Here is a 68,909-nt window from a genome sequence, read left to right as displayed (position 1 = left end):
CCAGGTGACCAGCAGTTCTGAGAATCACAAGTAATACAAAAGTATTAGCATTTATGAGCATTGCATACATTAGCATCTACGCAAATTTGCAGCCTTAGTTTAAATTAAAATGGTCAATCAGGTTAATCAGAGAAAGGAATTCCTGTGAAGGGCTTCCAAAGGAACAATGAGAAAAAGTGAGGCCCAAAACCAGTTTGGTGACAACAGTATCAGGGGGAACCCAGGAATTAGAATCATTAAATTTGCTCTAAAATATGCATTAAATCTACCAGACAAGATACAAGGTGGAACTAGCACAGTAAGAAGAATGATGAGGTGTAGCAGATCTAATTTTGCTTCATCTCTAACAGATCTACGCTGCTTATTAAAAAATACAAGTAAGAGTATTTTAAAACTGTTTGAACTATCCTGACCTGCAAGGATAAGAAAATTGTCTGAGTTCCAGTGTTTTCTCCAATTAATAAGAAGAGAGCATTATACCTGAACACTATGCTGAAGGCTATCAGCACATCTCACAGATGTAAACAGATAGTTGCAAGGAGAAAGTTACTGTTGTCTATAAAATGGAGAAGGAAATCTGTCTGGGAGCATAGCTAATGCCAGTGGTGTTTAACCAGAGCTGGGGCCAACTCTCCTCTGACTAGAACCTCAGTTCTGTTTAAAGGAATTGCCAAATACGCTTGCTGGAGGGAAATATATAACAAAAGGTTCACGAATTTAGATATTTCCAACCAATGTATTATAATTTTATTCACATCCTTTTATCTCTAAATACTGTTCTTATTTTTTGCTTAGAGTGCATTCTAAGGCATACAAATATTTTTTATAAAGAGCTGAAAAGCTGGGCCACTGTAACTTCCAGTAGCAGTGCTTGCATGGCAAATAACTTGAGATTCTATCAATCTTGGCAATGTTTCCTGGCCCTTCTTAATCTAAGAATGAAGTGTTCTTGAATCATTTTTTTCTTGGATATTAGGCATAAAAAGCTTCATTTCCCTGCCTTAGTGTCTGGTTCAAGGTCAAATTCAGGGTTGGGGTTGTTTTGGAGTCTTGGGGTCTTTTCCTTGCTGTTGAAAAAAAAAAAATATCCCTCCACATTGCTGCTTTTTTTCTACATCTATTTCTCTACAGCATAATATCAACAAAATGAATTGTAAGGGTCATGTCTACACTAAGCAGAATTAACTAGGTAATACAGCTCCCAGATTTAATAATCCTGAAATTTCAGAGATTTTTCTAGTATACAAAATAGGGTCAAAATGCAGAGCTGCTTTATTAACAAGTACAAATCTCAGTAACTAGATCAATGAAACAAGGAATTTTCCAAGTTTCACAGCAGGTGGAAGCAAAAATCAATTCATACCATGACAGGAGAGATCTAAGTTGAAGTGCTGATCAATAAAACAAGGAGCTTCCCAAAGGAGATGGTAGGTGGGACCAAACACCCTCCCTTGCAAGAGCCAACATGTCTAAACGTCTTAGTTATCAAAGTCTTTGTGTGTATCCCAAAAGGCAAACTTTACCCATACCTGCAGTGAAAATTTTTCCTAACACTGAGAAATAGAAAGTAAATAAAATACACTTCTTTCAGTTTTCTATATCTACATGTCCCAGTGCTAGGTTCAGTAAAAGCTGCCTGCTTCCCCTGCAGCACAGAACTGTTTGCCAAGCTATAATGTGAGGTCAGGTTAACAGCTGGACTTTGTGATCTCAGAAGTCTCTTCCAACCTTAATGATTCTAAGATCAAGGCTGGTACACTGCATTTCTTCTCTATGTGTACCCTCGAGGTACTGACTTGTGTAGGGGGAATGACAATTCTCTGGCAGGGCATTGGTTTGTGTTCTTTTTGAAGGACACAATTTGCAGAGGAAACTACTCAGGTCCAAAACATCACTTCTGCTTTCTCACACTTGATACCAAAGAGCAGATGTCACCAGTTGTATTCTACCTGTATTCAGGGCTCCATTTGCTCCACCATATGAACACCATACCAGGTAGATACACCCAAGTTTGTGGTTCCTTCAGCTTGAGTTTTAATTCACCAGAGCCTCCACTAAGAAAAGCATGAATATAGAACTCTGTGACAAGACAATTTTCTCTTTCATGTTATATTAGTACATTCTGGTAGCTGCTTCTGTAGTTTTGTGGGGCCTGGAGGTAATATCTGAATGAGAAAAACCCAGAAGTTTGGTGATTTCTTTTCTTCTATGTTAAATTTGACATTTCTAGAGTACTCAGAAAAGCCACTGCCTTGCTGTCCTGGGTTGCAATGTAGGATGTACATAAAGTATTTATTCTATCACCATCTTCATGAACTGTTAAACCAAGTGGGGGAATGTTTTCCCAGGCCCCCTGCCTTTGGGCTCTTCTGCTCACGGCCCATCAATGCCTGGCCCATGAGTCACAGGTAACTCCCTCCAGGAGTTATCTCTGTTTAATGGGCCATCAAGGACCCACTGCACGACTCATCATCCCATTGTGAGATGCTCCACCCAGGGGGAGGAGCCAAGCATTCTCACCTGGATGTAAGCTGGTATGTGGGACAGTGCAGTGGGCACTTATCCACTGGATTCCCAGAGGAGCAGAGCTCCCAGACCTTTCTACAGGATCACTGCTCCAGGAAGAGCACCTCACCTGGACTGCTTCCACCACCCTGCTCAGGTTGTATTCTGACTCTGTCAGTGGTCCTTTGTGTTATTGCATTTATTTTATTTTATTTTTACCTTTTTACCTTTTTGCCTTTCTTCTTATTAAATTGTATTTCTGACTTGGAGCCTCTCACTCGTTTTGCTTTCAAACCACAACACTTGCCAAGAAAACAAAGATGTGCACGAGCACAGCTGGAGCAGGTGCAGGGAATCACAGAATGGGTCGGGCTGGAAGGAACCAGAGTGGGTCATCTGGTCCACCCTCCCTGCTCAGGCAGGGTCAGCCCCGAGGCACAGGATCACATCCAAATGGTTCTTGGATCTCTGCAGTGAGAGACACCCCACCAACTCTCAGAGCAGTCAGTTCCATTGTGTAATCACTGCACAATAAATAAGTTCTTCCTCAGGTGGAAGAGGAAGGTTCAGGTGAAACTTCCTGGGCATCAGTTTCCTCTTGTCTTAGTGTTCGGCACCAGAGAGCTGAGCCTGGCTCCATCCTCCATCCAGCAGGGCCTGGCTGGTCTGCACATCCCACTGAATTATTAAAAAACTCTGGCTATTGATCTAATACCAATATCCAACTATGACGGACAAAGACTCTCTAACAGTTTAAAGTTAGAAAGTGTATGTTTATTACACGCCGGGCAGCGTGCGGGATCCTCCCAAATACACACACTGCAATTTACAGATGATCACAGGGTCCTTTATGTACAGGAGTATTGAATACCCAAAACACAAATGCACATTCATAACTCTGGTCCATCCCATTCCCCGCTCCGTATGGTAATTAGCCCAAAAAGCCATTAACCATGCGTGATTTGTTCTTTGAAATGGGTGGGTGGTCTTTTTTTATGGGGTGGGGTCCCAAAATGATGAAGTAAGATGGGTCTTCCTCTCTTTGACTTTTTAACCTTTAGTGTTACGTGACAGCTGAATCCTGTTTTTTCCAGGACTGTTTGATCTATGATTGTATTGTATTCATGGGGTCTATTGATTATTCAGGATGCAAAAGCCTAGTTTGACAGGTTCCATGATTTATCAGTTCCTTCCATGATTTATCAGTTCCTTCAGTCTGGCTTCTGTTAACAAAAGGGAAGTTTAGCTCCCTTACCTCAGCAATATCTATTTTAACTAGAGCCTTTAATTCTTCCAAATCAACGCTTCACCATCGCGGCAGCCCTGACTGGGGTCTAACGCCGCCCGAAGTTATTTTTCCCCAGAATTTCTGTAAAGAATTTTCCCAGAAATGCTGTCAGAATTTCAGTGTGCCGGGAGCGCCCTCCATGGCCGGGCCCGCAGCGCCCCCTACCGCCGGCGGCGGGCATGGACCCACCGCGCCCGCCAGGCCTGGGGGCGGCCCTGCCGCGCCCTCCGCCCCTCCTTCCCTTCTCTTCCCTTCAATTCCCCTCCCTTTCCACCGCCCCTCGGCTCGGTCCGCCCCCAGGCCGGGCAGGGTGTGCTCGTCGCCGCCACAGCCCGCTGGGAGTCCTCGGAGCGGCCGCACTGTGCACAGCGCCATGGCCCGCGAGGAGGTGGCGGCGGCAGCCGGCGAGGAGGGCGAGAGCGGCGGGCTGCTGCTGGAGATCGTGGGCTCTCCGCTCAACCTCAGCCTGCTGGGCCTCTGCCTCTTCCTGCTCTACCAGATCCTGCGGGGAGAGCGGCCCTCGGCGCCCGCGGGCGATTCGGACCCGCCGCCGCTGCCCAAGATGAAGCGCCGCGACTTCACCCTGGAGCAGCTGCGGCCTTTCGACGGCGTCAGCGACCCGCGCATCCTCATGGCCGTCAACGGCAAAGTCTTCGACGTGACCCGCGCCAGGAAGTTCTACGGGCCCGGTGAGGGCGGGGACGGGCCGGGAGACGGGCCCGGGCCGGGTACTGGGCGTGTTGTGCCCTGGGGGAGCGTGGGGAGGGTCAGGGGCCGGGGCTGGCCGGGAGAGCCTTCCCGCAGTGGGATCCTGCCTGGCCCCATCCCGGGCCTGGGCCCCATGCCGGGGTTTGGAAGGCTTGGAAGGCTGCGAGCCCCTGCGAGCCCCAGAGTCAGGCCCCGCTGTTGTAGAAACTCCGGCTTTGCCAGTCCACATTGTTTCATTATTCTCGATATTTCACTTCCCCACAGCAGGCTATAGGTACCGTAAGGGGTTGGGCGGCTTTGAGGCCTGGGTTGCAGGCGGCAGAAGAGAAGTGTTCTCTCGGTGTTGACACACCTGCTCCCAGATTTCAGTGGGTATCACTAGATTGCGTAATATTTATACTGAATCCTTGGTAGTTTAGATTAAACCAGCTTTCTGCCAGGAGCATAGTTCAAACGTGCAAAGATTGAATGACCTGTACTCGTAGAGCAGCCACTGATGAGGTGGAGGGGAAGATGTGCACACAGGTGAAAGAGTTTTATCACCGCCACGGCCGCAGGGAGTTTTATTTTTATCAGAGGCTGCCTGTTAAAAGGGCTCACTGAGGCTCGCTGATTTGTACCAGGATCTGCCTGGCATAACCATTCCTGAGCTGTCCAGACAGCCTGCTAGCTGCAGTAGTGGGCTGCCAGTGCTGCTTAGAGACAAGGAGGAAAATGCAGGAGACACCGTGTTTTTGAAAGCATTTATATTACTGCTTCTGGGCCAAACAGAGACGAGACTGTCACTGAATAACGCCGGGCTGTAACTTTGCATTCTGCAGCAGTCAGGATGATACGTGCAGGGGGTTAGATGTGTGGCTTTGTGCAAAGTAAAACCCACTTGATGTAAGGTCCAAGCTTTAAATGCTGCCTTCCTTGATGACAGTAAAAGCTGCCTGTTGCATCTGATTTGGTAATTGGTGGTTCACCACAATGTCTGGCTAGTTCGATTTTTCATTTTAATGGAGAAGATTCTTTTTATTAATTTAGGAAAAAAGCACACTCCAGAAGTTGGCACGTGCTCCACAAAAACCAGAATTCACATCTAACCTCTTTAAGCTCCTTTTAGAAGAACTTTGAATGTCTAGTTGAGCATGCAGTATCTCAATTTTTGGCTTGTCATGTAAGCAAGTTAATCGTTAATGAAGTTTAGCAAGAGTTTTATCTTGATGCCTCTGATCTGCTGTGAGTTGCATGTTTTGATCATTTGAGTTCATCTTGCATTTTGTTTTAACAGATGTTTCCTCCAACTTGATAAAATCTGGTAGCTCCACTATATTTTTTGTCAAGCCATCCTTTCATGTCAAGTCAGGGGTATCACCCCAGACACAGAAATCCCTTCTCTGTTTCTTATTCCAAGGATGTGCATCCCAGTCTGTATGCTTATCCTCACCCTGTTTATATGTGCCACACACTGTTGTGTGGGTTGTTGTTGTGATGTTTCAGCAAACCTCAGTATCTTTCTCCATGGCCTCTTCCTCTGTTTTCTCTTATTACCAATTAAAATAAAACATTAAAGCCTTTCAGAAGCTTGAGGCACCTGATGCATGGCTCAGGGTAGAAACTCACCATCTGTTTTAGTTTGGAGACTGATCCATGAAGATAAGATAGCAATAATGCTTTTATTTATGTTTTTATTTTAAAGAGGGCCCGTATGGGATCTTTGCTGGAAGAGATGCATCCCGGGGTCTTGCCACTTTCTGCCTGGATAAGGAGGCACTGAGGGACACGTATGATGACCTCTCTGATCTCAACGCTACGCAGCAGGAGACCTTGAGGGACTGGGAGTCACAGTTCACTTGTAAGCAATTTTAAACCTATTTACAAAGAAGTAGTTAACTGGTAATTGGGGAAGCAATAATTAAAAGGCTGTAACCAGCTGGAAGCATCATATATATAAATGATAGAAATTGCATACACCGGTAACTAGTATAGTGGAAATAAAATGTGTTTTCTTTTTAAATCTAGCGTTGAAAGATTTGCTATAACCAGCCACAATGCAGTTTTCTCCACATGATGTCTTTAGAAATCTCAGTCCTGACCTGATGTGCCCCTACTATTTTGGCCCTCTTCCTGTTTTAATTAAGACTGTTAATCATGCCACACTGAATGGCTGTTTTATTATGCTAACAAGCTTGTCGCAGTAACCAGAATTATGCTATCAAATATCTGACTTGAACTGGTGTTAAAATCTACGTTTGTAAGTGTTGAGCATCAGGACTGACAGTGAAGTCCATTCTTTTTATTGCTGTGTTCCTATTAAATATGGCAACTAGTTGCTTTAAATTGTTATAACAACATTGCTAGTCTGAAATAGTTGTAATCAGGGGCTTCTTTTGCTTTGTTGAAGTTGACAGATAGGCAACATAGTATAGCTCTCAGTCCCTACTTGTAAATGATCTTGGCATTTTTTACATGCTCAAAAGAAGATATAAAATAAATCAGAGGCTTAATCACATAATCGGATAACAGATCCATCTTTATCTTTGGGAGAAAGGCTCTCCCTTCTGTCTTAATACACATTATAAAAAATAAAATCTCCTCCAAGTTGTGTATATGTGTGCACATATGTATGTGCGTGTTTAATAAAGGTAAATAGTCTAACAATGCCTTTGGTTGAAAAACCAGCTTTGGCATTGGCAAGAGGAATAATCTCGGATTTTGTTTCTTTGGCTGGGTGAGTCAGTCAGTTTGTGTTTATTCATCTTTGGGTTTAGGCAATAAAATGAGAGTTACATTCACTTCACATGATTCTTACAACAAAAGTAATAGTAGTTCAGGTAGTAGTTGATTTCAGCTTTTCTCCTTTCTCCCAGTGCTTGGAACAGGTTGCTCAGGGCTTTTTTATTAAAATATACTCATCCTGTTCATTCAGAAAACAGTTGGAGGAGTTTCAAAAGGTGTCTCTTGAAGGCAGAAAAATTACTTGGATTTTTTTTTTTCCCAGTTAAATATCATCATGTTGGCAAGCTGCTGAAGGAGGGGGAGGAACCCACTGTGTACTCTGATGAAGACGAAAAAGATGCCCGGGATGCAAAGAAAGAGTAGATACTGCAGTGAGGAACCATCTATTTTCGAAGCATAAAGGATCATTTGTAACATTCCACTTCTGTTTCACAAGGTGCAGCAGCAGCAAGGCTTACAAAAGGTCCAGAGGTACCGTGAATGGTTTTTTTCAAAGATTTCAAATTCAGTGGGAGGCTTCTGAAGGTCTTTGAGCTGTCTTCCTTTAAACCCACATAATAAGACGTATACATGACAAATGTCTGTGCAAAAATAAACCGCAATTTTGGCAATAAAGGACTGTTTTTTCTGCTATCACCATTTAGTTCAAAGTAGGTTGAAATCAAGTTTTTCATTACCAGCCTAGCACTGTGGACACAAATGAATAACTTCACATATGTAACACAAACACCACTAAATCTTATTTTGTGTTAGCTTCTGCAGGATCTGGCCCCTGGATTGTAATTCCTTTAGAAAAGGGACTATATTTTGTTTGCCCACAAAGCATCATACTCATTTGTTGTGCAATGTAATTCATTATCATGTAAGATATTTTGGCTTTCAAGGCTTTCATTAGCAACTGACAGATGAAACACTAACTGCTTTTAAAAAGATAAAGAATTTTTGAGAGGTTAAATCACTTTTAAATATTTAATAAAGACTGATGAATGATTGATGTATTCAACATGCATACTTCTGCATAGACTAAAATTCTCTGTTCACTTTTAAAGCACATTTATAGTGTTACAAAAGTTTAGATAATGAGTGGAACTAGGCATCCCTAAAGGTACACCATGGAGTGTGACTTGACTATTGCTCATTCTGTTTTCTTCTTAGTAAAAAGCACTCCTGTGAATGTTAGTGGAATTATATTAAACCTGGAAAATCAGCTGGTGTTGATTCCTAGGCCTAAAATACAAGAAGTTGCTGGTATGGCATGATTAGCAAGTGCTCTTGTACAGACACCTTTACCTAGAAGAAAATCATTACTGGTCAACATAACTTACATAAGTTAAGTACAAAATAAAACAGTGTAAGCTGTTCCTGCACTGAGGCCTTTGGTGGTTTGGAATGTTGCCATTAAAAGAATTGGCACAATCTCATGCATAACCAGCAATGTTATACCTGTGGACCTGACCTTTGAGTTGCTTTTTACTTATTTGCTCTCTTGGCTTACCTCTATGCTTAATTACTCTTTTTTTTTTTTCTAAGTGACCTGCCTCCTACCTAGAGAGGGCTGAGTAAATGGATATGACCAAGGACAAACGTAAATGTTCATCATCCAAAATACTTCTCTAAAGCTTTCTTATAAATTCCAAGATAAGTAATGATTTGCTGATCACTTGCAAACTTGTCCAGGTGACTCAACTAGTGCAGAATATGCAGGGTGCCTGTATGGTGTAGTTCCCTCTATTTCACTTCTCTGGCTCAGCTGTCTGGTTGTTTCAATTTGGCAACATGACCAAAATGATCAACTGAATCCTGAGTGGGAAGGTGTAAATGAGGCAAAAGTGTTGGGAAGTGGAGTGTGTTGTTACACAACAGCAGCTTTCATAAACAAATTGACACCACGTATTAAAAGTGCCTGAGACCATCTGTGGTGAGAACAACTGACCCTCCCTGAGTCCCAACACTATCTGGGGATTTTCTTTGGTTGCACTGGGCCTTCCAATGAAGAGCAAAGTTGTTAGAGCCAGAGAGATTATGTAAAGTGGTACTGTATGAACTACCTAACAAAGGTCTAGAGACACGTGTAGACCTTGTCATGACACTTGTGTTGCTATTTTATTTTTAGAGACATTTATACTCTTTGCAAACTACTACTAATGGTTTACCTCAAATTGGAGATGTGCTTTTATTTGTTTAAGGCAGAAAATAAAATACTCTTGCATAATGGTGGTGTTTGTTTTTATTTACTGCAACCAAACATTTAATACTCCCCTAATGTTTCAAGTTTTATACTGTCTTTCTCCAGTGTGTCACATTATCCAACGCACAGATTGAGTAAAATATGTTATAATGGAATGCTTGTAAATGCAGTTCACTAGTAAAACTTTAACAGAATATTAAATAGAGAACATGCTCTGTTGCAAAAACAGTGTTAGGCAGAAAAAAAACCCCAAGTAATTGTTAATACTGAGCAAAAGCTGGAGCTTTGGAAGGCTGTAGCCTACCCTTCAGTGGACCCAACCCCTGACTCTTAAGTTACTACATAAAGTCTCCTGAGGAACTAACACTATTTTAAGTATTAATCTGTATATCAGAACGTTATGCATCACAATGAAAAACAGTAACAAAAATGATGCAGAAAACAGGCAGTAACAAAAGACAAAAGCTCATTGTTAATACTTCTTGGGGAGGAGGGATGACGCTTTGGTAAGACTGTTAGTTTTTCAGGGAAAACAGAATTTCTTGTGAAAGAAAAGAATATGTCACAAAAGCTGCTCATAAAGCACCAGGCATGGGTTTTGCATTCTTCCGAAGTGCTGAAGAAAATGGATGGATTTTAGCTTCCTTTTTAGTCTGTTCATTACAACTTAAACCCTTCTTTCAACAATGACTGGCAGCAATGACTATGCAAAAAGAACCATATCAGGCAGCTTATGAGGCTGTTCCTTAACCAGGTAGGACACAATAATCAATTAAATGCAGAAAATGTCACTAATCTCCCTCCTCTGACATGTCCAACACCTGTCACAAAGATCTACTCTAGGATAAATCAAAACAATTGAGTCATATATTATTTCCACCAGGAAAACTCATACTGTAAACTGCTTTGTAAAATTCAGATGTTCTTTAACCTGGACATCATCTGCCCTTAATCACCTTTATTAGCTCTTATGTCTGCTGTTTCAGTTAAACAAAAAAAAAAGTTCAGTATTGAATGCTTCTGTTGAAAGTTATGTAAGGGGTTTTATGAAAGGTGAGGCATTTCTATGCATTGCCTGGAATCCCTGGATTAAGAAGAAAGGGCTTTATATTACAATTGCTGTATTGTATTTCAAGCTGATGGGCTGATTTAATAATGAGCCTAGTGTATTTCTGTTTTAAAACCAGCCTGTAGGATTTTGACTTCAGCATTAAGCACAAGGTACAACCCACAGGTCTCATATTTTCAGTAACAAAGCATTGTTCAGCCAACTTCTCTTCACACCAGCTCTATGAGGAGGCACTTCCACTAGCTCTGTACAGAAAATTAGATTTGATGGCAAGATCTGCAGTCTCAGGGTCCAACTTCATACATGTCAGAGTAAACAATGTTTCCATCAAAAGCACCCAGCCTCTTGAAACAACAGCTGGACACAATAGCACACATCAGGTTCAAACTAAAGGTGTGAAATTATGTCAGAAATGTTCTACATTTCCATTGCTGAACTATATAAATGCTGCTTTTAATGCATCTTTTAATCTAATAAATGTTTTAATTACCAAAACATTCTGTAACTTTCATACATGGGATGTGGCATTTGTAACAACTAAATACAATCTACAAAGCCATGCATTTTACATTTTAAAGCAAGCTGTTACATGAATCTTTAAAGATTAGCCTTCAGGATAATAAAATGATACTAAGCAGTCCAGTGTATGAAAAGGTGTGGCTCATATTAAATGTGCTGACAGGAAAAAGAAAATATTCCCTGTGAGCATGGTGAGGTAGTGTCAGAGGTTGCCATAAGAAACTGGATGCTCCATCCCTGGAAGTGTTCAAGACCTTGATGGACACTGCTTGGAGCAGGTGGAAGGTGCCCATGCCCTTGGCATAGTGGCTGGAACAAGGTGGTTTTTAAGGTCCCAATCCAAACCACTCTATGATTTTGTGAAAAGTGAAATTATTATTTAAACGCCTGAAATCGGGTTCTAAATAATGTCAAATAGGAAACACAGAAGTTCTCTTTTGGCATGAAGATTACAATGATGTCTCACACTTTAAAGTGCATGCATATTTTATTAACTAACAATGTTTTACATGGAATGAGGACTTGAGAGATAAAGCAAATCCTTTATCAGTTTTAGTCAATACAGGTGAACGCATTAAGCAATTACAGAAATGGAGTATTTATTTGTTATTGGTTATTGTGACAGCATGTTGATAAAACACTGGAAATTTACACTGAGGAAATCTTTAGTTCCTTCTCCCCTAGATTAACAAAAAGAAATACTTCCTCACCTGTCACCAAAAGGCCTGTCCATGGGAAATGGGTACTCATGGACACAAAACTGTCTATAGATTGACAGAGGGGGAAGATTTGCTATCTTTAATCTGCAAATATTGCATAGAGAAAAAACACCCTTGGTATGTCACATCAGTGCAACTGAAAACATTTTACACAGCCAACAAATACAACAGTCCCTCTTCATTATAACTGTATAAAATACTGAAATGAAGGCTTAAGAGGGGCCTAAATGTTCCCCAAAATAGTCAGAAAATATTTCTGTCAAGAAAATAACATCTCTTTAGATAAAAGCAATAGATTAACAGTACTTTGAGTAGCAACCATTTGTCATTCATGATCCTAAAAAGGCACTCAACATCTGAATATATGAACAGAAAGACTGATAAAACCTGGCTTAGAAGCCTATAGGAATCACCACCATTGAAGACTGGGGGAAAGCCTGTCTACCACAAACAATTACAATTATTCTTTTTTATTACTGTTTATTAGAGCAGAAGTTACAAACATGGGTAAGATTTTATGTAACGAAGGCAACATTTTCACATTAACTTCATCTACTAACATGTAATAAATAAAGCATAAAATGAAAGCTGCAATAATCAGTGCATTGAACTTCAAACTCTGTATCTTGCTAAGGGACTTTGTCCAAAAGCAATTGTGGCTGTCTTCTAGATATAGCCAGATGAATAAATATGGACATAACTCAAGGTCCTAGACTGCATTTTCACATTTTTATCTACATGCAGCACAACTCTAGCAACATTTCACAATTCCTTTGGAAAGCATTTTTGTAAGCAAACTCATACTAAACAGCTACCTCACTAAATGTGCCTTCAAAATCTTGTGAATTGTCAACCTGCATTTACATGGGGACTGTCAGCAGGCTGACATGCACTGCCCTTTCATTATCTAACACTCAGAGCTTTGCTTAGACAACCATTCACATTCCTGGAAGCACTACATTGGGCATAAGTTCAGTGAAATCCTTTCTCCCAAAGGCCAGCAAGCTTTCAGAAACACTTCTAGAATTATGAATAAAAAACAAAGATTCTTCTAATGTGAGTTTTACAGAGGATGGCACTTCTTTCACATTTGGAAATCTATTATTTCTCAAAATTGAGTATAAATGACCCCCACACCTTCCAGTTCCAGCCTTATAACAATCTGATAGAGGAGCCACTTCATATGCTTGCTCTAGGATTAACAATTAGGTTTTTTCCCAATGACACATTATTAGTAATTAGTAATTTACATGATTCCCTGCATCCAACCAAAGTGTAATGTTCCAAGATCTCAGACTGTGTCCTTTCAAGTTCTTTAGCCACTAGTCCATGGAAGTTTGTTCTAGCTCTGGGGAAAGTTGGAAAGTTTTGGTCCCATTATCCAAAAGGCAAATACAGATTCTGCTTTTGTGGCTCACTACACCAGTTAGATATTGTAACCAAAGGAATTACCCAAGTAAAAAAAAAAATTAAATAGAAAAAAAAAATCCAACCCAGTAGTTCATATACATTTTAATAATCAAAGGGCTTTCTTCTCCCACTTCTTTATAAAAACTTCAGAGCTATAATACAGTAGCTGTTCAGCATCCTCTTCTGGGCTCTCCTCCACAGAAAGTATCTGAGAAGGGGTTTGTCTGAATTATCTCAAGAGGAAATAGAGGGCATCCTCTGACATCTGCATCCATCTCTCTTCTCAACATTAATTTCCTCTCATCTCCTGTAGATAAGAAAAAGTTTCTTGAAATGATTTTGTCAGGTAGACAGAGAGGGAAAGGGAGGTGGCTGTAAGGGCATCCACCAACCATCTGAAAGGACAGTAAATTGTAAAAAATGCTCCAAGAACAGCCAGTAGCAATCCTGCCTGAACATCAGATGTATTCTAGCTATGTAAAAATTTACTCACCTGAAACAGTACTTCCCACACAGCTGTGGCACACATTGAATTGTCTATCAATGTTTTAGTTGTTTAAAGCATGTTGATACCATGCACGTTGTTAACAGAATAACCACCCATCTGCTAATGGCCAGGGAAGATACTGTGCTACCCAATATTACTCTGGAGCTGCAGCTGTAGCTCTGTTTCAGAGCTAAACTGAACAAACCCTTAATTGCAAAGAAGTTGCACTGGGTTTTTTTATGCCATGCTTGTACCTTTTAAAACCATACATCACTGTAAGAACTGTAGCAACTTCACCTGCCACAGACCTGTCAAATTCAGCCTCCCTTGCTGTGGTGTCTCTCTCTCTCACCTCTCCTCCAAAAGGTCTCCTGAAGGGGCGAGCCATCATGAGGGGTAACATCTGGTGCTGCCATAGACGTGTGATGTGTTTTGAATTTCACTTTTTTGTGCAACATTTTCTTACATTTTCTCTGTATCTTTCTGAGCGACTCCAGCTGCATGCAATTGTCCATCTCTGAAAAGCCACATTCATCAGACAAAAGATTAGAAGAAAGCTTTTTTTGCTTTTTCTTCATTTTATGAGCATTTTTCTCCTTTTCCCTGGATTGCCTCTCACTTTTCTTTCCTTCATATCTTAATTTACTACTAGACCTCTTGTATGACTTTTTAAGTTTAGGTTCACACTGCCTTGCCAAGCTCTCATGGACAGAATTAGAACAGGAGTTGCATTGGCTGATTTCCTTCTCTTGACCTTCCAGAGCTACATTTTTATGATAAACCATTAATTTTCTTTCCCCAGGTCTTGCAGACAAGCACCCTTTATTACAACTGCTGTCAATTTCTTCATACCTTCTTTCTGCTTTCTTCACTGAGCCGCCACATGCCTCTCTAAAGTACTCAGAATCACTGAGCTCTTCCAACAAATCCTTTAATCTGCAAGCAGATCTACATGTTCCATATGTGCCTTCATGACCACCATCTTCTTTTTTGAATTCCTTATTACGAGTAACAATAGTGCACTCCAAAGAATGATTCAGTCCAGCATGTGGTAAGTTATCAATAGTGAGTGAGTCATTCCTCTGCACTTGCAGCTTTTTTGCAAGCTTTCCCCCATGGACCTCGCTTTCTAGCTTTTTGTCAAGTCCCCCAAGAGTGACCACCAGTCTACAATTACTATCAGTACTACAGTTTCTCTTGTGGAGGTTTTGTACAGGACTCACTTCTCTGAAGTTACTCAAGGTGATGTCAAACCCACTACCATCATCAGACACCACTCTCTTCCACCGGGACTCACTGGCAGCAGTTTTTGGCTCTGAGCAAACACGCGCATAGTGTGGTGTCTGGTAGTAGTTCAGTAAATAATGGATGAATTCATCAGTCTCATAAACCTTCTGCTTTTTGCAATCATCTTCCTCAGGCAGTGTCTGCGTGTGAGGTACATCCAGAGGTGTGTGGTGCCTTCCACGGAGAGGTTGGATGACCCTGCCGTCCTGGGTGACCGTGATCAGCAGAGGCGCACAGCCCTCGGCGGAGGAGTCGCGCACATTCCTGCCAGGCAGTCCATCAGAACTTGGGGCTGGAGAGGGATCATTTAAAATAGTCCTCACTATGTGACAACTAGGTGCATGGAAGTTACTCACATCTCCTTCCTCACAACATAAACCACTACCTTTTTGGGTTAACGGGCGCTTAAACTCCTTACGTTTCAGCTCCTCGTGTGTGCGATAAAGCGAGTTAATCAGCTCCTGCTGTATGTCTTTAAATGCTGTTTCAGAAAATGAATCATCCTTCTTTACATCCAGTGAAGGATCCACTTTTTGACTTGCCAACTGTGAAACCAAGAAAATAGAAATTTATTTAACACACCACATTCATAATTAAGAAGGCCAATGTCAGATGTAATGGGGTCCTAAAACTCATGCAGAATAGCAAGGGTAGCCTCTAACTCCAGCTCATAGTAATTTACAGTCCTTTAGAATTACATTAAGGATTGCAAAAAATAAACACTTGTTAAAAGCTGCAAGCAAATTTTTCTCTGCAAATAGAGGAGACAAAGCCATAATAGAAAATTAAAACCCTTTTTCATTTGAAATCTTTTTTGCCTAAAGCACTAAAATAAACCCACAAACATTAATCTGTGTGCAAAACACTCAAATTTTTATCACTTCTCTCCTGACTTTCTCAAGACATTGTCTGAATCAAACTGAAATAAGCCTTGTAATGAGTGCTGGCCAAGAAAAAAGAAGAGGCAATTAGAAATGCAGCTGGTATAATCTGTGCCTGTTTAATTCAGCCACTTGCAGACCTGAGACCAAAACAAGCAGAGAGAGCATCACTTATGTCCCCACTCCAAAATTCCTTGCTTGCAACACTGGATCAAGTCTAATAAGAGCTAATACAGCCTTTCCAGCCCTATTTTTTAATTCAGTAAAGACAAGGTCTTGAAAAAGCACCAAAGGCAAAGTTTCAGGGTGAAAATGCACTACGTTTGTTTTCAGGGCAACACTAAGAGCAGATTGTCACTAGACATGGGCCTCAGGCCTTCTCAGTGTTCAGTCAGCTCCAAAGCAGTCTTCTGAACAGCACCAAGATATCAAATGTCTAGTGAATTATTCAAGCTCTAATAAATACCCTTAAAATTTTAAAATACGTTTTAAAATAGTCTTACTTTCACACGATTTAACAGCACTGTAAGCAGTCTGACAGACTCCACTCTTCTCTGAGCTAGCAGGGATTTCCTTTCTTCCCATTCAGGCATATTCTCTGGCCACTGCTGTTCTTCAGCCGGTACCTTCTGCTGCCTTGGGGGATGTTCCTCATCTCCATCTATCTGCCTCTCTTCTCTCCTCTCGGCTTAGCTTTCCTTTTTCTCTCTTGAACTTCTTTTCATCACCACGTCTTTTTCTAGGTAATTATCAATATGGGACAATTTAGATGACACTTGTTTTACATTCTGCATCCTGGGGGAATTGGATGTAAGTCTTTAAAGTGCTAGTAATAAGCAAACACTCATCAAGAATCACATGTGGCTAACAAGGAATCTCATTTGCTTAAATAACATTTTGAAAAAAACATAAATTACACACACTCAACTGATCCCCACAGTTAGAAAGTTGTCTCCTCAACAGTTTGCATTTTTGGGGTTTTTTTATAAGCACTGCCAAGATAACATCATCACATGACGGTTGGTCCCCAAGGACACAACCACAGACTAATCATTCAGCTCTAATTCTTAGATTAACAAATCTCCCCTACAGATTAGCATGAAGGTCTCATCTAAGAGGTATTACAAGAGTAATTCAGGGGTTATCACTGAGCAAGGCTTACCCAGAGCCAAGGCCTTTTCTGCTCCTCACTCACGTCACCAGTGGGGAGGCTGGGGGTGAACAAAGAAATGGGAGGAGACACAGCCAGGACAGCTGATCCCAACTGACCCAAAGAATATCCCAGACCATATGGCCTCGTGCTCACCAATAAAGAGAGGAGAAGGAGGAAGAAGGGGACATTTGGAGTGATGGTGTTTGTCTTCTCAAATCACAGCTATGTGGAGTGGAGCTCTGCTGTCCTGGGAAGTGGGTAATGAATTCCTTGTTTTGCTTTCCCTGTGTACATGGCCTTTGCTTTATCTATGAAACTGTCTTGATCTCAACTCTCCTGTTTTCTCACTTTTACCTTTATGATTCTCCTCCCATCCCACTGGGGAGAGGAGGAGGGAGTGAGCAGCTGTCGCAGGACTTAATTACCAGCTGGGGTTAAACCACAGCAGGCTATCACCATTTTTTGGAAACTCTGCCCTGTAGGAAGTAGCTCTACCAAATAACCATCATGACACATCACAAAAACCTCCAGAAAATTCAAGGAACAATGTTCACACAAATGAATGTTTAAAAATAGTTTTTTAAGAAGTATTTGAATGAGGAAGAATTAGCAACAGAAGCACAGCAATGCTTTTAGAGACCTAGCAGTAGATTCACTGTGTTCTGCATTCTAAGTGTCTGTTTTTGTCAAGAAGGTGCATAACATGATTGATTATTAGTGACAGTTTAGGATGCCATCCAAAAACATTATCCAAAGAATTAAAACTTCAATATACTACTATTATTCATATGCAAATTTAAGAACACTGCACTAAAGACAAAAATAAAAAATAACACGCAAAAATGGGTAAAGACAGAAAAGTATTAATTTCATAGCCTTGGGCTTTCCAATCAACTGGGAGGCACTGAGAAACGTACATCACAATAATTTTATTTCATGGTATAGGAACATTGATTTAAGATCTTGCAGCATAAAGCAATACAAAAAGCCCACATGCAGAACATTAAGGAATCAATCCTCAGAACAATTTGAGAGCAACAGTGCTCTGATTTCACTGAAGGCCTGCAGAATCACAGAATAATCCAATCTGAAAGGGATTCTCTGGATATTTCCAGTTCAACCTTTCTCATAATCCAGACCCCTGCATCTGATGCCTTACATGCAGAATTATCATTATGGTTTTCTTTCCAATATATAAATTAACTGCATAGTATTGTTTCAATTTCTCCAACTCCTGTTTCCTCAAAGCCTGGACTTTTTTACACAGCCACTCTTCATGTATTTTATGTGGTATGAGAAAATGTAACAAACCTCAAGAAAATGGGACATTCTCTAAAAATATACTCTCACCTTTCAACCCCCTATCTTTTCTTCTCCTTTTTTTTTTTTTTTTTTTTTTTTTTTTTAAATTTGCTCCTATTCTTGCAGCTTTAGTCTTTCCAGGCTTCTCTGTCTTATGGCTCCTTCATTAAAAAGTCTGATTGTGTCAAAAGCCACCTGTCACAGAAGCAACAGAACCAGACTTAGCAGCCCAGTTTGCTGTGTACTTCTACAAACACAAACAACCTGTTGAGCAAGTGAGAGATCCCAGGTGACTACCAAAATACCACTACACTTGTAAGACTGCCTCTCTCTCCCCTGACACACCAGAATTCATGCTGGGTTGTCAGTCAAGCCCAAACACACCTCTCCCAAATGTCTCCTCCTGCTGTGACAATCTGACATCACACCTTTGACCAAACCTGTTCCTTGTAGGCTTTTCTGGGGACTCGAAGTTCAGCACGTTCAGCACTGCATTCCCAGTTGCAGGAGTCATGCAGTTCTGCAATAATTAGAGCTCACTGACTCTTAGAGCAACATCTTTTGGATCTAATGCTTGTTTGCTTGCTTAAAAATTGATGGATTCTGTTGATGTGTGCTGCATTTCATCAGGTTCAAGTGCCCAGACTGAGCACATTAAAAGAAAACACTCAAGCAAGGTGCATCGAGGTCTATCTATACTGAAAAAAATAAGTAATAGGAAGTATTATTTCCAACACAGAGGGGTATTTCAGGGTCACAGTTTTGAAATTACAACTGCGAGAAAAAATGAAACAGAGTGGTTATGGAGGTAAACCAATAGGCTGCTGAAATGAGGCTTGCGGTTTGTACATTTTCTTTTACAATGCAACACTAGGGATAACACTTCAGTGGATTCATTTCCCAATACACTTTAAAAAAAAAAGGTACAGAGAAGAGAATAGGTACCATTTTCTAGCCAAGAATCGCTGGCAGCTGCTACACCTACTTCATATTTAACAATAAGAAACTAAGTATCTTTCTGAGTCTCATCAGTTCCTGAGATCATCTCTCAGTTTCAGTGCCAACTCCACTGAAAATATTGACAACCTTTAGCTTACTCAGAGACATTTTTCAGGAAATCAAAACAGTATACTGCTGGGTTTTGATTAGAGGAGTTAAGATCAGATTCCTGAACTCCATATATCAGTATACCTACATCATGGAAAATAGGATAATTACAGGGCTTTTTTGCCCCTCACACACTTAACTGTCCAAAGGTTTACAGAGAAGCTTCCACTGGTTATCAAGGACTTCTTAGGCCTAAATTCATGGAAAAAGAAACAAGTTGGGAAACCATCATCTGCCAGTTTCTTCCACAAAGTCTCAGCACCTAGTTCCAAGTAAAGCTTAGTGTATTTTAATGCTGTCCATATGCTCTATTTTTCTTTATTTTATAGATACCATTTTAACATAAATACAGACTAAATCAAACAGAGAAAAAAAGATATATATATACAAAGAGAACTGCAAGAGTGCCACATAGAATCTTCCACTGAAGAAACACGAAAAAAAGGTTTGGAAAATGGTTTTCATATGTTATAAACTATACCACTATTACTTGAAAAATGCTTGTTTGCTTTCAACATGGGAATGCACAAGGGAAGAGAAGCACAGAAACTGTTTGATAAACAAGGGTGACTACAGTTTTTTGAGAAGGATGAAGAAAAAAAATCCCACAAATGTACTGGAGAAAAAGCTAGTGCAATTAACACTAATATAAAGTAACCAGGAATCTCTGGAAGCAGCAGCTACAGCACAGACTGCAGCACTCCTCTTAGGGAACTGCTGCCAAATGCACTCAGGATTAACTGCAACTTTGTCAGGCAAGGCTGAATCTCTCAGGATTAATTTCTGCACAGAGCTGTGTATGTATACAGGCACACCTTCAGTGTCTCATCTAAGCAAAGCAGATACACAAAGTACTTTCTACAGAACTGAAGCAGTGAGTAATCTCTAGAGTCCTTTCTGCCCACCATGTGCAATCAGATAAAGAGTTTCCTAAAGCTTTCCACCAAGTTAGTGCCAAACTTCTGCCACCCCACTAAGATTTGTGGTGCAGCAGATAAAACCACCAGGACGCTGTTGTTACAACCTGCAGAGAATGTCAAGCCTGCAGACCACCTGGTGCACACAAAATCTTGTTCTGTTTTGCAAGTACATCTTCTACTAAACCAACTGATATATCATCCTGCCCTTGCAAATCTTCTTTCAATTATATCCTTACACCATCACGGCTGCAACCATCTTCCTCCTACTGCAATAAATCACCTAAAAGCCCTAAACTCTCTTCACAGAGCTGAGTAAGCTAAAGTGGTTTGCTAGTGCACACTATTACCCTTGCTCTTCCCCACTTGTGTTCATAGCCAGGAGCTCTTCAAACATCAGAAATTTATTTCTCACTACATAACTGTGTACAAAGCACAGAATTATTTACTGGCTGATCCACTGAATTGCAGCTGAGCAGCATGGCCTTTTGGAATCAACCATGACATATCAACAAGCCACTACCTTAACTTTAACCTTTGCAACTGAGAAATCACAAGGAATTTGATGTTCAACCCCTTTATCAAATTATCATTTCCTTTTGGCCATTGTGCCACGGTAAAAAAAATTTGGAACACATCTGCCCTTGCACTAGGATTTACTACAATAACTGCAGGCTGAACTGTCCTTATCTTACAACACCCTAAATCGTGTCACCCGAGTTCATACTTTAAAAACAAACACTTTAGGAAAAATTAACAACCTAGCAATATCTAACCTGAAACACTCACACAGTCCACATGAGCAATATGCAAGAAGTGGGAATAACTGTTCCAAAGGCACTCCTCACATTTGCCCACTGCACTGCTAGCTCAAATCATTCCCAGTTTCCCAGCTGGTCACTCATGCCAGGCCCTGGGCCATCACAACATTTTCAGAGACCATACCATCAACCAGGTCAGGAAAGAGGGTTATCTTGAAGAGGGGAAAAAAATAAAAATCATATTTTTGCTAGGTTGCTTTTCAGACATTTTATTTCCCTGCTCTCAACAACAGTGTAGCCCCTGAGCAGTCTCACCACCAGCAGAAGTGAAGGCAAGCTTGAGACAGAGGAAATATTTTACTTCTGCAGAGGTGGGTATGCAGGAGCACTACAAGCTAATGCAATGTGGCAACTGTATATGTACTGTTCCACATCAGCAGAGTTTATCATGAAGGGGAAAAAATGCTGAGATTGTTTAGCCTGGAGAAAAAGACCCTCGGGGTGGGGACCTTATGGCTCTCTACAATCACCTCAAAGGAGGCTGGACCCAGGTGGGGGTCAGTCACTTCTCTCAAGTAATGTGGGAGGAAATGGCATTAGAGGAGGTTTAGATTGGATATTGGGAAAAAAAAAATCTCCACTGACATGGTGATAAGGCATTGGAAGAAGCTGGAAACCCATCCCTGGAAGTCTTCAGATGGTTTGTGGATATGGCGCTTGGAGACATGGTTTAGTGGTGAACATGGTAAATGTTACTGGTTAGATTCTGTCATCTTACATCTTCCAACCCGAGTGATTCTATGGCAAGCACTTACCAGAAAGTCACTTGCTTAAGTTTAAAAAAGAGCTTTAAATTGATTTTTAACAAACGAGTTTATCAGCCTGCTCTACACAAAATTAACTGAAAAGGAGCAATGATCAGGAGCGCCGCTGCCCGCACGAATATTGCCATAAAGGAGCCTTTTGAAGCGAACACCCCCAGCACCGCTGTGCTCAAGGCAGTCTGAGGTGAGGACAGAACCACCACCAGCCCCAGCCCGATGGACAGACCCACCCCAGGCCGCGGTCCCCGAGCTCCGGCGGCATTGCCCGGCCCAGGGCAGCCCTGCGGGCAAGGCCCGGCCCTCGGCGGGAGCCCCGGAGCCTCGACCCGCTCCCCCACCGCGGCTGCGGGCCCCGGGCAGGAGCAGACCCGGCTCGGGCTGCCTCATTACCCAGGCCCAGGGCCTGACCCGCCGCGCCCCCCGCTCGGCCCGGGCCCCCCGGCCCAGCCCGCCGCGCCCCGGGCCCGGAGCACAGGGAGGGTGGATACCCCCGCCCCGCCGGGCCTGAGGGCTGGGGCAGACCCAGCGGAGCCGCCGGGAACCGCCCCGGCGGCCGCGGTAACTTTGGCTGAGGGAGCGAGCACTGCGGCCCGGCTGGCCCGGCCCCACCCCGGCCCGGCCCGGCCCGGCCCGGCCCGCAGCGCCCCCCGCCGGCCGCGCCCCCCGCCCTCTGCCCGGTACGGGCCGGCCGCTCTCACCCTCCTCCCGCCGCCGCCACAGCACCGCCGGCCGCCACCCCGGGGCGGGGCGGAGCGGAGCGGAGTGGCAGCGCCCGTGGACCGCCTGTGGAACCGCCCATAGAACCGCCCATGGACCCCTATGGACCCGCCTATGGAGCCGCCTACGGACCCCTATGGACCCGCCCATGGATCCCCTATGGATCCGCCCCTGGACCCGCCTATGGACCGCCTATGGAGCCGCCTATGGACCCCTATGGACCCGCCCATAGACCTGCCTATGGACCCACCTATAGACCCCCTATTGACCCGCTATGGGCCCACCTGTGGAGCCCCTATGGACCCGCCTGTAGACCCCCTATGGACCCCCTATGGACCCGCTTCCTCGCCCAGGCAGAGCCAAGGCTTGGTTGTGATGCAATGCCGTGTTTTCCTTTGTGCTGTAGCAAAGGTGGTGTATCCACCGCTGCTCATGAGTGGTAAGTGTGTGAGGGTTCATTGTCAGCCTTTCCCTGGTTTAGTACAATAAATAAATTGATTTTTAGTGCTGGCTTGTAGGTATTTTCCCAGTGGGAAAGTGCTGTCGGCCTCCAGTGGGGCAGCGCTCGCCCATGTGCTGCTGATGATACTGTCCCCACTTCCTCGGTGGTTTAACATCCCCGAGGGGATTCAAGGTGGGGTGGCCAGTTTTTCAAATACTCCCTTGTCGCCCTGATCTTTAGCCTTCTGAAGATTGTTTACATATTTCTTCTGGAGTTTCTCAGAACAATGTAGACTGTTTTCATATTTCTCTGTGATGGACTTCTGAATTGCCCACTGGGGTCAGAGAGGTGTTCCTCCTGTCCTCCAATCCTTGACCAAATTCCAAATCCTATTTAAACCCCAAATCATAATAAACTGCCCCTTCTTTCCTCACTTCAACCTGACGGGTGAGTGTGTGGCTCTTTCGTGTCCCTAACAGTGACACTCCCTCAGGTGTCAGTTTGGCTGTTTTTTTTCTCTTGTGGTATTCTAAATGCAGTTGCACAACCTTATATATATGTGTATACATATATACACATATCTATATAGACACCTTTTTTGTCCTTCATCCACCTTGTTAAAACCAGACACTTTACCTCTTCTCCTGGATCAATATATTTTTGACTAGGATGGGTGATGGTTGTGGGATACACACAAGGCTATGTGCTGTAGGCAGAGAGGATGTACCAACCACTTCTACTCTGCAATGGTCTCCTTGTTATGTATGCAATTACAGCTTGAGACCAATGGTTACAGATATATTTGCTGTGGGAATGTATTCTTTTAGAATTTTGTGTGCCTAAAAGTATGTCTGTTCTTTCTCACTATACAAGCTGATAAGACAAAGATTCTATGTTTGCCTACAAATGGCCTTTTGGTCTGGTTGCCTTCTCTACAGTTCTTGCTTCTTGTGTTAGGAATGTTTCCTAGGAGTTGTTATGTGCTGAGGGTTTTTATCTTAAAAGATAAAATTGTGCTTTGATGATACAAATTTCCAATATACTCTCTCCAAGTTATGTGATTTTTTTTTTCCTTCTACATAGTTTTCCCAAACCCAAACAAGCAAACTGGCACTTGAGATTGGTTTGCAGCAGCAGTGTCATTATATTCCCCTACTGCTTTCCCAAACCTGCAACAAGTTGAGAAACGAATGTTTTAGCTCTTGAATAAAAGGTTTAATGTAGCCATACAAAGCTGTTTTTTCAAGATCTGAGTGTCCCTCCTGGATGCAGAAAACCAGTTTGTTGCCTGTAATTAAGCAAATTATGTGTCAATACAATCTATTTTATATTCTATATTTCAGGGAGCAAGCCACTGTAAACTGTGGTCTTTTGCCATTGTGGAATATCCTGGCTGCTGGGATTGAGCACGGAGCTGGAGCAGCATGGAGGGCCCCTCTGGGAAAGGAGTCAGGGAATACACAGTGATGTCACAACCAAGTGAGTTTGCTGGCAACCAGGGCAGATAGACCAACTCCTCTGGAAGTTTTTCAGGATTAGGCTGGGGAGGGAGATGGTTGTAAGAAACTCTGAACACAAAGCTTGTTTAAACACGGAAAAGGAATATCCTTGACTATGTTTCTGCTTGTGGCTTGGTAATGTCATTCCAGGAATTACGTCTGGATATTATGTAGTGCTTAAGTTATTTAAAAGCTAAGATAACTTTCCTGATTGAGAATACAGGTATAGGACCTCTAGTCTAGGTTGTACAGTCTGTTGGAAAACCCAAACATCAGAGTTGGTTTTAATTTTGAAATAGAAAACTGAAACTTGTTCCAAGGGATGGTAAGAAAACTCGCATAGTTTTGTTTCATGAAAAACAAAGGCAATATCAGAAAGTACCTGATGGTGTTTTATTTTTTCAATTTATCTAACTTCCCTGTCGAGAGTTTCTAGTCATTTTGTATGGTGATAGGTTTATTCTATAAGAAGGTTACTTCAGAAATACTTTGTATGTAAATGGATGATTTTGCTTAGAGAAAAAGGAGAGGAAGGAAGGATGGACTTTTAAGATCATCTAGTTCCAGCCCTCCTACCATGGGCACAGACACTTTCCACTAAATCAGTCTGCTTGAAGCTCTATCCAACCTGACCTTGAACATATCCAATTTTTATTGTATGACTGGTTTTATTCTGGCAGGTCCCTTTACAAAGGAGAAAAAACAGCAGCAGAGACTCACACCAACCACCTTCTTCTCCAAGGATTGCTGTGGGAGGCTTAGGTCATCTGATGATTCTTTTCATCAGCCAGAACAAGTGTGTAAAAACTCACCACGAAATGAGTAATGGAAATGGGAAAACTATATGAAAAACACTAGTGCTCAGGAAGAATCTTAACTTGAGGTTTGTCTTGTGCAGATGAGCAGGAAAAGAAAACCTTGGAAGAAATATCACCTTTTTCTTTGAATTCTTGAAGTAAGGTTTGAAATATTCTGTTTCCAAGCAGTATTAATGTATAGCAAGTTATAACCTTTTATTGTTGTTTTTTTGCTCCTTGATGGTTGAATGGTTTCTTCTCACCAAGAAAATACAACACCGTAAGTAGCTGAGTTCCTGGAGAGAGATGCAATTCTAGAGAAACGTCTTTAGGTCTTTTATTGATCTGGGAATAGTTCATTGGATCAGCAGCAGAGCATTCCTGCCAAAAGTCATCTGACACTGTTCTGTTGCACGCACCGTAAGAAGACACTGAATATAGCTTTCAGTTTGAGTGGAGTTCTTCGGTTGGTTGGTTTTTTGTTTGGAGTTTTTTATTACAAGGAACAGAACATCCTGTCTTGGAATGAATCCGTGTTACTACCTCCCTACAGGCTGTCATCTCCTCACTCCACAGATTCTGGTCTCAACTTGTATCTCCTTTCCACTGACATCTCTCCCATTCCTGTGCCTTTTTTTTTTTTTTTTTTTTTTTTTTCTTTCTCTAGCAGCACGTCAAAAAAACCTAAAACAATTGACCTCGTAAATCTTATTAATGATGTTCACCCAGTTACTCAGTTCCAGCATCAACGCAGAGTTACCTTAGGAGCAGAATGAGGTGTTTTCTGTGTAGTTGTGCCGTTGCTGCTTTCGCTCCCTGTGAAACTACATTTAATTGTAAGGAGAAAGGGAGAACTATGTTTAATTGTAAAGAGAAAGTGTCCTGAACGGAGCTGGGTCACTGTTGCGAGGGCGTTGGTGTTGGGGTTTTTTTGGTTTTTTGGGTTTTTTTTGTTTTGTTTTGTTTGGGTTTTTTTTGTTTGGTTGGGTTTTTTTGGGTTTTTTTTTGTGGGTTTTTTTGTTTGGTTGGTTTTTGGTTTTTGGGTTTTTTGGGTTTTTTGGCTTGTTTTGGTTTTTTTGGTTTTTTGGGGTTTTTTTTGTTTTGGTTTTTTGGGGGTTTTTTGTTTTTGTTTTTGTTGGGTTTTTTGGGGGGATTTTTTTGGGGGGGTTGGGATTTTTTGGTGGTTTTTTTTGTTTGTTTGTTTTTTGGGGTTTTTTTGTTTGGTTTGGGTTTTTTTTTGTCTTGGGGTGTTTTTTTTGTTTTTTTTGGGGGGGGTTTTATTGTTTTGTTGGGGGTTTTTTGGTTGTGGTTTTTTTGTTTTGTTCTTGTGGGGGGAGTTTTGTGTGGTTTTGTTTTTTGGTTTTTTGTGGGTTTGTTTGGGGTTTTTTTTTTGGGAGGGTGGTTTTTTGGGGGGTTTTTTTTGGGTTTTTTTCCCGGCTACATAATTGGAAATAATGCAATAATCTATTAATCCAGGCGCAAACAGGAGCCGCTCCGCTCCGGACATCCACTCCGGGTTTTCCTTCCGCCTCCACCGCGCGCCCCCGCTCTGCGCGCGGATCCCTGCGGCACAGCGCCCCCCAGCGGCCGCGGCCGGCCGGCGGCACCGCCCCCGCGCTGTGGCCGCGCCCCGCCGGGCCGGGCCGGGCCGGGCCGCTCGGTGCTCTCCGCTCCGCTCCGCTGCGGCGGGGCCGGCGGGGGCCATGGCCACCCTCCGCCGGGACGGCCGGGTCACCGCCCTGCAGCGCTTGGGCTGCGCCGGGCTGGCGGGCGCGCTGAGCCTCAGCCTGACGGCGCCGTTGGAGCTGCTGACGGTGCTGGCGCAGGTGGGCACCTGGCACTGCCGGCGGGGGCTGCGCGGCGCCGCGCTCGGCCTCTGCCGCGCCGAGGGCCTGCGGGCCCTCTGGAAGGGGAACCTGACGGCCTGCCTGCGCCTCTGCCCCTACAGCGCCCTGCAGATCGCCTCCTCCCGCCGGTAAGACACCGGACCGGCCCGCGCCGGGATCCGCCACAGCTCAGGGAGAGGGCCCGGCTTGGTCTGGGGTCTGGCCCTGCCGGGGTCAGCTGGGGCGCGCCCCTTCTCCCCCTTTGTTAGGATTTTATTTGCGGAATTTATTCAGCGCGTACCGGTTGTTAGGGCCTGGTGATGTGCCAGCAGTTGCTTGTAAAGTCATAGGTATTCTTCTGTCTGTTCTGTTATTCTATACAGTCTGTTAAAATTATTTTGGTTAGGTTCGTTTAGGTTCATTCCAACCTGCAGGTGTGGCTGTCGCGTCTGTTCTTTGCAGCCAGCTTGTTTATTAATTAATAAACAAAATAATTAATTTAATCTCAAGTGTTTATGTTGTCTGTATCGAAGAAAATAACAGAATCACAAGTCAGATATTTCACCCTATCACGCTGGAGTTCTTAAGCAAATTTGGTCGGTTTTGACATTGATACGTGACATTATTTGTTTTTAGAGCTTATTTTTGATAACACAGAGATATTAAGCTAAGGTTAAGCGCTGGAAGGGCTATAGCAAGATGAACATGGAGCAGCGCTGGTGGAGCTCTGCCAGATGCTGTTCCCTCGGATTCCCTTCTGCTGCCAGTATCTCTCAGCCTCTGCAGGGAGTGCCTGACAGTTTGCACATACCAGAATGTTTTGCCACTCTGTGGGCTGGGCTTCGTTCTTTTTTTTTTTTTTTTTTTTTTTTTCTTTAATGGCAGTCAGCTGTTGATGGTGGCACATGACACTTCCACCCAGCTGGGCGGTGAGTTGGTGCTGCCAACCCGTTGGGTTTGTCACTCATCTGCACCAGCAAATCTCCTGCCCCTCACTGCCTGCACCCTTCAGGAGACCACAGATAAAGTGACCCTAAAACTCGGCAGCTTTTTTTGTGCCATAATAGACGCAGTGGTCAAACAAAGAGCAAGATAATGCGAGTGGGAGGGCACAAACAGTTTAAATGTAATTTAAAGTTCGTAGAAAAGGCAGTCTGTTGCACCAACATAAAGCAGTTGATTTGGAGGAAAATACCTTCGTTGTTTGTTCAGCTTGAAACAGTGTATTCCTTTTGCGAGGCTAAAGATTGTGTCTGGTTTGTACAGGGCGTTCTGAATTAGGGATGGAAGTAGGCTACCAGGAAATTAAATACAAGGTGCCTGTGCTTAATCTTTGATACATTATTTGAGGGTTTTTTGGAAGTGTTTTCTACTGGGAGACTGGTGTGCATAAAGGCAAGAAACACAAAAAGAGAAATGTTTTAGGGCAGCTTAGGTAAAGAGTCCCAGGAGGAGCAGGACTGAGCACAGTCAGCACCCTGGGGATGTGACTCCACGCTCCCTCAGCAATTACTTTGTCTTTCCATGGTCATTTTAAATGTTATCAGGTAGTGCCTAGAGACACTCTGTGCATTTCCCCTGCATTTGTGCACACACAGGAAAATTAGGGACTGCATGAGACACACAGGAAAAAAAGCTTTATGCCCTTTTGCTTCTGCTTGGCTGGGCATTCTGCCCTGGGCACTCCCAGGATGTGAAACAAGTGCAGGGATTTGTCATGCAGTAGAAAATGCACATTCATGTGAAAAAAAAGTCAGCTGAGCAAGCAGTGACTTGTAAATATTTGCAAATTATTTTGTTCTGCATATGGTAACACCATGCAGATTAAATGTAGATGTGCTGTTTAGATGTTTTAGTTAATGTTTCCAAAATAAAATAATGTATTTCTTTAACTCCCTGATGCAGGAGTTTCCTGTCATAGAAAAATCCTTCAGTGCACCACAAATGCATGATTTGTGTGTAGCTTTTAAAACTGTACTACAATTTCAAATTGAGAGTTAAACTCCTGAGCATAATAGTGCCTGGACATAAGTCTTCTCTAGAGGTGTGTCCCTGTGAACGTTCCTGTCCCAACATAAGTAACAGAAGAAGGTTCAGTTGCTCTCAGAAGGCCTCTGGTGTCACTATCTACATCTTTCCTCTTACATGATAACCTTTAACTGTTGGCAGGTTGGACCAATGTCTTTAACTGATGATTGGATAATTTCTTGCCAGATGTGTTTTAAATCATGGTAACATTCATCCTGTATGTGGAAATATAAAAGGAAGATTTTCACCCTGTAGATGGATGCTTGTGTGGTGTTATGTATAATAAGACCTTGGATGAATCACGTGTTAAAATTTCAATTCCTGCAGCTGAAGTGGCTTGTGGATGGAAGAACATTTGCATCAAGCATCGTCTGCCCTAATTTCTCATGTGTTTTCTTCACAGTGTTGTTAATAATACTTCTTTTCTGTGTTTTCTTTAGACTTGTTACCCTTTTCATGGACGAGCTGGGCCACATCTCCCACTGGAGAGCCATCATGGCAGGAAGCCTGGCTGGCATGGTGGCCACCGTCGTGACATACCCCACCGACGTGATAAAAACGCGGCTCATCGTGCAGAACCGGCTGGAACCATCCTACGAGGGGATTGTTCATGCTTTCTACAAGATTTACCACCAAGAAGGACTCCGTGCGCTCTACCGTGGTGTTTCACCAGCAATATTAGGTAACACAGTACTGGGGAGAAATCACCTCACTGCCCGAGGTGCAGCTGTGTAGGGTGTTTACTTGCTGTCGTGGTTTGAAAGCAAAACCTGTGAGAGGCTCCAAGTCAGAAATATAATTTAACAAGAAGAAAGGAAAAAAAGTAAAATAAAATAAAACAAAACAAAACACCACTGACAGAGTCAGAATACAACCTGAGCAGGGTGGTGGAAGCAGTCCAGGTGAGGTGGTCTTCCTGAAGCAGTGATCCTATAGAAAGGTCTGGTAGCTCTGGTCCTCTGGGAATCCAGTGGATAAGTGCCCTTGCACTGTCCCAAATACCAGTTTATATCCAGGTGAGAATGCTTGGCTCCTCCCCCTGGGCAGAGCATCTCCCAATGGGATGAGGAGTGTGAAGTGAGTCCTTGATGGCCCATTAAACAGAGATAACTCCTGGAGGGAGTTCCCTGTGAGTCCTGGGCAAGGCATTGATGGGCCATCAGCAGAAGAGCCCAAAGGAGGGGCCTGGGAAAACACTGCCCCACCTGGTTCCAACAGCTCATGGAGATGGTGATGGAATAAATACTTTGTGTACATCCTACACTGCAACCCAGGACACTTGCTCACTTGATTTCAAGAGCAAATAGGAATGTTTTCTTGTAGAAGATGTGGATATTTGCAAGGCACTGCAATACTGATAACCTGTGCTGCAGCTTTATTACTTCAAATTAGGACCCAGGGTGTAGCATTTTATATATGGTTAAGTATTCAGCAAAATACTCTTTTCCTTCTTTTTTAGATGATCTAATTGTGCTTGGATGCACAATTTGCATCATTAAACTCTAAAAAAACCATTAATATACACACGCAGAGTTCTTGTAACTCCTGTTGAGTGTGAGTGTCCCCTGAGCTGTTCAGTGAGCTGTAGTGTATAGCAGGTGTGAAAAGTGAAGATTAATTATATTCTCTCTTTACTTGAAATTAGTTTTTAATTATTTCTTTACTTTCCATACCATTTAAAAATGCCATTCAACTGAGTCTATTTTTTCACAATGTGACATTAAATAAAACACATAACAATAATAATAAATGTATAATCCTACTATAAAACTGATGAGAGCATGGAACAATCAAAAGGGGCCAGAAGTATCCCTCATCAGTGTGACTGAAGACATAGCTCTGTTTGCCTGTTCAGTTGCTGGGGTTGGGTTGAACTAGGAAAAGAGCTTGTCAGGAGAGAGAACCTGGAGAAAAAACACCTGACCTGTCATGAGACTATAGCAGTTAATAATTCTGACAGTGTGCACATTCTGATAGGTAAATGTATGCCCCTATCAGCATATCTAGATGGTACAATATGGGTGTTTGGTGGTAAACCAGGGACTAAAGTTCTGCAAAATCTGGATTAAGTTTGTGGAATGTGAGGTGTAAATTGGCAGCAGCTCTTCCCATTTTTCTGGTTATGTGATGAGCTCTCTTCTCTTAATGTACAATGCATTGATATAATCCTGTCTGGTTTGCTTTCTAGGTGCCATCCCATTTTCTGCAGGCTCATTCTTTGTTTACATCAGTCTGGACAAAATCTGGCAAGAACCCATAGTTCGTTTCACTCCTCTTCAGAACTTCATAAATGGTTGTGTAGCAGCTGGAGTGGCACAGACACTTTCTTTCCCCTTTGAGACTGTCAAGAGGAAGATGCAGGTACAGAACATTCATGTTACCAGTACTTTGTCATAGGTGCTTGGTGCAAGAGCTTGGGACAAGACCAGCTAGGTGATCATGGGTGCCACTTTATTTCTCTTAGCAGTAGGCTACAGAGACTTTGGTTTTGATTTTGTTGGTTTTTTTGCTCATTTGTGGGGTTTTGTTTGTTGTTTTGTTTTTAAAGTTTGGAAATCATTGCTACAGATGCATTGTTATATCTTCAATGTGAGTTCAAGTACTGTCATGGGGTATGTGTATGCTCTCAGACTCCATCTCTGTAGCTTTTTTTTTTTTTTCCTTTTTCATAGCAGTTCCATCAAATTCTCAAAATTCAGAATTGGCAAACCTTCAGTGAAATAAATACAGACTGAAAGTTTGCCAGCTGAAGAAATTCAGTCCCCTTAGTGATAGTTGAGATGAATGAGATCCATGTCATTTTCAGACTGCAGTGTGTCTGCTTGTTTATGCCTCACCACAAAACAGACTTGCTCAATATTGTCTGAAGGATCATAACTGTCCTTGTTCTTATTTCTGACTTCTCTGGTTAACAAGTGACTTACCATCTGCAGGTGCTGCTGTTTTCCAGGAGCATCAGCAAAATGAGAGTTACTATATCTTCCTGATCCTTTCTCCAGAACTTTAAAATAATGACCTAAAAAAGACCCCACAAAACAACCACTATCCCACAGCTCCCATCTCACTGACATAATTCACTTGCTGATGTTGACTTTTCATTAGAACTTCATCAGCAGGGAGACAGTGAATATCTTTCATCATGTGGTCATTCTCTGGCAGGGGCAGATGAGTTTAGTTTTCAGCCTAGTTCCTGGCAACGCAGATTTATTATTTATTTATCTCAAAGGGAAGCTTTTGTGATGTTATTAGAAAAACAGTCACTTACTGTGGCAGCCTTATATAGACCTTGCCCCTTCATCAAGTGGTCGCCTGGTTGGCAAGTCACAAGGTAGCAAGAGGTCAGGGAAACTGTGAATTTCCCTGTCCTACTCTTCGAGTTCCCTTTTTCAGGGCTCGAAGCCTTCACTGCCTCCTCTCCATCTTGTAGCAGAGAACCAGAGCAGAAGGAGTAAGGGCTTTATCAGACCACCTCATGTGGCTGATGTGTCCAGAAGTCAAGGTTTAAACTGAGAACTTTCATCAGATATCTTATAAAATATTTCAGACAAGAAAGAGATTCTGAGCACTAAAACTTGGTCATTTTATCCAGCTGTACCAGTGGGTCTAAGAAAAGCAAATACTCTTACAAACCTTTTACTTTATATCCTTAGGCTCACAGCAATACTGTTGCCCTGAAGAATAGAAGAAAATTAAGGCATTTACTGAGCTGTTTACCTTTTAATATTTTATGTTGATGCAACAGTTACTTGAACATTCAGGTTCTGTGATCAGTTCAAAAGCAGGTTTTGGCTGTGACTGGAGGATGTTTCGTGTCAGGCTGTGTCGTGACAGGCGTGTGAGGAAGTGGGAAATGGAACAGTTCCGCGGTTCATTTTCCTGCCAGCAGGCCGTGCTCCTCCACCAAAGGGAGGCTTCATTGTCTGATCGGCACTTCCAGCAATACGGGAGCTGGATTTATTGCCTAAATATGTGGGACGTGGAGAGGCTAAAAATACTTTGCATGAAAACAAAAGGCTGATCGACAGAGAGTTTCTTCCTCGTAAGCGCATTGCAACAGTGAATAGTGATTTTCTGAGCTTAAAGAAAGAAACATCTCCTGTTCAGTGATTTATTCTGAAGGCATGGAGAAGGCAAAGGTATTTGAAAAGAACGAGCTGCCTAGGTGCAAAATCCTGTAATTTGTTGGGTACTGGAAATTACTTAATTCATGTAGAGTTGTCCAGAAAAGAGACCTGTTGAAAATTGCAACCCACATTGATACCAAGAGCACACTGGAACCTCCTGCAAGGTTAATGAAGAAGTTTGGGGTTTCCAGTTAGCACCAGGGTATGGCCCAAATTTGCAGAGATCAGCTCTGCTTTGTGCTTGCTGGTCTGTGCGGTTTGTAGGGTGCTGGTCAGAAGAGAGAAATTCCTAGTACAGCACCAGGAAAAGTAACATGCAAAGGGATAGACCTAGAAAGGGGGAGAATAAAGGAAAGGAAAAGAACTTAAAGACATTTCAGAGTTCTGTAGAAAATGGAGGAGCAGATACTTCTGATCACAGTTTTTCTCAGACATGTTATTCTGAACAGCCTCTATTTAGTGATTCAGCTTTCTGGCTGATAGAAAGAGGGAGCTACCAAAGCCTTCAGCTACCTCTGGCTTCGTGTGTGTTTTGCAGTGCACATGGAGATGTGCTGGGTTTTTTTGAAGCAGTGAATGCTGTGTTTATGGGGTATGAAAAGGAACCCAGCACACTGTGGAAGTCAGTATCAGATTCCTTTTCCCTCCCTTTTGTCCCACCAGTCTGACAGATGGAGGGAATATGTTGCTAAAGATTTTTCCAGTGAAGCTGCTGGTGATGGGGGGCCAAGGAGTTTTAAGACAATCTCAGGAGCTTCAAAAACGGAAAAACTAGGACAGAAGGCCGTCTCCATTGATTCTGGGGTGGAATATAAACATGAAACCAGGACACCCAGTTCAGGTCTTTATCTGATACACTACACAGTTTTAGAAGAGTTAATTCCATTCATCTCCTCATCAGGACAATGCTTGAATTGTTTGCATAGACTAGGAAATTAATTCTGCTGTGGGAGGAAGGATAACTTGCTATTTTTGATCTCCATTGTAATAATCTTGCTTCATCCTTTCTCACTTCACATATCTGAATCCTACACTTCTGACGTTGGCTTCTTCTGTCACTGACAGCTGTGGGAGTAGGAGCTGACTGTCAATGAACAGTTCTTGAGGAAGAATTGTGTTTTGGTGGTGCTTTATGATGTCAGATTTGCTCTGTAACCATGGCTTCTTCTGCCTTTGCTGTTAGAATTAGCTTTATCAAGTTTACCTTTCTTTTTTTTTAAGATGCTGTGTTTGCTATATATACACCTAAATGTTTTTCTTAAAAGAAATGTTAATTAATATGAGTGAGTCTTACTGAATGTTTGAGTCCTCTGTGTTGTGCTTATCCTAATTTTATTCCTTTGTCTTCCTTTTTTCACTTTGCTCCTGATTGGCATGTTAGAGAATTCAGAGGTACTGTATGCATGTTTCAGCATGGAAATATGGCTTTTATTGTGCATCTGTAGAAGGGGATCCATGAAAGAAAGGGTTATGTTCTATATTAAGTGTTTTCCTGACTTAGTTTTATGATGTATCAGTTTCTGAACAAAATCTTACTGATCTTTATATAATTTTGACTGTTTTTCTTGGCTTTCCTTCCTTACCTCACAATATAATGTTCTTTGTTAAATCCAGTTTCTAAGCCATATTCAAGTACTGCCCTTTTTACCTTCCAGACTTGCATACAAGAACACTTTTTTCTTTTTCAATTTTTTTTTCTACCTTTAGCAGGGAAAAATTCCTTTGAATGACTCTGGGTCTAAGGAAGCACTGGTAATGTTTTTACTTTCCCACATCTTTTTTTGGACAATGATAACCTTTGTAAATGCCCATTGGACTGAGCTGTGGCATTTCAGTAAGGGAAGATGAATTTAAAGCTGTTACAGGCTGTACAGAAGATTATTATTAGAATGGCATCCGTCCCAGGCTGTGTATGGAGCTGAAAGCATAAAAACATGCAAATGGTCAATGTAAACCCAGTAGTCAAGTTTGTCACTTCCCTCTGTGCTCAGGACATGCAGAGGTGTGCTCAGTGCCCTGAGTGGCACTTCTCAGCCTCCATCCCACAATGACCTGTGATTTTAGTAGTTTTTTAAGCAAAATGCATAGAAATGTCCTTCAAGCTTCATAAATATTCTACAATTACTCCTCACCTGCTTGCATGAGCAAGCTTTGCATGGTTTTCAGAAGCTCAGCCCTGTCTCTCTCCATGTTTTAACATCTTTGACTAAAACCTTTCTCAAACTCTCCTTCACCAGTAACTGTTTCTCAGGTATAGCTCTGCCATCAAACCCTTATAATATAGAATAAATCATACTGTTAATAAAGCGCAGGACTCAGCTCATTTTTGGTGTTGACTGCCCTGCATCCTCAAGCTGTGAGGACATCTTGAAAGCGTTGTTCAGTGCTGATCTTTCTGTTTCAAAATGCAGGCTTTGACTTTGCTTCACTCCTGCTGAACAAACAGGTTTACTGTTTTTGGCTAGTGTACGTTGTTGCCATGCATCACCCTCTTTTCAAATTCAATCCATTTGGCCTTAGGTTGCCTATAAATCTTCAGTGTGTTTTGGATTTTTTGTTGGATTTTTTAGTTCTTTGGAACACTAGATGCTCTGCCAATGTGAAATCTGCTGTAAGTTATGTAAATACTATGTGTTAATAATGTGAAGAAAACTAAGCGTTTCTTTTTTCTTTTGTGAGGTATCCTGTTCAAAGTAAAAACCTCTCTTTTAAAAGGAATACTGTTATTTAAGTATTTATGTATTTAAAAATAATTCCCTTGCATGATAAAAGTCAATCTAGCAAGAACCCAGTGGGCTGGGTTATAAAGAGTTTTGAAAAAGAGAATGATTAATGTTCCTTCTCTCTACTGAGATGACGAGCAGTGCTTCTGCTTTGCTTAAGCATGAGTGACTTGCCAAGAGTTCTGTCATTGGGACAGTCACTGGGCTGGCATGCAGACTCTGGAATCTCACACGCTGTAGTGTCACTGCTGGTGGTGGGATCTGTGTTCTTGCCAGCAGGGAATATGAGAGTTATAGGAGACATGACCTGGTCTAAGAAATCCTTCTTGGATCAAGTGTTTCACACAACATCTCAAAAGCATACATGCTCTGAGACTTTAGGCAGGAAGACCCTTTAATAGTGAACAGCATGAAACAAAAGTTTTCAGAAATTGTGCCATCTGACCACACAAATTCCATAGTGTGGAAGCAAATGAGGAGCAATATTACTACTTTTAATATGATTTTCTCAGTGAGGCTCATGTGGTTGCTAGCTGCCTGTCCTTGTCCTTGCCCCAAATAACTTTAGATTCTGTTGTCCAACTTCAAGTAAACTTTATAAAAGAGTGGAAATTTCAGAGATACGAACTTCCATCAAGTGTTGTGAAAACAAGTGCACAAATCTCATCTCTAAGGGAGAGGCTGCAGGGTGAGTTCTTACTTCTGTCTGTGATCTCACACTCACCTTCTTCTTGCTGCTGGGGTTTAGGTATCAGCTAGTTCCCATGGCCTGGGTGGTATTTGAATTTGAGACCAGCCTGGCTCCTCTGATAGATGACAGACTCTGTTTGTGGTAAAATCCCTTCTTTTCTCTTTTTTACTATATCTGAGTACTTTGAATTACCTGCAATTTTTATTTTTTCATTGATGTTGTTACAAAGCTATTTTATACCACTTCCTGAAGCTGTCGCAGAGTACTGCTCTGCTGTTAGGGAAGTATTTGGTCTGGTAAATGGTCAAGACAATGCCTGAAAAAAGCTATGGAGCATAATAGGCTTTGCATTCTGTAACAGCTTAGATCAGCTTTTATGAATCTGCACAAATCTCAGAAGCATTTCTCTTAGATCCCCAGACTTCCACATGAGAAAAGCATGAGGGCTGATTGTCTGTCGAGTTGGAACACCGAACAGTGTTACTAGGGAAACTGGATAAGAGAAAGAAATTGTAGATCAAGAACTGGAAGCAGGACTGGGTTGCTTTAACTGTGAGGTCTGACTTGATTCTAAACCTGTTCATCCAAGAGGCTGTAATGTGATAATTATGTAATGCTCACCTTGAGGTAAATTAGCTTTGCACTGTAACACAATGGCCAGCTGAAGAAAAGCTGGAAAAGACTTTGCACCTGTTTGAAATGCAGGAGGTCTGAGGGATGGCAGGATGCAATTCTCTCAAATGATCTTCCCAGACATTAAAGTGGCCTCAATGCCCCCAGTCTGAGATTTGGTAGTGCCAGCTGATCATGTCTGCCAGGCTGTTAGAGCTGCCTCAGCTCTGTCATCAGTGTGGTGTGAGTGAGAGCTCTTTAATCTGCTTTGGGACAGATCAGATGGGCTAACCCAGCCCACCTTTTTAAACTCCATAAGCTCACCCAGCAGACAGGACGTGACACAGGCTGGGCTCGCTGCTGTTCACACACAGCTGTTACAGACATAACTTTCAGCCAGGAGAAGAAGGTAATGTCTCTGGAGGTACAGCTATTACTGTTACCCCAACATGGGTACTTTCGCATCAGTTATATAGGGCAGCCTTGTGTCCACTGGTCTGTGCTTAGGGTGATGTGCCTGTGACATGTGAGGTGACTAATTACAGAAAATACTCCATAAACAGAGAGCTAAAACTTGATCAACACTCTCTTGTGGCCACAGCAACTGCCTGCAGCACTATAGGCTGGGGACAGTATTGCTGGACAGTGCCCTGGCAGAAAGGGACCTGGGGGTGCTGGTGACAGCAGCTGAACATGAGCCAGCAGAGTGCCCAGGTGGCCAGAAGGCCAGTGGCACCTGGCCTGGATCAGGAATGGTGTGGCCAGCAGGAGCAGAGAGCTCATTCTTCCCCCGTACTGGGCACTGGTGAGGCCACACCTCGAGTGCTGTGTCCAGTTCTGTCCCCTCAGTTTAGGAAGGACATTGAGTGCTGTGTCCAGCTCTGGCCCCTCAGGAAGGACATTGAGACACTTGAGCATGTTCAGAGAAGGCAACGAGGCTGGTGAGGGGCTGGGAACACAAACCCTGTGAGGAACAACTGAGGGAGCTGGAGGTGTTTAGCCTGGAGAAAAGGAGACTCAGAGGTGACTTTATCACTCTCTTCAGCTTCCTGAAAGGTGGTTGTGGTCAGGTAGGGGTCAGGCTCCTCTCCCATGCAACAAGTGGCAGAACAAGAGGACACAGTCTTAAGACTAAATTACACTTCCCCTGTGTCAGGGGAGATTTAGGTTAGATGTCAGAAAAAAATTTTTCACTGAAAGAGTGATTGGGCAATGGAATTTTCTGCCTGGGGAAGCGGTAGAGTCACCATCCCTGGACGTGTTTAAAAAAGGACTGGATGTGCCACTCAGTGCCATGGTTTAGTTGATGAGAAGGTGTTATATCATAGGTTGGACTTGATGATCTTAAAAGGTCTTTTCAACCTAGTTCATTCTGTGATTCTTTTATAGGTGATTTGTTTTGATTTGGTGTAAATCCTTAACTCATCCACATAAGGCAAATGAAATTATGACCTATGAAAAGCCCTAATTCTCTTAAAAATTAGTTTTCTCCTCAGTTCCTAGATAGGCAGCAGGAGATGCAGGAACTAGCATTTCCATCCACTGTGTGAAGTGTGGGACCAAGCCAGTTTAACTAAAGGTTTGCACCTTTAAAATAATTAGTGCTAATGTGCATGAAAATGATGCACCCATTTGTAGGGCTTGTGAGCTGAACCATCATGAGGCTGAGCCACCCAGAGCTGCCCATGCAAGGGGTTTGCACTGCCTTGAGGAAAGAACTTCTATATTCTGTATTAAAGAGTTCTTCACACAGCAGGTGTTAAAGCAGAGGAGGCTTAGGCTGAGCAGCAAAGGATGGATTCTTCTCAAATTGTGAAGTCTCAGGGTACAACAAGCCTGGTGATAGATATTTAAAGCAAAGAGTCAAGGTTTTGACCAAACACGAAGCTGTTTTGCTCACTTGGCGGCGTTCTTCCCAGAAGGCATGATTTGGCCCCAGTTCAGGTTACAGAGGGAAGGACAAGGTGTTCCTGGAGTGCGGGATACTGGAGGTCAGCTGTGCTGTCCTGCTCTGAACTGACTGTATCCTGATAGCTTGCCATGGTTTACATTCCTCTGTGCCTGAATACCTTTGGGTGGACTTTAAGCATGAGTAAGTCAGCATGACCAAACCACTGACAGGGAATGACTGCTGAGTAAGGCTGACCTTTAGGATGAAGAAATTACTAAACCCAAGAGGATGCCTTTTTCCTTAAAATATTAACACTTATTTACATTGTAATTTTTTTTTTCATTGTAGTGGAATGAAACACTCTTTCAAGCATCCAGTCTTCACTTCAGTGAAATTTCTGTTGATTGGAGCGGTATTAACTTGAATGAAAACTGCAATACTTGACCTTCAGTTTCCTTTTAACTACAGCTGCACTTGCCTGCTGCATGTGCCCTTATTAACCCAGACTGCAAAGACTTCCTTTTTTAGCTTCCAGATTAAGAGTGTGAACTCTTGAGCTGTGTGTAAATTGTCTTCCTGTATTTGTTTTTTTAGTGGTCAGAAGTGTAGGACACCTGAATCTGTTGATAATATGTAAATAACAAGCAGTTTTACTCTATCCACTGTCAGGAAAGCATACCTTTTATGACAACTATTCACTGTTAGTTATCTTCGATTCTCTGTGCCAAGAGTACTGCATACTCAAAAAATAAATAGTAAATATTTGTATCAACAAACTTTATAAACAGGGAGGAGGAGGGAAGTACATGGATTAAATGCATTAATTCATAGTCTCTGATACATGTGAATACAAATAATTGCAAACCAAAATGGCACAAAAAGCAGCTGAAGAGTTTTTATCTGCACAGGAGAGTGGCTGAGGTAGGTCATTGAAAAGGTCTGTGGGATCAGTTCCCAAAATGGGATTATGTTGTTCTGGCAGTCACCTTGTAATGCAGACAGCGGGAGAGACGGTGTCTGAGGAGTCTTCAGGTAACAATTAACTATAACAATTAACCTGCAGCCATGACACTGCACCCTTATTTAAATATTTTGTTTATTTTCAAAGAATGTGAGTGCAGGTAGTTGGGATTTTTTTGTACGTCTCTCTTGGGTTTAGAGTGTTGCAGTGACATAGTCAACTTGGTGGGCTCTGGATATAAAAATACTGTGTTTGTGAGAGGGCAGGTGGAGCCAGTTCTGGAGTAGGTGGAGTATTTGATGTGCTTTAATAGTTTAGAGAACCCATTGTACATCAGAGGTGTAAAAAGATAAGCAACTTAGCCCTGCTACTAATGTGAGTAACACCTTGGCACTCTGTTGTCAGCACAGGGAGTTGTATCCCCAGCCTCCTGCAGTTTGAAACAGCTGCAGCTGGGAGGAAGCAAGTCTTTTAAAGAGTTCCTAACAAACAAGTTTCCATGCAGCAGCCTGTAGTGTCAAGAGGTCTCAAAAGTGAGGTGTCAATTCCAGCTGCTTTGAGGTGCATGAAATTCTCTGTCCTAAACCTGGCCTTTTTGGAATGAGATTAGCTATTTGATTTGTATGTCATGGTAGGTTTCTGCAAAAGGGGTAGAGAAACCAGTTTGATCTCCTTTGTTGCTTCTGTTTTCTGGCTCTGGTGTCATAGGGTGGTTGTGAGGGTTGCAGTGTGGTGGACGTGCCTAGATGAGGAACCACCAAAACACACAGCCAATGTTTTTCATGAACAACAGTGCCAAATGAAACACATTTACAGTGTTATTCTTTTATTAATACATTTCAACTTAATTTAGCTGTGTTCCAAAATACTGAAGCTTTAACTAACTACACACTGATACAGTTTTTAGTTTTCCTCTTGCAGTAGGTGATTCTGAGTTTCTGTGGACAATTGTTATTTACATACTGTGTAGGGTCCTAGAAGCACACAGCTCCTGTTAGGCAGAAAGGCTGGCAACACAAACTTCAATTCACGGACTGAAATCTTAGAAACAGCTCTATCTGTGGGGAATGGTACTATAAATAATTTCAGTAAATCTCTTAAGATGGGCAGATTGGAAATCTAGAGGTTTGACTTACCTGTTCTTTTTTAGCAGCCTTCTGGAGGTGTTTACTGTGTTACTGAAACCTGCACTGTGCTTGTCATTTCTTCCGGTGTTGCAGGCAGGAGTACTGTAAAAAACCCCTTTGATCTGTGGCTTTTCAGTGTGTACAGTAATGAAGGGTATTAAGTCAAACTGACACAGGTAAATTCTGGCAGGCCATGCCCTGCCTGCCACAAAGGGACTGAAAAAGGAAGGGAATCCCATGTTAATAGCATTCTTGTGTTCCTGAAGCATTTCAGAAACCTGGCTTTCTTTACTGCTTGGCTGCTAATAACTTCGTTTACAAAAAAAAAACCTCATGGAACCAGGCTGACAGTTCAGAAAGAACAGAGTTTTGGATTCAGTTCTCCTACAACTGCCACTGCATTTGTAGTGATACTTTATTCATTTCAGTTTTTTCTAAGCATCACTGGTGCTAATATCACCATTCTTATTGAACTGTTTTCTGAAGTCTCAGTTGGAGCACTCAGCATCTTCTGGAGTACAGACATGAAAGTCTTTGTGCAGAAGGTTTTTACCTGTTACTTGCCGTAAGAGGTGTTTCACATGCATTTCAGCGAGGCAGGAAAAAAAAGAGAAAAAAATCATGATCTATGAAATTTTTTTAGACAGAAAAGACTATACCCTTAGTGTGGGGGTGTTATCAGGGGGATTTTTTCAGCCTTTAAATTTTAACAGTAGACTTTCCAGTAACTATTTGATTAGCAATTTCTCTTATATACTTAGAGCACGAGTTTTGATCTCTTTGCCTTTTCAGCATCTCAGTTGCCAAGTATTTGAAATGCTGTCACTAAGGCTCTTGAAAATGTCGTCACCACTTGTCAATTGATGAGAATTGTCATAGGCTTAGCAGCTCTGAGAAGCTACAGGTTAGTCTGGACAAGGAGTGAAAAATCATTACACTTATATGGTGTTTCAGATCAGTGTGAGGATCATGATACCCATATTCATCAATCAACTGTACAAGATTCATTTTTATCAAACTTTTACCTTACGATGATCATTTTGCAAGTCTTGGGGCCCCTGACACCAAAGTGTCACTTGCCGTGTGTTTGAGTGAAACCCTCCTTTGTCAATGCAAAATAAACCCATGGCTGCATGTGCACAGATGGATAAGGATGGGATTATTCAAGGTCACATTATTCTGTCTGTGCTAACTCAGTAGGAGATTAACGAAGAAAGGATTTAGCTGTTAAAAATTACCAACTCCACTTCTTCCATGTGAACAGACTCTGTACTGCAGTTGGAAGTTCAGCTGCTAGCCAACAGGATTCTCCCCAGCCAACTTGAACTAGTCCCTATCAACTGAACACATTGATTTGGGAACATGGGCACCAACTGCTCACCTGCAGCCCTTGGCAGACCTGAACAGACCTGAAATCTCCATCCTTCCATTTCTGCTGTGCTGCTGCTCCTAAGCCTGTAGTGTGGTTCTCACAGCAATGCAGGCACAGCCTCAGCAGCCAGAGATAAGTCAGCTGGTTTGATCAGAGCTACAGGAAAGGCAGTGTGGCTCTGAACTTCCCTCTCATACTGTTCCACTGCCAGGATTGTGAAATATCTCTACCTGGACCTGAGCAGCTGGCATGGCGCTGATGTGGGTCTGGTTTGGATGGTTTGTCCTCACAAGGGTGGGATTTATAGCTATTAACAACATGGCACAAAAGGAGGTGAAATTACTGTCGAATGTGAAAGTTCTGTTCACTTTCATACCTATTAAAGGGTGAGTTCTTGCCCTTTTAAATTTATATTTTAATGCAAATTAGATACTTTCAGGAAGAACCCAGGTCAGTCTGTTGAAACCTGGTGTTGACTTGTATACCACAATGGAGAAAATAATTACTTTGGTTTTCTCTGCTTGTTCTAAGTGCCTCTGGATGTGTCTCTTGACAGGCCCAGAGTCCTTGGCTTCCCCACTATGGAGGAGTGGATGTCCATTTCACTGGCATGGCTGACTGCTTCCGGCAAACTGTGAAGAACAAAGGTGTGCTTGGACTTTGGAATGGACTCACACCCAGTCTGCTCAAGGTGAGGTTTTGCTTTCATCCCAGTCAAATACTATCCTGAAGGAATCAAGACAGTTTGGGACAGTTGGGGATAGAAAGCTTATGGCATACCTTTGTACTTTGTAGCTTATACATGACAGAATCAGTGACAAAACAGTGATAAACCAGCCTTAGAACTTGGTTTGGTTGTATTTCCCCAAATGCAAGCTTAGCTTCTAGATGTTGAAAGTTCATTTCAACATCTTTGGAGAAGGGAGTGCTCCTAATACACAAGGTGTGGAATGCATGGAGGATTGCAAGCAATCCACTTAGGACAGCTAAACAAGTTCTCCTCCTGACCTGAGGTTCAGGAATTTGACATGTTGCTGTGAGCTGTAAAAAAAAGTGTGCTTGTGTAAGCCACTTGCTCAGAAGTCCAAAGCAGTGCTTTCAGCCAGCTATTGCCTGTGTATCAGTTACTGCAGCCCTTGCTGAGTTGAAAGCATGAAATAAAGCATGTTAGCTTAAACAGAAGGTAATTTAATTTACATAAATACGTTTTACAGTGCTGTGATGAGGATTACCTACATAGAGTACTACAGGTCAGCTAATGAGTGCTAATTGAGTGACAGTGGGATTGATTGTGGTGGCCTGTCTGTGGCTGCCTTACCTTGGCTACTACAAAGCCAGGAGCTGCTGGTTCTGCATGGGGCAAAAGAAGAATATTGTGGAGTCATTCTAGTGTATGTAGAATAAATTCCACATTTCTTGCCAGGATTTGCGGAGATTGCTTAGGATGTGCTTGGGTATTTGACAAGTTCTGGTAATCTACAGGCTAGCATAGACCTTCTTCCTCACAATATTGTTATAATTAGTTATGTAACAACAATAAACTCCTACTTTTAGCACTCTGCAGCTGCCAGCATAGTTTGAGAGGAGACTCTTATTTTATATAAATGAGGACAAGGTCTATTAGCAGATCAGATCTGAGGTCCTTGAAGTTCTTTTTTTTTTTTTTTTTTTTTTAAACACCTAAGCTATGGATGCTACTAGTGAGTCTTAATTTTTTTTTTTTCTTATCTTGCTTTTTTATCAGATCGTGCCATACTTCGGTGTTATGTTTAGCACCTTTGAATTCTGCAAGCGGGTTTGTCTCTACAGAAATGGTTATATTGAATCTCCTTTAAATTACAAGCTAACACCTGGTGTGGACCAGAGCTTACATCCACAAGAACTGAGAGAATTAAAGCTTCTCCGGAGGGAAAATTTTGAGCCAAGGAAATCAGCACTTGAAAACTGACATCAGAATATCCACTGCAAATATACAAATACCTTTCTTAAGGAACTTTGCAAGAAAGACGTGCTGAGCTACAGGTACTGACATTTCACTGGACTGCATGCTTCTTGTAGTGAGACACCTGTAATGGGGAAGAATAAATCTGTATTGCATTTGCAGAATGGATATAAAGAATATGACTAGCAAGGACATACTGAAGAGGAAAGATGCAACTAGTTTGAAAACTCTATACTGCTGGAACTTGAAATGACATCATTTTAGGTGCTTTTTAATACTGAATAGCCATTTGAAATTAAACCAGTTGCAAAAACGCAAGAGAACAGAGATGAGAGTATAAATTGTCTTGGAAAACATTAAGAAAATGGATTTTTTAAAAAGGAATCTGAGATACCAAGTCAGCCAAAAATAATGAAACAGAATAAAATATATGCAACACGTGAGAATTTCTACTGAAATCTCAATTTTTTTTAGTGATACTGTGTGGACATGGCATTCTATAGAGTCAGAATTAGTCTTAGTTCAGTAACACTCCCAAATCCTCAGTTTTTGAGATGTACTTGAGAATAATAATTTTGTCTGAACCTCCAGCATAAAGATGAATGTATGCTGGTGCCACTGTGCTTTTGCTAAGACAGAACTGTAATGTTCAAAATGAACTGTAATACACTGGAATGACAATCTTGCAAACCTAAGTGCATACTCAAAAATACTCCTCCCTTTCTCCTGCATTGTTACTGCATGTATGTGAATTACTTCACACTTGGAGAAATAATTTTCCTGAAGTTCTCTAACTGAAATATTTCCTGGAAAATGCAGTTCTTAATCATGTTAGATACTTCAGAGCCACAAACTCTGTCATGTTGTTTAGGTACTTTTAAAGCTCTATTTTTTTATTAGACCACATTTTAGTCCCAGTGCACAGACCTAAGCCCAAGGTGCTGCTCTGAACTTGCACAGAGAATAGCACCATGCACACCACCTGTGGCTGATCCACCTAAATCGTGTGCTCCAGGTCCTGTAGGGAGGAACCTCTGCAGGAGCACCAGGTTACTGCCGCTGCAGCAGGTGGGCCTCTTGGGAGCTTCTGGACAACAAAAGATCATCTCATGTTACACCTGAGGAGCCTGGTGTTGCCCCAGTTCCTTTGCAGAAGTTCAGCTGCGGAACAGCCCTATCCCAGTGCCTTTTTATAGAAATCCCAAACCCCGTGTCCGTGTAGGAAGGCTGGCTGTGCCCCTGGCAGCATGAGAACCACAGCAGCTCACAAAGGTGTGTGCACACTGGCTCCAGCCTGAGTTGGCAGCAGCCTGGGTTCAACACAGCATTTGCTGCTTTACACAGCTCCTCCTCTGTGTTTTTGCACTGTTTATAACCCCTGATGGGTGAAAATAAGTAAATCTCAGAAACTGCTTGGTTAGAACGTGTCACAGCAGGATGAGGCATTGGAAAGTCCATGCAGGAACAGTCTGTAACTGTGGAGAGAAACTTGCAGAAAGGTTTGGGATAACTGTAAGACCTGCCTTGCACCTAGAACTGATCATTGATATAGCTTACAGCTGAAGTCTTACAGTATCTCTCTTAATGGACTTGCTCTGTTCTGCTGCAGTGATGCTTCATACTGATTTTTTTCTCAGTGAAGAAGTGCAGGCATAGATAGCAAAAAATTAAGGTGGTAAGAAAGCAGATCTGGTGGCTCATGCATCACACGAGACTGTGAGTGCTTTGGTTTCTATCAACCTGCCTAGTGACCATGTTTCTCTGTGCCTCAGTTTTCCCATGGGCACAGTGGGATAATAATACTGAGACTTAGTGGACATGTGTGGATATGGAGATGTGAATTGTAACCATGTTGGGGAGGAACGGATTTCTTGCCTTGTCCTAGCATACCTGTATGTTTTTTACTAACACTGTATTTCTAAATGGATTTTAAAGATTAAATGGGTACATACGAGTGTCTGATCAGCTTTTCAAACCTTGTAAGAGTTGAGTCAAAAAGTTGTCTCTGACTTGTTTCTGACGTGCTACTACCACCTTTGTATTATAGTGCACTCCTATGACCTATCAAGTACTAATTAACCTTTTATCAACCAAGCCTGTTCTTTATAATCACAAATACACATGATAAATCCCCAGAAGGCAGCACTAAAATATTTCAGATGTCACTGAAAGAAAGCCCTTCATCAGTGTATCACTAACAAGTGAAATGGTTGTGTGGCCACGAAGAACCAGTTAACAGCAAGGCTGAACTCTTGGATAGGTGAAGTCCTGCTCGAGTGGCGTTTGTATGCCGCTGTGTGATGGGAGGGCGGGTAGTACCTGCTGGGATATGCTTGTCTGAGATCTCAGCTGAGCTCAGCCCTGTGGCTAGAGAAGGAGCTCTGGCTGTGCAGGGTGACGGTGTCCCGAGGGGTCTGTGAGCGCGGGTCTCGGCCACGTGTGAGAGATGGGGGCCTGTCTGCAGATGAGGCAGCTCCAGCCCGCGCCGCGGATGTGCAGTGCCCGGCTGTTCTGGCCACGGCACTGGGATGGCGCAGAGGGGCTGGAGGTCGCGGTCACTGATGGCCCCGTCACCGCCACGTGCTGTGCCCGGGGTAGGGACAGGCGGTGTGACCAGGCCGAGGCCGCATGTATGTTCCACGTGCGGTGCTGGTGGGATCCTCCATGCCGGGATGCCCGGTCCCGGTGTGGCTATCCCGGGATGCCCGGCCCCGGTGTGGCTATCCCGGGCTGCCCGGTCCCGGTGTAGCTATCCCGGGCTGCCCGGTCCCGGTGTGGCCATCCCGGGGTGCCCGGTCCCGGAGAGCCGTCCCGGCTGTCGCGCAGCCCGCTCCCGGCACCGCGGCCATGTGCCCCCAACCGGTTCCAACGGCGGCCCCGTCCCCCCGCTGCGGCCACGCCCAGCGCCGCAGCCAATGGGCGAGCGGGACGCGCTGGCCCCGCCCCCTCTCGCGCCCCGCCCCTATATTAACGGCCATCGCGGCGCCCCCTCAGCGTCGCCTCCCGCCTCCTCCTTCGCCCGGCGTCGCCTCCCGCTCGCTGCGCCCCCGCCATGACCGATGCGGCCGTGTCCTTCGCCAAGGATTTCCTCGCCGGCGGGGTGGCGGCCGCCATCTCCAAGACCGCCGTGGCCCCCATCGAGAGGGTGAAGCTGCTGCTGCAGGTGAGCGGCGGCGGCGGGGCCGTGGCGGGGCGTGGGCGCGGCCAGGGGGGGCGGGCCGGGGCCGGGGCCTGGCGGGGCGGCGGCGCTGACGGCGGCCCCTCGGCCCCCGCAGGTGCAGCACGCCAGCAAGCAGATCTCCGCCGAGAAGCAGTACAAGGGCATCGTCGACTGCGTGGTGCGCATCCCGCGGGAGCAAGGCATCCTCTCCTTCTGGCGCGGCAACCTGGCCAATGTGATCCGCTACTTCCCCACCCAGGCCCTCAACTTCGCCTTCAAGGATAAGTACAAGGAGCTCTTCCTGGGCGGCGTGGACAAGCGGACCCAGTTCTGGCGGTACTTCGCCGGTAACTTGGCGTCCGGGGGTGCCGCCGGCGCCACCTCCCTCTGCTTCGTCTACCCGCTTGACTTTGCCCGGACCCGCCTGGCCGCGGATGTGGGTAAAGCCGGGGCCGACCGGGAGTTCAGCGGGCTCGGGGACTGCCTCGTTAAAATCTTCCGCTCCGATGGCGTCAGGGGCTTGTACCAGGGCTTCGGCGTCTCTGTCCAGGGCATCATCATCTACAGAGCCGCCTACTTTGGGATCTACGACACCGCCAAGGGTAGGTTGGCCAAATCGGCGCTTAAGGGGAGATGCTGGGCTGAGGCGTGCCTGTAACGCATTTCGACGGTGCCGTGGCTTACCCGCCGTTCTCATCAAAGCCTCTCTCCTGCAGGCATGCTTCCAGACCCAAAGAACACCCACATTGTTGTCAGCTGGATGATCGCACAGACCGTCACTGCCGTCGCTGGTTTGGTCTCCTACCCTTTTGATACGGTTCGTCGTCGCATGATGATGCAGTCTGGCCGTAAAGGAGGTGAGTTTCTGCCTCACTGTGTGAGAGTTATTGGCTATCCCTGAATCGATAGAGCGTGGTGGAGCTGAAGTGAAGGCAGAGTGGTTTGGCTTTCATCAGCCTGTGTAGTTATCCTCATCTCTTGTCAGCAGAGGTGTAGGAGGGGCTGTGGAAGCAGGTGACAGAAAGGGGCACGAATGGATTGGCCTGTGCAGCACATCTGTAAGGTGTATGCACAAGGTATATGTCAGTAGGTAGGAACAGCAGAACTTGCCCAAAGATCTTGCAAAAAAAAAAGTCTCTGGGACAAGAAAAGACATCCTCTGTAGAAGGCACAGCCTGGCCAACTGTGCAATAGCTTTTGAGTTTGGAAGTGTTGATGTCAAAGCAAGAATTTGCTGCCTTCTGCTTGAGCTGGTCCTTCCAGTGTCTCCCAGGAACGATACAGCACCATCTCTCCTGGGCAGTCTTGTCCTCTGATGTGCAAGTATTGGAGAAAGTCAGCCAAGAAATGGGATGTGCTTGAAGCTGTAGAGCTAGTAGACACATGAGGCTGTTTCTGACCACCCAGTTCCTAAAGCTGTCTGTCTCCTGCAGCTGACATAATGTACACTGGCACTCTTGACTGCTGGAGGAAGATTGCCCGGGATGAGGGCCCCAAGGCCTTTTTCAAAGGTGCATTGTCAAATGTTCTCCGAGGAATGGGTGGTGCTTTTGTCTTAGTCCTGTATGATGAAATCAAGAAGTACACGTAAGTTGTTTCCTGTTGTGAACTGGCACGTTGTTCTGTGTAGTCTGTGGCCGTTCATGGGCTTGTTTGAAAACCATCTAGTTACTAAACAGTGGCAGCTGATGTTTATACAGGTTGGCATGGGGCAGGGGTGACTGCCTGCCCTGTCTTTATCAAACTATTCCCTCTGATGGGACTCATGATGGTTTCTATTTTGGTCACTCCTGCTTAAAGAGTACAGAGAAATAAAAATCTGAAACCAATTTTCCTCATCTCATGTTTGTTCTTACAGCAGTTGAAGTATGAGGGGGTTGGGGATCTCAGCAGTTGTAGAGAAAGAGAAGATGAACCATCTCCATCCTGCAAGCCTCAGTACCTGCTAAGTACTGGCAGGTAAACACAGTGCAGGCTGCCAAGAGATCCAGGTAGTGTTTCCTCCAGAGGTGTAGGCTGGAATGGGGACTGGCAGCTCTGAAGGGCTCACCCAGCTGACCTCCCTAAGACTCCACTAACTAGACATGATGGACTGAGTGTGTGCCACAGTCCTGCCTCTGTTCTCTCTGCTCTTTGGAGCTCCTGAAACCTTATTTTGACTGTGCCAAGTGCCTAAACTGTCTGTAAAGCACAGCACTCCCTATGGCACTGAATGCCTGGGAGGCTGGAAGACTGTCTAAGGGAGTGTTTGCTGCTCCCTGGAGGAGCAGAGCCTGGCATCATGTTCTCTGCCATAGAAACTGAGCAACCTGCTTGAGCGTGTGGGTAGCCAGAGGACACAAGTGCAGTTAACTGCTGCTGTTCTGTAGCTTCCCTGCTAGCCTTGCTCTCACAGAAGGTGCTGTGCTATGGAGATGCCGGAGCTGAGCAGAGACAGTTTCTGTACCAGATGTGCTTGCTAGGCAGGGAGGTGAATCCCCAGGCTCATTCCTTACCCCTAGAACTTAAGATTCAAAATTCCAGGGGAAGGGGAAAATTCTTTTATGCTGCTGGGGCAGTTTGGGGTAAACTGCAAGATGGAGCAATGTTTATGGTGTAGTCTTTACCAGATATCTCTATGGGTCTGTGAAGCTGCCTGGTTTCTGCCCGGGGACCTGGAGTGGTGAGTGGATGCTCTCCTGGTCTTCTGCCCTTCAGATCAGTGAGTCTTCTCACTTCCCTCATGCTTTTGGTCCTTTCTGGCTGCCCAGGCCTGCTCAAAGCAGTTGATTTCAATCACTGAAACCAATCTCAATCACTGCCCAAGGCAGCTAAGGAGGATCTTGTGTTGCAAAGGGCAAGAATTGTTTTTATTGCTGGAATCTAAGCAGGGCAGCCAGGCAAAAGAGTGCAGCACCTTCCTGCTGCAGGTGGTGGTTGCTTGCCAGGGTCCCTGTGGGTGGGCACGTGCCTTCCTGAGGGGAGACAGTTATGTGCCTCACAGTTGAGCCAACTGCCCTTGGTGATGATTTTCAACTGCCCCTGGGCTGCTGCAGTGTGAGATGCCCCACTGCCTGCTGTGGAAATGAAACGGGCTGTAAAGGTGAGATGTGAAGCAATGCCACAACCAGCAGCTTAGCAGAGGACTGTGCCATGGGGCAGCTTTACTAGAGAGCCCTCTCCTGTTGTACAAGTGCCAGGTTGTTAATTAAGTGCTCTCAGCCTCTTGCTGCTAAGCTCACCTGGATTTCAAGGGCTATTCTGAAATGATGCTGGTTGCTGCGGATGGGGCATCCCTTCCTGTCCTTCCCTCCACGGGGGATGCACAGCCAGGCCATTGGCACAATGAGGTAAGTGCATAATTTCTTCCTGCACACGGTGGTGGGTGACTGTGGCACTGAGCTGGGCTGCTGTGCCAGGCTGCAGAGGAGCTGAGCAGGGGGATCCCTAAGTCCTTAAGACCTACAGATTGTGCACTGGACTGGGGTGCAGGGCTGGCACTGAGTGAAATGGGTTTGAGCTACCTGCCCTATTTACTGCTTTGGGGATTCAGGAAACAAGAATGTGTTTCACAGCTCTTTTTATCTCTGGCATGTGGGAGATGAAGGGCAGAGCCCACAAGGGGTTTTTCCTGCACTCCACTGTTGGGTAGCACAGGCCTTCTGGGGTTTTAACCTCCCCCTTCCTGGCAGCTCCTTGGGATCAGCTTTATCTGAGGACCAGGCTGGGGGCTTCACCTGCAGCTGTTGCCTGCCACAGGAGCACACTGTACAGGGATTAAGGGCTTAGTTCTTGTGGGGAAACCGAGGCGTGAGAAAGGGACTGCCCCAAGAATGGCATGGATGGATGGATGGATGGATGTGGATTTTCCTTTTAAGTGGGAAGGGGATGAACATCACACACATGGTGATTTTCTTAACAGGAGCTGTGTCCGGCCTGGTGTATCAGCTCCTTTGCTGGTGGGAAGGGGTGGGTGAAAGCCTGTAATGCCACTTTTGCCTCAGCCCCTCGCCCAGCAGCCATAAATCCCAGGCTTAGGAGGTGTTGACGCAGTACAGCTGAACAGGGGATCCTGTGACACTTGTCAGTGGCTGGGGCAGGTGGTGGTTGGTGCAGGATGGTTGGAATGGCTCAGTGTGCACCAGCCTGCTCCAGCTGGGCTGTGCCCGGCTGTGTGCTGTCTTGCAGTAGAGAGCATCCCACCCCAAGTACTTGTGAAAGACCAGCGGAGTGCCAGCTTATCCCCTCCACTGTCCCCTTCAGCAATCATTGTGTCACTCCAGGCTGTGTCTCTGGGCTTTGGATAGAGCCAGGAGTGCCCCTGCCTCTATGTCCTTGTCACCCTTGGCAGGCATTGCCCCAGCATCTTTCATGGCCTGCCTGCACTGACAGCAGCATCTGGTGCAGAGGGATAGGGTAAAATCATTTGTTCCCAGTGGTGATTATTCTTGCACTGCCCATGGGGCAAGGTGGCCCCATCAGCCACCCAAAGCACACTCATGGTGGGTTGGGCTGCTGTGGGGACAGAGCTGAGCTCACCTGCCTGCAGGGACACAGCCCCAGCTCTGTGCACCCTGGAGCCATACCGAGCTGCTGGGGGGTAGTGGTTTTGGGAACAATGAGTCCTCAGGACCTGCCAGTGCCAAGACTGGCAGCATCAAGGAGGTTCTGGGAGGTGTCATCCCACCAGTGGTTTGCTGGTTGTTGCTTTCTGATCCTGCTGGGAGTGACGGGAGTTACAGCCCTAGCTGCAGGCATAGGGATGGAGATTTTCTGACTGACAGCAAAAGAGAGATTGGCCGCTGGTGCCTTGAATTCTTCCCAAAACCCCGCTATGCTGCGGCCAGCTAAGTTCATAAGGATTCCTCAGCAGGAATTTACAAGGCTTCTATTCCACCCTGGAGCCCAGCCCTGGAGCCTTTTAAACAAGCCCATAATTTTATATTTTTAAAATGCCTGGGTGTGGCAAAGCCCCGTGGGCTCTTTAGGATAGCACCAGGAAAAGCTGAGACTACTTAGATTCAGGGTGTGAATAGTGCAGGCGGTTAGTGCTGCTCCCAAGCTGATCACTTTATCACACACATTGTTTTGTGTATTTATTAGTCTGCATTTATCGATGCAACACTCTAGGGAGTCAGAGCGAGTCATTTGCACATCAGTCAGTGAGTAGAATAGCACAAACACGGAGCACAAGGAGAGCTGTAAAGGTTATCCAGAAACTTCCCCTCAGGGCAGGAGAGGACTCCGTGCTGCTCCCCAGGCACAACTGGGATTAGCAGGGAGGAGTTGGATTCACTGTTACCACTTCTCTTGAGTGTTTACAGACTGTGTGGAGGTTTTGTACAGGTTATGGGAAACAAACCGGGCACCATTGTTACATCCAGAGCTGTTCTGACATGGTAAACCGGACTGGGGTTTTGTGAAGGTGCTTGGAAACTGGTCTGGACTAAGTCATGAAATACAGTAAGTTAAGTCTGGCCACGTGTGCCATTACCTTTAGAACAGATTCCCTCCTTCACTTTTATTTCACATTTTGTGATACCTTTGCATCTGGACGAGTTCTTACATACAGTGTGGTACTCAGTTAAACAAACAAATCTATCACTTACCTGTATCTACAGATTTATAAAAACAAACGTTGACTTTTACAGTAACATGAAATCTGACTTTCCTTTGGTCTGAACTCTGCCACAGATTGCACGTTTGCTACCAGGGTATGGCAAACCTTGCAGGACAGCTGGTTTTATCCAGGACATTTCATCAATTGTTTGAACTTGGTGACCCTGATTCCTGTTGCTACAGTCAGCTGATATATTTTAATTCATTTAGATCTAGAAATTAAAAACCCAATTTCATTTACACTGTTGTGAACTAGCTCCAGTTGAGGTAAGAAATACATAATAATGTACTGGATCAGATTCTCTGTGTCGGAGTTGTTCCAGCCATGGACTGCATAACTAGAGTGTATCAAAAGCACCTTAGAAGAAACAAGGTACTCTCCTTTCTGGCTGGGTCCATGCACAAGTCCTGGGCCAAACTAGGCAGATTTCCAAATGACAAACACTGATTGAACGTGGACTGGCGTTCCAGAAGCCTGTGCTGTGCTGTCTCCAGGATCCAGGTAGCAGCTGAGGAAGTTGATGGCAGCTGTTAACAGCTACTTTGGACAACCTGTGCTGAGCTGGGGCACTCAGCAGATTCTCTTTGTGCCTCACCAAACTGCAAAGATGGTCCTATCCCCACCTGGCAGCCCCTTCACAGCCCATCCTCAGTTGAAGCCTCTTGTCAATCCCAGCCTTGTCCGTACAATAAATCACACCCAGGTTAGCTTGTTGTTCTGGTGTCACCTGAAGCAAGATCACATTTCATCCTTGGACAACTGGAGACTCAGCATCTGCATCCCAGCGCTTCTCACATGGTTCATAACCTATTTTTAGATGCCAAAGTCTTTTACTCTTGCTCGGGGAAAAAAAATCTGAATTTATAGAGTGACCTGCCGTTACCCCAGGCTTGGATCGCTCCCGGAGGAACCCTGAGGCCCTCGCCTGGCCAGACTGTGCTACCACACTGGGAAAAGGGTTCATGTAGAACTTCTGGCTTAACTGGAAGACCTGAAATAGTGTGGGTTTTTGGAGGAGTACTAGGAGGAAGACAACTTGGATTTTTGTCACTGCATGTAAGTGTTGATTTTTGAGCCTTCAAGTGCTCAAGTCTCCTGCCCATCCCAAGTACCACACACCACCAAGGAGCTCTGGCCACAGGCTTCTGGAAATAGGCTTCAGATTAGCAGGCAGTGAGCAGGGAACAAGATAACACTGCATGAGTTAATGCAAACACCTGCTTGCCAGCCTATTGTCACAGGATCTACAGACCCATCTCCGCTAGCTCTGGGCCCGAGTTTACTCCCTCTTTTACTCCTTGTTTTCAAGAGAAAGAAAGGCTACATCCTTAGGTAAGCAGATCTGAGTTTTCCCAGTCAGGGTTATAAAGCCAGATGGAAAAACTTTATTGATTACAGGAAGTTTTCCATAATAATTGTGGGACACGGAAACGTCTTGTTCATTGCTCACATTTTATGATGCATTGACTTGGTAGAGTAAAAACATCTCAGGAGAGGTATTTTAGTTCAAATCTGTAACAAGGTATTTAACTTAATGTAAAGCAACGAAGACATGGGCTAAAGAGCACTGTTACTACATCATGCAAGAGGCACCAAGTATTCAATGTACTTCACCCAAACAATATACTTTAAAAACTGGTGTGCAATGCTGTCTATCCAAGTCCTTAGTGGTCAGTACATTCAAATAAATTTTTCCTTCATATTTCACAACTCCAAATATTGACATTTTGCCCAGTGGGCTAGTTCAGATATGCAGTTGTATTCTTTAATTATCAGTGGCTGTATCAATAACTTCCAACCATGTATCTGAACTCATTAGTAGCTTTTACTTACAGTAGAGGTTAAAACAGGCTTGGATTTTATATTCTTGTGTGTGTCCATTATGACAGTGTAACTCTGTACATCTGCAGCCTTGTGATGTTCAGCAGGAGCTGAGACTGCAGTGCTGCAGCCCAGCCTGTGCTGACTGCCTCTGGCAGGTCAGGGTGAGCAGCAGCCCCATGCCCAAGCCACGCATTCCAGTGGTTCCAGACTGTGTTGGAACAGCATGGCTCAGGCTGCTGCACCTTTTGGACACATATAACAAAATGAACAACAGGCATAGAGCTTACTTTTTTAAGGATTTCTTTGTTTTACAGCTTAAGGATTTCTTGGTTGTACAGTTACCCGTCATTCTAATGTGTTCAAGAAAACACATTTGAAAACTACAAAATAAAACGACAGGAATCTGAAGGTGAACTTGGGAAGGCACCCAGCAAAGATTTTCTTGAAAGTAAATATTCTGCCTGGAACAGCGTGCTCATAACACTGTGTCTGTAGGAAAGTGCAGTTTGAGCAGTCTCCAGTGCCATTGGAGTTAAAAATGATACCCAGAGTATCACTTATACAGAGAGGTTCTCATCCTCCCTCCAAGCTGGCTGCAGCACAGTGCAGCTCTTGAATATTGTCTGTTACTTCTGCTTTGTTGACCGAACTGTGATAGCTCCTGGTAGTTTTCTCCTGTCTCCGAATACTCAGCAGATACACAACATGTCACTTGAACTGGTTATCAATCAGGGTTCCCTTCATCTTGGCTTTCTTGGCTTCCAACTCAGCCTGAATAGAAAAATTAAGGCAGAAATAAATAATGTCTGGGTAATTTTCCCTTCAGTGCTCCAATTAAGTTTGCTCTTCTTGTCTGACCTTTACAATGCAAACTTTACAGTTCCAAAACCAGGAGCAAGAATAGCTCAAGTGCTTTGCTGACATATAAAACGAGGACCATCTTAAAAATTGTAAAAAGCCCAACTGCCCAACAGACAATTTCATACTTCCTATCCTCAGGTGGAAGCTGCACATTTCCTCCCCCTTTCCATCTACTACTCTCCCGTCACAGGAGGCAACATCAGTTGTGATGTTTGAGCCATTTGTTCTTTGCGTGCCCCTTGCAGTGGCAGCTGAGCTGCAGATCCTCCAGAGGAGCCTTGCTGTGCCCTGAGGCCTCATGGCAATGACCTGCTCTGCCCAGCAGGAATGAGAGCACAGGCTGGCACAGCCAGGGCCTGGTTACTCCTTCCCTTGTTCCCTGTCCAACAGTCACAGAAAGCCTCCCTGCAAACACTGCTGGCTGCTCTCCACACAATGGCATGCAATTTTAAGTTCAGGGGGACTAGAAGAACATGTCTATAAAACTCGTAAAGAAAATCTCATCTTCACAAAGCTGCAAGCTGCCTGTGACTATACCAGAACCTCTCTGTACTTGCAGTCTGATCTGCAAAACAGCTTTTGAGTACAAAGCCAACTCATCTCAGAGCTTTGTGTTCAGCACCAAAGAAAAACTCACCAGCTCTTGTAGCCTTTTCTTGCTCATGCCTTTACGTTCCAGCTGCTTCTCAATCACTTTTGCATTCTGTGCATACGAGTCTGCAATCTCCCTCTGAAATACACACATCACTTTGTAACAGCAAACCCCAGAATAACAACATCTCATCCCAACAGAGAGAGCACTGCTGGCTCTGCCCAGCTCAGATGTGGCTGCCACTAAGGGCATCCAAAACTCACCGCTTCAATCTCCTCCTCCTCTTCATCAATCGTGGACACTGTGACAGAACTGAACTTGCCCATGTCTTTGGTCCGTTTGGTCATCATCACCTGGGTGAAAAACAAGAATATTCTGTTAAACCTTGCCAACAGTTGTGCCAGTAGGGATTGCTTCCTCCTTCCAAAGCTTTTACGGCTTCTTATGCAAGCCACCAAGATTACCTGAACTCTGTGGGTGGCAAAGGGGAATTATGCACAGTGATTTCTGGGATTAGAGGTATTATTACCAGAAGCAAGCTCACTGGTATACAGTAGAGGAGCCAAACTGTGAGAATTACTGTGCAGACTATCAACCTGACCTACTTAAAATTGGGAACTTTCTGTTAACTGAGCCTATATATCAGGCACAATCTAGATTTTAGAGTTTATTTTGCTCTCCTTTAGTGCGAGGACTCCAAGCTGAAGTGACCTATGTCAAGGAAAACTTAAAGGAGACATGGACAAGACTCCAATTTGAGTTACTGTTCAGATGTCCTTTTCTTCTTCTTTTCTCTCCCCTCTACCCTCACCATTAAGTTTTATATACAATACCTTTAGAAAAGCAAAGATAACCTTCTTCTCTGAAACCACTCACCTTTTTAGGAGGTTCTTGTTTCTGAGTATATATGTTTGTTTTCCCAAAACCCTGGCCAAATTTGACCACAGCACCATCAACAATGAACGTCACAGGAGCATTTTTCTGTTGGTGTTGATAAAAGAGCAGCAGTCCACACCTGGAAACAGAAATACACACAGCTGAGCGGAACCCCAGATTCTGGAATCCTACGGTTTCCTCATCAAAAGATTCTAAAACTCACTTAAAAGACTAAAAAAGGTCACTTACTTGCCACACTTCTTCCTGAACTGCCGCTCTATGCCTTCGGGCCTGGGGAACAGAGGCAGCGGTTGAGCAGAGCACACGGACACAGGGTCTCCGTGCCCGGCTGGCGGCTCCAGGGCCGGGGGCTCAGAGGGACAGGGGTACAGAGGGACGGGGGATACAGAGGGACGGGGGATACAGAGGGACGGGGCTCACCTGCGCAGGAAGACGCTCTCCTCCTCCTCGGCGTTGCAGAACTTATGGGCGTGCTTAGCCGCGTCCATCACGCGGGCGCGGTCCCGCGGCCGCATCGGCAGCTTCTCCAGCTGGCAATCTGCGGGGAGCGGCGAGGCCGGGCTGGCGGCGGGGCCGGGAACCCGGAACCCGCGCCCTCCCTCCTCATCCCGCATCCCGAACCCTAACCCCCATCCCGAACCCCGCATCCCGAACCCTAACCCCCATCCCGAACCCGCATTCCCGCACCCTCAGGCCGCCGCCGCCTCCCCAGGCCCTGTGCGCCGCCGGGCCGCGGCCTGGCCCTCCCCACAGCCTCCCCGGCCCCCGGCTCACCGAGCACCAGCACCATCTGCCCGCACAGGCAGTAGTAGACGTGCAGCGGCTTCTCCCCATCATCGTACTCCTCGCGGTCGCGGGTGTCGGAGCACACGACGGAGCGCGACACCACCTTGGGCATGGCGGCGGCGGTGGCGGCCTGGGCCCGCCCGGCTCTGCGCTCTCCCTCCCTCCCCGAGCCCCGCGGAGCCGCCCCGGCGGGCGGGGCCGCGCAAGGAGGGGCCGGGCCAGGCGGCTCCCGGCTCCCCTGTGCTCTGAAGGCCGGAGCCTGGATAAGGATCCTCTTGGGAAGCGCCCGGAGCTCACACGGTTCTCACTGCACAGGCCGGTGCGGCGGGAAACGGCGGGTCCGCACTGAGGCCGTGATAACAGTGTTAGCTTTCCTTCACTGGGCTTTCTCCCGCGTCTTTCTTCAGCCGCCTGCCCCGGGGAAGCGGGGAACGAGCTCCTTGTTTTGGTTTCTCCGTGCGTTTGGCTTCTCCCTTCCCTTTTGAACTGTTTCGCTCCGGCCCGCGCCGCCCCCTCCGTGACGCCACAGCCCGTCACCCCCCGCCCCCCGCCGCCGTTGGTACCGCCCCCCGCCGTGGTGGTAGAGGCCGGGCCGGGGGCTCAGCCACATCCGGCTCCGCCCCTCTCTCCCCGCGCCGTTGGTACATCCCGGGACCGTCCGGCTGCCGGCGCAGGAGTCGGTGCAGCCCAGGTTTTCCCCCCCCGCCCCCCCCCCCGCGCCCACCCCAGTGGTAGAGGCCGCGATCGCTCCTGTCCGTCAGCGCCGCCGCCGCCTCAGTCGGAGCTCGAACCTCATCCGCGCCCGGCGCTCCCTCCGGCAGTGTATGCCTGAGCTATAACCCTCAGCCCGCCATGTCCACTCCGGCCCGTAGGCGCCTCATGCGGGACTTTAAGAGGTACCGAGGCCGCGGGACGAGGGCAAAGCGGCGGGCGGGCGGGAGGAGGACGAAGGGCCGAGCGCTGCCGGGGGAGGAGGGGGCAGCACAACATGGCGGCGGGGCAAGGCGCGCTCCGCCGATTGCGTAGCGCGGGCGGCGCTGCCTGGCGCGGGTTACGCCGTTTGCGTAGGCGGCCTCCGCGGGGCCAGATTACGCCGTTTGCGTAGCGGCGTCCCGAGTTACGCCGTTCGCGCAGGCGGCCGCCGCCGGGCCGGGTTACGCCGTTTGCGTAGCGGCGCCCCGGGTTACGCCGTTTGCGTAGCGCCGGGCCGCACTGACCGCCCTGTGCCCCGCAGGCTGCAGGAGGATCCCCCGGCCGGGGTGAGCGGGGCCCCCTCCGAGAACAACATCATGGTGTGGAACGCCGTCATCTTCGGGTGAGTGGGCGGGGAAGGGGGCGGCGGGCCGGGGGGTTGGAGCCGGGCTGCCAGCGGGGTAACGCTGTGCTTTGCTTTCCCTTCTCCAGGCCCGAGGGGACTCCTTTCGAGGACGGTAAGTGCGGCGTGCGGGGCTGGTGTTTGCCTTTCTCGGGGTGAGCTGCCGCGGTTTGACACGGCCTTGGTGTCACCGCCGCAGGCTCTGCAACAGGTGTGGGCCTGGGGATGGCGGGGGGACAGGGGTGCATGCTCACCTGGCCTGACCACACACGTGTCTACCTCATTTATGTAAATATTATTTTTCTTATCTTGCTCTCAGAAAGTGTTGTACATTTAGATTGCTGTGTTGACTTACAGAAACATATAAATTAGCTTGTACAATCTTGTTTGTAATCACTACATCTGTTATAAGTCATTTTAAAGATCTGTACAAACTTTTTCTGTTGAACTCTGGATCATGTTTTTAGAGACATTTATGTTTGGGTAACCACCAGTAACCTGGTATAGAACAGTTGTCTTTTGTTTGAATTCTGGTTTTTTTTTTTTTTTTCTGATGCTGCAGGTGTTTTGTGAGCAAGTTCCAACATGAGCCAGCTGAAGTAGGAAATGGGCTGAGTGTCTGAGGAAGTTCAGACGAGTGGCTTTTTCTTGTCATTTGTTTCATTCTGCTGCAATTACTATCACAGGGCTTAAGCCTGAAAAGACTTTTTAAGTTTAAAAGCTGACTAAATAGATCCTGTGACATACCTGTAGTTTCCATCTGGCCTTACTGACCAGTAGGTTTACTGATGCTGTGTGGGCACTTGAGCATCTTGTGAAAACCTGTTAGACATGAAATACTGTCTAACTGAAATCACTGATGCATTTTTTTAAGATTCTTTCAGTGCAGGCTATAATTAATCTTTTATCTCCATGACTCATGACAAAAGCATAGGAAGAATTCCTTGACTCTCATGTTGTTCTTGGCTCATTCCCTTTGCCTTTGTTTATCCTTGGTGGTAGCACCTGTGGACGTGTCTCTAAATTGCAGATTGTATTTCTCCGTGGAGATTTTGAAGACTTTAAATATATCAGAAATCTCTGAAGACTCACTTCTTTTAAATGTATTTTATTGGTTAAGAAATTTGCTGGAACAGCTGCTTTGGCAGTCTTGATGTTTAGAACTTGGACTTAAAGCATTGCATAATAGAACAGCTAGACTCGATGTATTTTGCTGTCTCATCTGGTAACTCTTAAAGAAGGGCTGAGTTAAACTTCTGTGGGGGTTGCTGGAGCTGCTCAGGCTCTTGGAGCTCTGCTGCTAATCGAGTGATTCACTGTTTGGAGCAGAAAGCTGTCTCCTTGCACTGTGCTGAAATGCAGGTTCTTGCCATGCTCAGGCTCTTCCAGCTCAGCATGTGGTTGACAGATGCTGTAAGGGCTCCTTTTCCCTGTATTTCCATTTAGCTGCAGATGGTTGAGGGCTGCTTTTGAGAGCCCCGACATATTGATTTCCTCTGTGCTTTCTGAAGCAGCACTGTGTCTTTGTCTTGGGTACTGAGGATGTGTTGCCCTCACAGCAGTTTTAGGTTCAGCTGGAGGCTGCTGCTTCTCTCCTCCTCTGGTTGATGTCATAATGTAATCTCAGGGTGTGATGGATTGCCCTTTTCTGAGGAAAGTCTGCTTTTTCACGGTGTGCTCAGGAGAAGACACACGAGATGTGTCTTGTTGATATCTGCTTATCTCTTCTCCTCGGGATGTATCTTACCTTAGGAGATAACAAAGCCCTAAGTGGTGCCTGGAGATAGGGCTCGATGGTGCCCCAGCTGTGCTGCCCCATTCAGGGGGTGCAGGAGCACAGTTCAGATAGTGGCAGTGCACTCCAGATGTGGGTAAGAGCAAGGAAATTTTAGTGTAACAACATCTTAGTTTGGACTTGCTTTGCAACAGCGCAGCCCCTTGTGACTCAAAGGTTCCTCTCACAGTCTTTCTCCTGAAGCCTTTGCAAGTCAGTGTTCTTTTTCATTTTTAGGCAGTTTCACTCCGTGGTGATACTGTAAAATTTCAGGCAGCTTAGTTCTGGTAAAATTAGCCTGTGAAATCTGGGGGGGTGTAATAATGCCAACATCATGAGAGTTACTGTTCTTTATCCTCGTTCTGGTGAGGCCCTTCTCTGCCTGCAGCTTCTAAGGTGTCGTAGTTTGTCTGGGCTGCAAACCTGAAATTGAAACACGTTTGTTTACTTGCCGTGCAGCATTCTGCAGCTGATACCACTCTTTCTCCACCCCCAGACTTCGGAGGGTGTTTTCACAACTCTGAGCAGGCTGGCTCAGCTTAGGAGCAACCACTAATTTAGATCAGCAGCATAACTTCCATCTTCTGGTTTAAGAGGATTTGATTGCAGGTGTCTGCAGTAGGACCCTGGGGATATTTACCGTGTCCTTCACCATATTTCTAAGAATTTAAGGCTGTCCCAGTCCTTTAGAGCTGTTTCCCTGAAACTGGATGATGATACTCTGGTCAGTGTAGGATTCCTGGCTCAGAGAGATTTAAGCAGTTCAGCCGTTGTGGCATCCTGCCTTGCTGTGATTGTGCAGGAGGCTTGAACAGAGAACACAGGGCATTTGTCTCCAGTGTGGTTTATGCCTTGCTGATGGAATATGGGTCCTGTATCCTCGTGAAGGAGCTCATCCCTGCTTTCTGGGCAGTGGGATGGAGGGTTGCTCTTGGGGGCTGCAGGAGGGGGCCCTGCAGGGACACGGGCTCTGCTCTCTGGCCTTGCTGGGGCTGGTGCACAGCCCGTGCAGAAACCTCCTGGCTGTGTCAGGGTCTCAGATCCTGAGGGGGAAGGGATCAGCAAGGTAAGTACAGGGCAGGAAAGAGAACGTTCTCCCAAGATTAGTGGTGATCCCAGTATCAGTAATGACAGCAAATATTATCATTCGAATGTTATAATTTAAAAAATGTCCATCTGGGGTAAGTTGTGAGAAATATCAGTTGAAAACATTAAAATCAGCGACAGAAGGGACTGGACACTGAAGCCTGATCCCCCATGTGTTGTGGTACCTGTTGTGGGCTGTCAGTGCGAGTGACCCTCGGGCTTTGGTGTGTCACATCTCTGGATTTGCCCTTTAATAAAGCCCAGCAGTAGTGAGGGTTTGCGTGGAGCATTTCCAAAGAGCCACTGCCGCTCTGGGCCCTGCCCTGGAAATCTGACTAGGTAATACTCCAGCTGGATATTGCTCCAGTGAGCCCCTTGCTCAGGTTTGTGTTAAAAGTGGTGCTGTCCTGTCTCTGGTGGGACAGTAGCTTCCCTTTCTTTCAGGAGTTTTAAATAGATTCTAAGGCCAAACCGCTCCTGTTACTGTCAAACCTGTGTGATGGTTTGAGCTTGGTTTTCAGCCTACTGCTTGCTTAGTCACTCCTCCCTCTGGAGGAGGCTACTGAGAACCAGAGCTGGGGCAGGGAGAGCTGAGAATATCCAGAGTCAAATCTCTAAGCATTTGGTTCTAAGGGGCTGAGGTTTGCAGCTGGTAGAAGTTGTTACTGACTTCCCACTCCTGGGTTCCAGGCTGATCTCAGACCTCTGTGCTTCTGGACTAGGCTGGAGCAGACTTGAAAACCCCACTGCAGACTTCCACCAATTTGAACAATCCTAACTCTACTGTTCTGGCTTGTTTGTTTCACAGGGAGATAGCATGGTGTTGGCGCTCTGCTGTTACATTGTCAGGCTGCTAATAAAAAAACCAAACATGCATAAACTTATTTTTAGGGTGTTGAGACTTCCCAGTGCCATAGGGAAAGTACTAAAGCATCTGCGCTGTGTCTTCATTTGCAAACTGGAACGTCAAAGCAATGACCTTCATGTCTTGCAACTCAGTGTTACAGTTTATCTCCTTATAAAGAAAGGAGTCCCTGGGGAATCTTGCAGGTCCTTGCTGATGTAAAAAAAAAAAAAAAAAAAAAAGGGAAACCAAAAATCTGTTCTCTGGCTTACCAGTTGTTAGCACATGTTTGCCAGCCCAACAAAGGAATTGCTTCATTATCCTAGTGCTGGAGAACTCCCTCAGAGCAGAAGCAAGGACACTGAGCACGGCAGGGATGGGGGAACCTGACTCATCACTGATACATTAAGATGCCCTTTCAAAAAAGGCAATACGCCCCACCAGCAGCTTGTTCCAGCTGTTACTGTCAGGTGCAGTCCTTCTACAGGAGAGCTGTACATTTATGTGAAGGTGCTTCAGGTATTTCTCCGTGGGCACACCCAGGACATCCCGGGCTGCCTCTGGGGCTGGTTGCTTGGGGTGGGAGCGTGGCGTGGCTGGGAGGAGCTCTCCTGGTCTGCAGGGGAGTGGGCAGAGTTCCTTGGTTACCGAGCTGAATCAGGAGTAGTCCTTAATCCCTGAACCCATATGTGCAGCTTAGTTGACAGACTTCTTATTCTCAGATTGTCACAGCCTGAGGAGAAGGGCTAAAATAACTCACGTTGGTGCAGGCTGCTAAAATGGGTGGATTGAGACTCAGCTGCTGTTTTCTGTTTCTGCTTAATCAGTCTTTCTCTAGGGATGGCCAGTGAAGTAAATGTCAGGTTTATATTTTAAACTGTAAGATTTGGAGACTGCATTCAATACTACTTGTCTGCAAGACCTGATTACCTTACAGTTGTTGAGAAACATGACCTTTTTTTTTTAATTTAGAGGAAATACATTACAAGGCCCTTGCCATGACAGCATATTCCATAGATAGGACTCGTGGAATGTGTTGTGTTACACAGATGGTTCTACACCCACTGCTGTTGTTTGTACAGTGTACTGGCATTAGGCTCTCTGGAAGAAAACCCCAAGGACAGTTTTATTTCCCTGCCTAAACCTTTTGACTGGTTTTGGCAGTAAAAGTAAGTCACGGGAAATACTCTTGTACCACTGCTGTCTGGAACTCCATGATTAACTCCATGAGAGTAAAGGAATTGCTGTGGGATATCCAACAAAACAAGCCTGTGTGAGCACAGCAGTGTTAGCATGTGTTGTGGGGATTGCTACTTACTCATCCCTTGTGTAAATTCATGTGGAATAAAGGTTGCTTATCTCTCTTTCAACTCCAGGAACTTTCAAACTTACAATAGAATTCACAGAAGAATACCCGAATAAGCCACCTACTGTCAGATTTGTCTCTAAAATGTTTCATCCAAATGGTAAGTGCTTACACAGTGCCTGGGTTTATTTTTGCTGTTTTGTTGGAGGTTTGGTGCTGGGGGGAGGAGAGAGAGCTGGGGTGTTTTTTTTGTTATAGCTTGCTGTATAAAAGGCCTACTTATTATAAAAGTTTCCACTATCAAATAGGGCAGCAAAATTGCAGTGTGGTTGTGTCATTTTGGTAAGGATGGATATGTGAGCAGTGCTCAGGCTTGAAAAGAAAGGGGCAATAAAAGGAGCCTCTTACCTTTCAGGTGTTACAGCACAGTTCTGATGAGACACTCAACTGCCTGTTAAGCCTTACAGAAGAATGTTTTGTACTTAAATAGCAGTGCTTTGGACTTCTGTCTGTATGTATTGTAGACGTAGCATAGTGACACTGGTGAATGCAGCTGTCTCCTACCTCTCTTCTTTCCCAAAATGCCTGTAAGGATGATACACCACGAAATGTAGTGGCAGGGTCCAGCTATAGCCAGTGACAGGTTATTTAATCAGTCCATCAGTCCTCTTCCTTGGTAACTAAAGGCTGGAGAGGCATTCCTTGCCTCCAGACAAATACTAGATTTGTGCAGAAACACCAGAACCCTTCAAACATGGCAGGTGTGGGTGCAGTGCAGAGAGGGAAGGTTCTCCTGTAGCTGCTGTGAGGTGCCTGGACTCTGTTGTAGAGACTCGATGGGGAAACCTTGAGTGTGAACAACTGTTTGTGGGTGTTCTTTGTTTGGTTCACTTCTGGGTAGCTAATTTTTTTTTTTTTGGCCTTAAAATCTATTAATGGTTTTCCACAGTGGTAATTGCAATGACACAGAGAAGTTTGTGAGAGAATAACCAGGGTTGAGTTGAAACACTTCGGGCTTCTGTTGATGAGGAGCTTCACTGCTTCCTCCTTGCAGGCCTGTTTGCAGGATTTCAGCCTGTCAGGCACTATGGACTGTGGCAGTGTCTGTACACGGGTTTTCAGGATTGGGCAATACTAGGGAGAAAAGCCAGTAGCTGTACAAGTTGTTTTAAACTGGTTTTTTTGACCCTTTCCAGTCTATGCAGACGGTAGTATATGTCTGGATATCCTTCAAAATCGCTGGAGCCCCACTTATGATGTCTCCTCCATCCTAACATCCATACAGGTAAAAGAACTCTGCATGAAGAGACAGAATGGCATTAGGATGCTTTGACAAAAACAGCTCAGGAAACTTTTTCCCCTCTCCTAAGAGGCAGTACAGCAGCTGTACCTTGATACTGGCTGAGTGTGAATCCTTCCCAGGTGTGAACTGGCCGGGCAGTGACACGGGTGGGCACTGCTGTGCCACTGCAGGGTCCCCTGTATGTGCAGGGGTGACACTGGGGGCCACAGCCTCTAAAGCCTTCCAGCTGCAGGGATGCAGAGTGCTGCACCTGGACTGACACCTCTGCTCTGCCCGGCATGGATAGTTTAGAGAATGTGTTGGAAAAGTGTACTTTGCAGTGCCTAAGGATCTCTTTCTCTTTGCACAGTCCCTATTGGATGAGCCAAATCCGAACAGCCCAGCAAACAGCCAGGCAGCTCAGCTATACCAAGAGAATAAGCGGGAATATGAAAAACGGGTTTCTGCAATAGTAGAACAGAGCTGGCGTGACTGTTGACCCAGGATGATGCAAATGAACACTGTTGATGAGGAAAATAAACAAAGTGTCCGAGTCATCTTTTTCCTCCTAGCATTTACTTTGCAAGCAAAATAGCTGTTGTGCTGTTGCCACCCTCCCTTGCTGAAGCTTCTTCTCCTTGGACGTCAGAACGCACCCACTTTGAAGTCAAACGTTCTGTACTTGGGTTACTTGCAAAAGAGTTACTGATGCTGAATTCATTTTCTGTGGTCCCTCTCCAGTCTTAGGGCAGTATTGTGCATTTCTGTAGTGTACACTAAGCTTTTAATTGTAATTGTGTTATACACAGTGATGCTTATGTGTAGCTTGATAAAAGGGATGTTTATATACCTACACATTTTTTAACTGATATTAACTAAAGTGCTGATGTGTCCAGGCTGGTCACTTACCTCTACAACTGGTTTAGACCCCACTGCGTTTGTAAGTACTGGGTGATGAAATCATCTTTTGTTTCCCTTTCGTATTGTTTTATCAACTCCTTTACTCATGTTAAAAAAAAAAAATCAACTCTTCAATTGATTCCAATTCAAAGATTTAGTAAGACCCTGGAATGCTTGTTACTTCTGCACTTCACATGCAGGATTTATGTACAGATCTACATCAACCACTATGGCTGTGGTACCTGGATGTTTGCTGGGAGGGTGAGAAACAAGCCTTTTTATTTTAATCACTATTTTAATGGACATGCGTACAGAAACTGTCACTAAGTTTCTATAATTCTGTCATGGAGGCATTACTGGACAAAACCAGGCAGAGCTGTGGTACTCACAAAAAGGCCTTCCACGTTAAGAGAGAGATAAAACCTGGCCGGTTACAGCGATGGAATTGCTCTCCTTTGTCCTTTACCTGCCCCTTGTTTTTAGCTAAAGAAGATAAGTTGTTTGGGATCTAACTTTGTTTTGTGGAAAGTTTGAATTAAGTCCATGGTAGGCACTCGAGTCTCTGCAGTTTCTGCTCTTTGTAGATGACCACGTGGTTTGTGTGAGCTACTGCTGCATGCTTGAGTTTGTTCCCCTTCAGTTTTATGAAAGTATTTTTTCAATTCTGAAAAAACATTTGTAAGTCCAGTCACTTTTTTTGTAAGGCAAGTTTGTACCTTTGGATACAGAATACCTTAAGCAGCAGTGTGGGATGGAACCTGCAATTGTGTTGTCCACTGTTCCAGTGTCTTTTGTGTGCACATTGGTCTGTTAGTTGAAAAGTATAACTTTGCACAAGTAACCCATGTAAGAAACTGTACATTTTTCAAAAGTTGTAAATAAAGTGTAACCTTAGTGCTTATTGTATAAATAGGCAAGAAGTGTACAACTGTGCTTATTTACCTGGGCTGCCAGCAGTTGGGTGTGGGGTGAAGCTGCAGCACTGAGATTCTTCCTCCTGCGGCAGCCGTGGGGAATTGCCGGGGAATTGCGGGGAGGGGCAGGGAGGAGGGACAGGGCTGGCGGCACCTGCAGGAGTGACGGGGTGGGGACAGGGCTGGGGACAGGGAGGAGCCTGTGACCCCGAGTTAGCCACAGCAGCTTCCTGAGCTCAGCTCATACAGGAATTGCATTTGTTTTCCTCCTGTCTGAGCAGGCTGAGAACAGGATTGATAATGAGTGGCAGATACCAAAAGCTGGTTCTGATGCTGAGCTCCACAATTATAAGTGGCAGGGCTCTTTCAAAAAATTCAACACCAATTTGTACCTGCAGTGACAACAGCTCGTACTCCAACAGCCTTGTGCCTTCTGTGGAGCAGCTGTAATGCCTCTGCAGGCACAGCCCCTTCTCTAAGGCCACAGCCCTTGTAGCAGTCCCACCGTTCTTGTGTTTCACTAGTTAAAAAAACCCTGAAACAACGGAGTGAGAGAGCCCAAACTCTTCAGCGAGCCAGAAATGAGCAGCACAGAGGCCTTTATCTCCCGTGGTGCCTCTCCTGCTGCCGCTCTCTGCTCCCGTGCGAGCCCCCAGCAGGTCCTGCACGGGCAGAGGGGTCACAGGAAAGGCAACGCCCTGCACAGACTGTCTGGGCCAGCTGCCCCTGCCGAGCTGCAGTGACTGCAGCCCCACCTCTCCCAAAAGGGCCTTTTTCATCTGGAACACCAGCGGTGCTCCTACTGCCTGCCTTGGCACCACCAAGCTCTAACAACCTGCTGCAAACCGAAGCCAGGGAGGAGGAGCTTCACTTCTTTCCCTAGAAAGGCTTCCAGGCTTCTTCCACTCCTACAGCACCATCTGCTAGAGCCCAGTGCTCTTGAGAGCAGGATTTAGAGAGAGAAAAAAAAATAATGCACAAAAAACAACCCCAAACAAAATGGAAAATAATCTACTTTTAGAATTAACTGCCATATTATTTTTTCACAGCAAGTTGTTACTCAGCAGGCCAAGCAGGCAGAAGCTGTGCTGCAGCCAGGCAGAGAGGAGAGGATGCTTGATCTCTGCTTCCTGAGTCTCACCTGCCAGGGCAGTCTCTCCTGTTCCCC

At 45.0% G+C, this 68,909-nt stretch overlaps 6 protein-coding genes across 6 annotated transcripts; 4 read left to right on the top strand and 2 right to left on the bottom strand.

The window, feature by feature from the left end:
• The first annotated feature begins 4,129 nt into the window (after positions 1 to 4,129).
• Positions 4,130 to 9,437, top strand: LOC310922649 (membrane-associated progesterone receptor component 1-like). The gene is made up of 3 exons (XM_083883352.1): positions 4,130 to 4,482; positions 6,186 to 6,341; positions 7,488 to 9,437. Exons 1-3 carry the CDS (start codon positions 4,167 to 4,169, stop codon positions 7,586 to 7,588), a joined length of 573 nt encoding a protein of 190 aa, XP_083739478.1. The 5' UTR covers positions 4,130 to 4,166; the 3' UTR covers positions 7,589 to 9,437.
• Positions 9,438 to 11,488: 2,051 nt separating this feature from the next.
• LOC310923038 (A-kinase anchor protein 17B-like) lies at positions 11,489 to 16,519 on the bottom strand. The gene is made up of 4 exons (XM_083884097.1): positions 16,289 to 16,519; positions 15,290 to 15,449; positions 13,970 to 15,196; positions 11,489 to 13,437 (listed from the first exon to the last, which is right to left on the bottom strand). Exons 1-4 carry the CDS (start codon positions 16,376 to 16,378, stop codon positions 13,301 to 13,303), a joined length of 1,614 nt encoding a protein of 537 aa, XP_083740223.1. The 5' UTR covers positions 16,379 to 16,519; the 3' UTR covers positions 11,489 to 13,300.
• A 10,488-nt stretch (positions 16,520 to 27,007) lies between these two features.
• Positions 27,008 to 45,047, top strand: LOC310922953 (solute carrier family 25 member 43-like; the record flags this gene model as incomplete). The annotated part of the gene is made up of 5 exons (XM_083883976.1): positions 27,008 to 27,279; positions 29,599 to 29,840; positions 31,347 to 31,519; positions 43,216 to 43,350; positions 44,404 to 45,047. The coding sequence occupies 5 exons, from the start codon at positions 27,008 to 27,010 to the stop codon at positions 44,605 to 44,607; spliced, it is 1,026 nt and encodes a 341-aa protein (XP_083740102.1). The 3' UTR covers positions 44,608 to 45,047.
• Positions 45,048 to 47,607: 2,560 nt separating this feature from the next.
• Positions 47,608 to 49,590, top strand: LOC310923182 (ADP/ATP translocase 2-like). The gene is made up of 4 exons (XM_083884332.1): positions 47,608 to 47,764; positions 47,877 to 48,363; positions 48,478 to 48,618; positions 49,195 to 49,590. The coding sequence occupies exons 1-4, from the start codon at positions 47,654 to 47,656 to the stop codon at positions 49,350 to 49,352; spliced, it is 897 nt and encodes a 298-aa protein (XP_083740458.1). The 5' UTR covers positions 47,608 to 47,653; the 3' UTR covers positions 49,353 to 49,590.
• Positions 49,591 to 55,467: 5,877 nt separating this feature from the next.
• LOC310923014 (STING ER exit protein) lies at positions 55,468 to 58,486 on the bottom strand. Its single transcript, XM_083884069.1, has 7 exons — positions 58,309 to 58,486; positions 57,955 to 58,072; positions 57,763 to 57,804; positions 57,514 to 57,652; positions 56,901 to 56,990; positions 56,683 to 56,775; positions 55,468 to 55,955 (listed from the first exon to the last, which is right to left on the bottom strand). Exons 1-7 carry the CDS (start codon positions 58,430 to 58,432, stop codon positions 55,893 to 55,895), a joined length of 669 nt encoding a protein of 222 aa, XP_083740195.1. The 5' UTR covers positions 58,433 to 58,486; the 3' UTR covers positions 55,468 to 55,892.
• Positions 58,487 to 59,038: 552 nt separating this feature from the next.
• Positions 59,039 to 66,992, top strand: LOC310922375 (ubiquitin-conjugating enzyme E2 A). Its single transcript, XM_083882879.1, has 6 exons — positions 59,039 to 59,216; positions 59,555 to 59,635; positions 59,725 to 59,750; positions 64,716 to 64,805; positions 65,842 to 65,930; positions 66,298 to 66,992. Exons 1-6 carry the CDS (start codon positions 59,173 to 59,175, stop codon positions 66,424 to 66,426), a joined length of 459 nt encoding a protein of 152 aa, XP_083739005.1. The 5' UTR covers positions 59,039 to 59,172; the 3' UTR covers positions 66,427 to 66,992.
• The last annotated feature ends 1,917 nt before the right edge of the window (positions 66,993 to 68,909 follow it).

This window comes from Zosterops lateralis (assembly GCF_965231275.1).
Source record: "Zosterops lateralis genome assembly, chromosome: Z".
NCBI lineage: Eukaryota > Metazoa > Chordata > Aves > Passeriformes > Zosteropidae > Zosterops > Zosterops lateralis.
This window is presented reverse-complemented; position numbering and strand designations above follow the sequence as displayed.

Excerpts from the sequence above, each read along its gene's own strand:
- LOC310922649 (XM_083883352.1), top strand. The coding sequence starts at position 4,167 with ATGGCCCGCGAGGAGGTGGCGGCGGCAGCCGGCGAGGAGGGCGAGAGC. Across the intron at positions 4,483-6,185 it reads CAGGAAGTTCTACGGGCCCG|AGGGCCCGTATGGGATCTTT; the intron begins GTGAGGGCGGGG and ends TTTATTTTAAAG. Across the intron at positions 6,342-7,487 it reads CTGGGAGTCACAGTTCACTT|TTAAATATCATCATGTTGGC; the intron begins GTAAGCAATTTT and ends TTTTTTTCCCAG.
- LOC310923182 (XM_083884332.1), top strand. The coding sequence starts at position 47,654 with ATGACCGATGCGGCCGTGTCCTTCGCCAAGGATTTCCTCGCCGGCGGG. Across the intron at positions 47,765-47,876 it reads GGGTGAAGCTGCTGCTGCAG|GTGCAGCACGCCAGCAAGCA; the intron begins GTGAGCGGCGGC and ends CGGCCCCCGCAG. Across the intron at positions 48,364-48,477 it reads GATCTACGACACCGCCAAGG|GCATGCTTCCAGACCCAAAG; the intron begins GTAGGTTGGCCA and ends TCTCTCCTGCAG.
- LOC310923014 (XM_083884069.1), bottom strand. The coding sequence starts at position 58,432 with ATGCCCAAGGTGGTGTCGCGCTCCGTCGTGTGCTCCGACACCCGCGAC. Across the intron at positions 57,653-57,762 it reads TTCAGGAAGAAGTGTGGCAA|GTGTGGACTGCTGCTCTTTT; the intron begins GTAAGTGACCTT and ends TTCTGTTTCCAG. Across the intron at positions 56,776-56,900 it reads AGGAGGAGGAGATTGAAGCG|AGGGAGATTGCAGACTCGTA; the intron begins GTGAGTTTTGGA and ends TGTGTATTTCAG.
- LOC310923038 (XM_083884097.1), bottom strand. The coding sequence starts at position 16,378 with ATGCCTGAATGGGAAGAAAGGAAATCCCTGCTAGCTCAGAGAAGAGTG. Across the intron at positions 15,197-15,289 it reads GCGCCCGTTAACCCAAAAAG|CCCCAAGTTCTGATGGACTG; the intron begins GTAGTGGTTTAT and ends ATCCCTCTCCAG. Across the intron at positions 13,438-13,969 it reads GGAGACCTTTTGGAGGAGAG|GAGATGAGAGGAAATTAATG; the intron begins GTGAGAGAGAGA and ends TCTTATCTACAG.
- LOC310922375 (XM_083882879.1), top strand. The coding sequence starts at position 59,173 with ATGTCCACTCCGGCCCGTAGGCGCCTCATGCGGGACTTTAAGAG. Across the intron at positions 59,751-64,715 it reads GGGGACTCCTTTCGAGGACG|GAACTTTCAAACTTACAATA; the intron begins GTAAGTGCGGCG and ends TTTCAACTCCAG. Across the intron at positions 65,931-66,297 it reads CCATCCTAACATCCATACAG|TCCCTATTGGATGAGCCAAA; the intron begins GTAAAAGAACTC and ends CTCTTTGCACAG.